This window comes from Pezoporus wallicus, unplaced genomic scaffold, assembly GCF_028554395.1.
Source record: "Pezoporus wallicus isolate ANWC-B61680 ecotype Strahan unplaced genomic scaffold, APGP_CSIRO_Pwel_v1 contig_2372, whole genome shotgun sequence".
NCBI classification, from domain to species: Eukaryota; Metazoa; Chordata; class Aves; order Psittaciformes; family Psittacidae; genus Pezoporus; species Pezoporus wallicus.
The window spans coordinates 427949-499627 of NW_026635198.1; the positions used below are offsets into that span (position 1 = coordinate 427949).

At 41.4% G+C, this 71679-nt stretch overlaps 2 protein-coding genes across 4 annotated transcripts; both read left to right on the top strand.

Moving 5' to 3' along the window:
• The first annotated feature begins 8563 nt into the window (after nucleotides 1-8563).
• On the top strand, nucleotides 8564-17155 carry AKAP17A (A-kinase anchoring protein 17A). Of its 3 annotated transcripts, XM_057411776.1 has the most exons (6): nucleotides 8564-8617; nucleotides 8995-9085; nucleotides 9487-10229; nucleotides 12347-12495; nucleotides 13548-13788; nucleotides 15240-17155. In XM_057411776.1, the coding sequence occupies exons 1-6, from the start codon at nucleotides 8612-8614 to the stop codon at nucleotides 16158-16160; spliced, it is 2151 nt and encodes a 716-aa protein (XP_057267759.1). In that variant the 5' UTR covers nucleotides 8564-8611; the 3' UTR covers nucleotides 16161-17155. The 3 variants fall into 3 exon arrangements, with proteins under 3 accessions (XP_057267759.1, XP_057267770.1, XP_057267778.1); XM_057411787.1 differs by having other exon boundaries at nucleotides 8995-10229; XM_057411795.1 differs by lacking the exon at nucleotides 8564-8617 and having other exon boundaries at nucleotides 8995-9126.
• Nucleotides 17156-30598: 13443 nt separating this feature from the next.
• ASMT (acetylserotonin O-methyltransferase) lies at nucleotides 30599-38635 on the top strand. The gene is made up of 8 exons (XM_057411806.1): nucleotides 30599-31455; nucleotides 32697-32871; nucleotides 34064-34193; nucleotides 35018-35086; nucleotides 35594-35712; nucleotides 35939-36079; nucleotides 37316-37438; nucleotides 38055-38635. The coding sequence occupies exons 1-8, from the start codon at nucleotides 31384-31386 to the stop codon at nucleotides 38264-38266; spliced, it is 1041 nt and encodes a 346-aa protein (XP_057267789.1). The 5' UTR covers nucleotides 30599-31383; the 3' UTR covers nucleotides 38267-38635.
• Nucleotides 38636-71679: the final 33044 nt, after the last annotated feature.

Below are 71679 nucleotides of genomic sequence, written 5' to 3' on the forward strand. Positions count from 1 at the left end.
GTAAATATGTGCCCTGATGATTTTGGTCATGGGCTTGTTTTCTTTCGGGTTTGGATGGGAAAGGAATGTAGGCTTCCCACCTCACCTAAAGGAGCCTATGAGTGATGAAGCTCCTGTAATCCTCCTGCCATAAGAATCATAGAATCATAGAATCATTAGGGTTGGAAAGGACCTTAAGATCATCTAGTTCCAACCCCCTTCCGTGGGCAGGGACACCTCACGCTAAATCATATCACCCAAGGCCTCGTCCAACCTGGTCTTGAACACTGCCAGGGATGGAGGATTCACAACCTCCCTGGGCAGCCTATTCCAGTGCCTCACCACGCTAACTTGAAAGAATTTCCTTCTTATATCCAATATAAACTTCCCCTGTTTAAGTTTTAACCCATAACCCCTTGTCCTGTCACTACAGTCCCTAATGAAGAGTCCCTCCCCAGCATCCCTATAGGCCCCCTTCAGATACTGGAAGGCTGCTGTAAGGATTCCACGCAGCCTTCTCTGCTCCAGGCTGAACAGCCCCAACTTCCTCAGCCTGTCTTCATATGGGAGGTGCTCCAGTCCCCTGATCATCGTCGCGGCCCTCCTGGACTTGTTCCAGCAGTTCCATGTCCTTTTTATGTTGAGGACACCAGAACTGCACACAGTACTCCAAGTGAGGTCTCACAAGAGCAGAGTAGAGGGGCAGGATCACCTCCTTTAACCTGCTGGTCACGCTTCTTTTGATGCAGCCCAGGATACAGTTGGCTTTCTGGGCTGCAAGTGTACACTGCTGGCTCATCTTCATTTTCTCATCAACCAACACCCCCAAGTCCTTCTCCACAGGGCTGCTCTGAATCTCTTCTCTGCCCAGCCTGTAGCTGTGCCTGGGATTGCTCCAACCCGGCTGTAGGACCTTGCACTTGGCATGGTTAAACTTCATGAGGTTGGCACCAGCCCACCTCACAAGCGTGTCAAGGTCCCTCTGGATGGCATTCCTTCCCTCCAGCGTATCAACCGAACCACACAGCTTGGTGTCATTGGCAAACCTGCTGAGGGCGCACTCAATCCCACTGTCCATGTCAGCGACAAAGATGTTGAACAAGACCGGTCCCAACACTGATCCCTGAGGGACACCACCTGTTAGTGGTCTCCAGCTGGACATTGAGCCATTGACCACAACTCTCTGTGTGCAGCCATCCAGCCAGTTCTTTATCCACCAAGTGGTCCATCCATCAAATTGATGTCGGTCTGATTTAGAGACAAGGATGTCATGTGGGACAGTGTCGAAGGCTTTACACAAGTCCAGGTAGATGACATCAACTGCTCTACCCCTGTCCATCTGTTCTGTAGTCCCATCATAGAATGCCACCAAATTGGTCAGGCAGGATTTCCCCTTAGTGAAGCCATGCTGGCTGTCACCAAGCACCTTGTTGTTTTTCATGTGCCTTAGCATGCCTTCCAGGAGAATCTGCTCCAAGATTTTGCCAGGCACAGAGGTGAGACTGACTGGTCTGTAATTCCCCGGGTCATCCATTTCCCCCTTCTTGAAAATGGGGGTTATATTTCCCATTTTCCAGTCATCGGGAACTTCACCTGACTGCCATGATTTCTCAAATATGATGGCCAGTGGCTTTGCAACTTCATTCGCCAGCTCCTTCAGGACCCGCGGATGGATCTCATCAAGACCCATGGACTTGTGCACATTCAGATTTTTAAGATGGTCTCGAACCAGTTCCTCTCCTACAGAGGGCCCAAGGTCTTCATTCTCACAGTCCCTTTGTCTGCCTTTCAAGACTTGGGTGGTTTTGTCAGAGCCTTTGCCACTGAAGACCAAGGCAAAGAAGTCGTTCAGAACCTCAGCCTTCTCCAAATCCTGTGTAGCCAGCTCTCCCAAGAGCTTCCTGAGGGGGCCTATGTTCTCCCTAGTCTGTTTTTTATTTGCTATGTACCTGTAGAATCCCTCACTGTTATCCTTAATATCCCTAGCTAAGTTTAATTCTAACTGGGCCTTAGCTTTCCTAACCTGGTCCCTAGCTTCCCGGACAACTCTTCCCATGACGCCTGTCCTTGCTTCCACTTATTATAGGCCTCTTTTTTCATTTGAATTTTCCTCAGCAGCTCCTTATCTATCCAAGGAGATCTCCTGGCCCTCCTGCTGCACTTGCTTCTAGTTGGGATGCAACACTCCTGAGCTTGTAGCAGGTGATCCTTGAATATCAACCAACAGTCTTGGGCCCCTCTGCCCTCTAGGGCTATATCCCATGGAACCTTCCTAAACAGGTTCCTGAAGAGGCCAAAGTCTGCTCTTTTGAAGTCCAGGGCAGTGCGCTTGCTGCACGCTCTTCTCACTGTCCTGAGGATCTCAAATTCGACCATCTCATGATTGCTGCATCCAAGGCTGCCCTGGAGCGTCACATTTCCAACTAGCCCTTCCCTGTTGGTGAGCATGAGGTCAAGCATGGCACCTCTCCTTCTTGGCTCCTCTATTACTTGCAGAAGGAAGTTGTCTTCTACACACTCGAGGAGCCTCCTGGATTGCTTGTGCTGGGCCGTGCCGTCCTTCCAACAGATATCAGGGTGGTTAAAGTCCCCCATGAGAACAAGGGCCTGTGAGCATGAGGCTTTTCCTATCTGTCTCTGGAGTGCTTCATCTGCAGGTTACAAGGACCCTAAATAAAAAATAAACTACTTGATCCTTGGGAGAGAGAGCTTCAGCACTTGCCTCCTGCAGAGAGCTGAGATGAAGACTCCATATCCATATCCAACTTCAGTTTTGAATAGTTTAAGCTCCTTTTAACTGGTTTTTAGAACCTCACACACTGTATGCAGGTGTGCCCATATGGAGCAACAGCTTCACACTTCAAGTTTAAGCATCACCAGACTTAATTCCTTTAGCTGGAAAGGATTTATGCAGAAACTTTGATGGAGGAAATTCAATTTCAGTCTCTTGGATAAGCATCTCAACAATCAAATTGCTTTCTTTTGCATACTGCAGAGAGTTACTTTCAGCTGTCATGCACTTGGACTTTGCAGGCCTCAAGAGTTCATTCTTAAAAGGACGCTGCTTTGCTCTTAAACTGATGTGCATATATCTCTAAACTCAGTGTTTTAGCAAGAACATATGAGAATCTCAGTGAAAGACAAGCAGAGCACAAAAAGGGAATGCCAAACTGAGGGTCAAGGCAACTGCAAACATTACCTTAAAACTTTATACTTTCCTGAAAGCTTGTGATCAGCAGAACTTGCTTAAAAAGAGTCATGGTCCCTGATAAACTGGTTGAGATTAGAGGAACAACATCCATCTTTGTAAAGAAAAAAAATTGGCGTAGCCCAGCTGTGTACGGAAAGATGATAGAGTTGCAGATAACACTTATGTAGAATTTAAATTCTTCAAGTCCTCTTACTAACCATAACCCACAATATACAATGAACCATGTACATGTAAAATATTTAAACATATAATCAGAAGGAAAGAAACATGAAAAAAGTCCAGCCTTTATCTTGGTAAGCAAAGACTTACTCAAAGAAGTAACAGTGCTCTGGAATGCTAGTAAGCATCACTGAAATCTAGCAGAGATACCAATTTATTACACTACCTGTGTTTACCAGTGAAAGGTAAAGTGGGCAACTGAAACTACAGACAAAAAGTTCTTTGGCTTTGCAGCGTGGCCCAGACAGATTTATTTTCTACAATGTCTTTTAAACAAAACAATCTGGCTGTTATCATGACTTCCCTTTTTATAGGTCAAAGGATCTTGTTATCGTGACATTTTCCCTTTTCTAAATAATACCCTATGACTCATAATTAGGTACCCTTGCACTAACCTAAATAAGTTTTTTTGCCTCTTTGGTGCAAAGCTTGATTCATGTAGTTATTTCATACCAAATTAGGAGACAACAATTAGACTGTAGCATATGTAGATGAAAATACACTGTTAGGTTAGAATTCATTACTTCTTTTATAATTAAAATGTTTTGATGCAGATCCTTTTATTATCTCCCCACTTGCAGAAAACTGTCACTTTATCTTTCATATGGGACTGTCATTACATTAGAGATTATTACCATTCAGAGTTATGAAATATAAGGCTATCTTCTCCTCCTGGCACCTCTTCCCGTCATGCCTATAATATTATTGCAAACAGAATAGGAAAATGTGGGTTAACTAGCAAACTAATGGGAAAAGTTTTATTCCATTCAGTTATTGCAGAACACTCAGGAAAAATAGCTTATCTGCAGTGATGTTGAGGGGCTTGAAGCCAGAATATTGGAAATGCCCAGGATTTATGTAAATATCTAGACACTGGCAGAATAAGTAACTTCTAGACAGAGATGACGTATTAGATTTTCCTGTGCTGCAGGTCAAGACAAAACTGCACTATACCTGAAGCTGATGTCACTAGAATAGAGTTGTTAGCCTTATTTCTCCTTACTTTTACATTTCTGCCACTTGCTGATAACACACCATTTCTTACTCAGCTTAGTTTTTACAGCACTCATACCTTTCTTCATAGTTCTGCCTCATGATAAAGATGGTTAGAAATTAATGATTGAAAGGCTTCAATATAATACTGACAGCTGCAAGAATTGTTGCTTAGACATGCAATGGATGATTTCTAATGTTCTATTATACAAATCTTGCAGAAGTGCCTGCATTTGTTACAGAGATCAGCATTTTTTTTAAATGTTAGATATGTGTTTTATGTTTCATTTTGATTATAGTTTGTATACATACATGTACGTGGGTGCATATATAGATAGATGCATCCAGATAAGTATAGAAGTATATACATTTTGTGGGACAGAAACAAACTTTGGTCAAACTTGTCAGTGATTTGGGCCACCTGATGATTATTTCAGCCGTCTTAATCTGCATCTTAGTATAAATCTGGTCAACACAAGTTACTCTAAGACATTTTTTAAGATGAAAGGTTAAAAGGTTTAATATGTAAAGGTTGACAGCACATTCTGAGACATGTTGACAGTATCTGTCAGTATGAAAACAGCAGTGTTATGAGGAAATCAAATGTGATCCCGCCTGTTCATTCTCCCTTTGTTTAGCTTTTCAGTTTCACAATCAGACCCTGGAAAATGAGGAAGAAAGATTGTCAGGAGCAAAAAGCAATAATAATGAAAACTTAGCACAGCATCTGTCATTGATTCCCCTGACCTCCCCAATGTGTGTGTGCTGGGAAGCAAAGCTGGGTTACAGGCAAAGCTGTTGAAACAGAGAATTGATGCTATAGTCACTTATACTTACGCCAGATCTACCAAAATACCTATGGTCTTTCTGGATTAGGTGAAATATAAGTGGGGAGGGCAGGCTGAACCTACAGAGGGGATCTTGTCTGCTTAAAAGCTCTTCAGAAATTCATAGTTCTACAAATGTAACAATGCAGTTTCACCTCTTTTAAAAATTCTTTGGTGTGTCAACAGTTACACCGGTACAGAATCTTGTGGAATTTTTCCTTTTGTCAAAAGAGAAATATACAATTGAGGATGATTACTGGTATTAACCCATTACTCTTCTCTGATTCAGAAACAGATGAAGAGATAGGAAAATAGCTCTTGCATTTCACTCCATAAATTGCTAAGAAAAAATCTGTATTGTCATATTCTTCCACTTTAAACAGAATACAGCAATTAGGCCTGTGGAGAACCAGCCACAGGAAGTGATGGTTAATTCCAGTTAATTGGAATTGCCCTGCATCAAAACATCAATATTACTTCTAATGCTATGCATTCTCTCCAAGGTAGACAATCTGTTACACACCCACGCTTCACTGACACACAGCACTCAGCTAGATTAAAAAAAAATTATTAGAACTAATGAAAGGAAATTGAATGATTTGTGGAGCCATTTCTTACTATGGGAAAGAAAACAATATATTCCAGACTCATTTCTCTGTTCCTACCCACTTCTGGGATTAATTTTGCTTTGTGAAGAGTGGCTATTTAGAGTCTGAAAACAACACTGAAATGGCTCTTCAACAGTCACACAATCTCTTCATCTGAGAGATCCTTCTGTGCTGCTTCCTCCATCTCCAAGTACCATTCATAAACTGCTCAACTGCACAGTGAATCATTTTGTTTTCTCTCAGAGTGAGAATAAAGAGATGTCCCCTGTTCAGTGACAACAGAAATCACACTGAAAGTAAAGACAGGGTGCCATGTACTCTAATTGCTTTTAAAAACACATGTGCTAGGAGTATTGCTGGATACCATATAGTAGAAAAGATTTAGATGAGATGAATCACTCTCCAACAGGTACATCTAAGTTTTAAACTAAAAAGAGTTTTCCTTCTTCTTTGGTGTCTTTTAGAGGGGAAGATAGAAGGAAAGAAAAGAAATGGAATTATACTGGGTTGTTGTTTTATGTTATGTAAGTATCCATGTAACATCTTGCCATTCATTACCACAAATGACCATTAAGGTCAAGAAAACGGGGCATTTCAGGAAGAGCAAGAGAAGAACACAGATAAGACCATGTGTAGTTAGGAGAATTATATCCTCTTCCAAGAAAGGAAGAGAGTAATCTGCATTCTGGCATGAATACAAAACCTAGTATCTGCTGTTTATAGCCTATTTTTAATTGTCTTTATGAATAATCTACTATATGCAAATAACAAGCGCTCCCTCTAGCGAACTTTTGTGGGATTCAGTGTTGTACCTACTGAAAGTACAGATTGGGAAGTTTATAGGCAGAACTGGACCTATAAAGATGCTGGGGTGGGACTCTTCATTAGGGACTGTAGTGATAGGACAAGGGGTAACGGGTTAAAACTTAAACAGGGGAAGTTTGGATATAAGGAAGAAATTCTTTACTGTGAGGGTGGTGAGGCACTGGAATGGATTGCCCAGGGAAGTTGTGAATGCTCCATCCCTGGCAGTGTTCAAGGCGAGGTTGGACAGAGCCTTGGGTGCCATGGTTTAGTGTGAGGTGTCCCTGCCCATGGCAGGGGGGGTTGGAACTAGATGATCTTAAGGTCCTTTCCAACCCTAATTATTCTAGGATTCCAAGTGATACCTTCTATTAGTCTATCTGTTGAAGTCAGAAAAAAGGTACAAGATTTCAGACATGATAGATGGCTTTTAAGGTTGGTAGTACAATGTATTTGTCAGTCGGGGAGAGACAATGTCTTACAGTAAAAACCAGATTTACATATGCTGTTGCACCTAGATACAGTCCCTCACTGATGTTTACTTCATCCTTCTTCTCCCCAGTAGGTGTGATACCCTTGCTCTAATGACTTACACTTCAGACTCTGAAACCTGAAGGGAGACATTTACTTTAGGTATCTCACTACAGTGAAAAAACAATAAAAATAACTCATCTGCCCAACACAGAATGTATTTGAGCAGAGACACTGTTTACCCCTGCTGCACTGCAGTACTGATGCTTGATTACATCTTTTAAAAGTAACATGTTATCACTACTTCTTCTTGCCCATATGTTTTACAGTATTATTGAATGTAATGCTTGAAACAGTTCTTTCATCAGAAAAACAGCCTATGAAAGCTGTCACAGGTGTGGCTGCTGTCACGGCATGGGTAACTTCAATTCTGGTATTTTGCAACTTTTAAGAGCATTTATTTACTCTGTTATTTTAAAATAATACACACAGTCTGGGGCTATCATAATGCACAGGATTATAAATCTCTGCCATACGCAGTGTCTCACTGTGCTGCTACTGAAACTTTCTGGAATGTAACTAGATCTGCTTTGTGTGCTCCCGAATTCAAGTCTGTAGGAGAAAGTGTGATAAACTGTGCAGGGACTCTCAGCCTATAAAGCACGAACTATTTCATGCTGTTGTACAGTAGCAGTAGTTTCTGCTTTTACACTATCCCTTAACTAAACCATAGAAGAAACAAGAGCAGAACCAGCAGTTACCATCATCTGCGGTGTGAAATAGTACCTCTGCACAAGAGCTGAGGTCTTGCTGCAGCTGCTGGGTTGGTTGACGGTGAACTCCTGTGCCATTTTCACTGGTGTTTTACAGTCATTATTTCCACACAGTGGCTAGCACCAGCCTGCCGTTAAAGGCTACTTACTGCAGTCTTGGTTTCTCAAGTGATGGGACCTGGTTGGAAAGGTCCTTAAAGCTCGTCCAGTTCCAACCCCACTACCATTGGGCAGGGACACCTTCAGCTAGACCAGGTTGCTCAAAGCATCATCCAGCCTGGAGTTGAATGTTTTCAGGGATGGGGCAGCCACAGCTTCTCTAGGCAACCTGTTCAGCGCCTCATCACCTTCATACTGAATAACTTCCTCCTTCTATCTAGTCTAAATTTAAACGTGCCCCACCGGGAAGCAGCCCCGTTCGCACCTGCCGGGGGCACGCACACAGACAGCGCCGAGCACCGCGTGTGCCTGACGGACAGCCCGGGCTGCCCGGAGCAGCAGGACTCCTTTCGGAGACCCCTCACCGCGCTCCCGCCCCGCCGCCAGGCGCCGCTGGAGCGCTGCTACCATAGAGATCGCTACCATAGAGATCGCTACCATAGAGAGAGAGCGTTGCCGCCCCTTGCCGGCTGGGGACTTTTCCGCTATGCGGAAGCGGAAGAGGCCTGGCGGCGCGCGGAGTGGCAGGGGCTGGGGTAGGCAGCGGCGGCGGAGCCAGCCCAGCGGATGCCGGTGAGGTCGGGCGCCGGTGGGATCCCTGCAGGGGGCAGTGGGCAGGGGGCAGTGGGCAGTGGGCAGTGGGCAGTGGGCAGTGCTCTGGTGGTCCGGGGACGCGTACAGGAGGAGAAGGAGGAGGGTGCTGATAATGCTGCCCGGCACGTCCCGCTCGGGGCGGGGGGCCTTTCTCGGCGGCGTGTCCCCGGGTTCTCGCCCCGCCGCCTGGGCTCCTCTCACCAGGGGCAGTTGTCGGCTTTCCCGCAGCCGGTGGTGGTCGGTGGCGCCGGTGCGGGTCACGGCGCTTCCCCGCCTCCTACTGCTGCGGCTGCTGCGAGGGAGGGTGGTGGGGCTCCAGGCCTTTAAATAAAAGGAGTGTTTTTCTCTCCTTGCAGACACCTTCCAAGCCTTCCTGCTGGAGGAGTTGGGCTCTGCCTCGGCACCGGCCTGCTGGGATTTCCTGGTTGTTATGTAGACTTCAAAGCGGTGTAACATTGCTCTGCCAGTCCCTTCCTTCCTGAGAAAGGGTAGCTGCTTTCTGAGCGATCACATACCAACTTCACGTATCCCTAAGATTGTCATCAGCTTCTTGTTTTTTGTTTTTTGTTTTTTTTTTTTTCCGGAGGCCTTACTGAGGTTTTATTACTTAAAGGCTTTAGTAGTCATAAAGTAATTTAAGATGTTTGTACTACTCAGTTTTAACTCTGTAATTGACTCTTGTATTAAGAGACATTGTTTTACCTTGGGATTGGTTAAATGGCCAAAGAATTCAATTATTTATGGATAAGGGCTATTTTGTTTGACTGGTGTTGGCCTGTGACTTAAACTCGCATCTTTTATTTCTTTTATCCTATGCTTTTTCTGTGTTATGGCTGCTGCAACAATAGTTCATGATACATCAGAAGCTGTAGAGCTCTGTGCTCCCTGTGGGTTATACCTTAAACCCATTACAAAAATGACCATCAGTGTGGCACTCCCTCAGCTGAAACAACCAGGAAAATCCATTTCAAACTGGGAAGTGATGGAAAGATTGAAAGGGATGGTGCAAACTCATCAGTTTTCCACTCTGCGGATTTCTAAAAGTACAATGGATTTCATCCGGTTTGAAGGAGAGGTTGAAAATAAAAGTTTGGTTAAATCCTTCCTGGCATGCCTCGATGGCAAAACAATAAAGTTGAGTGGCTTCTCTGACATTTTGAAAGTCCGTGCTGCAGAATACAAGATTGACTTTCCAACCAGGCATGACTGGGACTCATTTTTCCGCGATGCAAAAGATATGAATGAAACTTTGCCTGGGGAAAGGCCAGATACTATTCACTTAGAGGGCTTACCTTGTAAGTGGTTTGCAGCAAAGGACTCTGGCTCTGAAAAGCCAAGTGAAGAAATCCTTATAAAAGTGTTCAGGAACTTTGGAGAAATACGTAATGTGGACATACCCATGCTGGACCCGTACAGAGAAGAAATGACTGGCAGGAATTTTCACACTTTCAGTTTTGGAGGCCATTTAAATTTTGAAGCTTATGTTCAGTATCAAGAGTATGCAGGTTTCATTAAGGCCATGAATGCCCTGCGAGGGATGAAGCTCATGTATAAAGGTGATGATGGAAAAGCAGTGGCTTGCAATATAAAGGTGAGAAACTGCAAGCTTTTGTTTTTTTTTTGTGAGAAACCAAGTGCGATTGTTATGTCCCTAGTGCTTAAAACCTGCGTCTGTATACTGTAGTGATGACAACACGTAACACTAACAGCACAAGCATAGTTTTATGGAGCAGCTATAAGATAATATTTAAAGGGAAATGATGCAAGAAAGAGGTGGTGTTAAATTGTGAATAAAGCGTGTGGGGGAGGTGGTGTTGCTTTTCTTTTTTAATGAGACAGTTCTAGAAGGAACTGCTTGATGGAAGGACCAAGTATGCAAACATGACCTGCTGAATAGTTTTTAGAAAGCAATATGTGTTTATGTATTTTGTTATTTAAAATTCTAATTCTGAACAAGTTCAGACATACTTCACCAGAAGGCTGACTTTAAAGCACATTGTTTTCTCTTGTGTTCACTACAGATAGAAAGATTTGGGGAGAATTTCACAACCTCTGTGTTTGGTTCCTGCACTCATGATGAGGTCCACCAGACAAGTGTCAGAACTCTGAAGTTCAATAGCATATGGCTGGTACAGCCTGGGGAAGACACAGTTAATCATTAGTGTGCTTCACATACAGAAAGGCCCCATAAAAATTTAAGTGATAACATTTATCTGAAGCAGTTTGCTGTAAATGCAGCCTTCATCGTGTATAATATTCACATACTGAGTTTTCTAGATCTATTTTTTTTTGTAACCTCATTGTCTTAGAAAAGACAGCTATGACAGGAGAGAACAAGACAGTCTGTTCAGATGTAGTATCTATGAAAGCATGACCTGAAGAAAACTTGCTCCACTATGTTTGTAGGTGGTCTGTGCACGAATGTATCGGCTGAGTAAAATGTTTGCAGATCTGTTTCAATATGCTCAGTAGTCATTCACCAAATCAGAAAGTGGATTTCAGAAAAAAGCTTGAGTATTCCTGTGTGTAATGTGGGAACATGCAAATATTTAGTCGGTATAAGTAAAATACTGTAATCTTTTATGTTGTTGTCAAAGGTTGTTGGTTGGAAGCTGTTTGTACCTTGACCCTCAAGGTTTTCAAGGGGATGTGAAATTCAAAGTGTCACGTGCAGGGGATCAGGGTTCCCAAATTTAGTTTGGCTGTGTGGAAGGAAGCGTGCCTTGCTGGCAGCTGTCCTGGGGGTTGATAGGAAAGAGAGAGGGCTGCCTTTGCAACTCTGCAGTCAGGATAAGATCTCTTTCATATAAGGTCACACCTTGCCTGTCCTTCTAGCCTGTTGGTGAAATACCATTTTATGTAGAGCCTGGGTGAATTAAACTACAGAGTATGTGCTACTTGTTCTCTGCACCATGGTTCATGACCATGGACCTGTGGAAATGTCTCATAGATCCTCCTGCCTGCACACAGGTGGTACCTAGAATGGGAGATTAGGACACCAGCCCTAGTGTCCTGTTCCAGCATGCAGATAGACATGGCCAGGGTGTGCTCATATGTCCTATAAGCTGAGCATTTTCCTAGGTCTCAGTGCTCAGATGTGTGTAACGTTCTTTTCTTTCGTGTTCCCAGTCACTGACTTACTGCTTCAGGTCAGTGTACCTCAATTTGGGAATCTTGGTGTTAGGACTGATGTGGAAGCGCTTGCTTAAACCAGGTGCAGAATGTTGCAGGACTGTTTCTTCTGCTGAATTTCAAGATCACGGTTTTAGACAGAAAGAAAGGCCTTTATTTAGGCTCATTTTTACCTACTGCTCTACAGTCTTTAACAGCATACAGGAGTTGAAAGAGTTCTGTATGTTTCTGTTCTGACAGATTGAAAGCATTGGACAGCCAGGGCCTAAACCGCACTAGGGTTTACTTTTTAATGTCAGACACATATACAGGTGTAAACTGGCACCTGATTGTTCACGTGTGCCAGCATTTAGTTCCCAGTTACCTGGTTATAGTACTCTGTACTTGCTCTGGGCACAGAGAGAAGTTCCCTTTGTTTCAGAAAAGGTTTTATATTTCTGATTTTACTTACATTGCATTTTGGATAGTTTTGTGCTAGATTAAAATTGTTGGGGCTTGTGCAGGTTGTCAGGGATTTATTTTATTTTTTTTCCCCTGTCTACTTGTTAAAACTGTTTTCAATTGTATCCTGTAAAGGTTTCTTTTGACTCAACAAAACACCTCAGTGATGCATCAATTAAGAAGCGTCAGCTTGAAAGGCAAAAGCTTCAAGAGCTTGAAAAACAGAGAGAAGAACAAAAACGTAAAGAGAAAGAAGCTGAAGAAAAAAAAAAAGAGGAAGAAAGGTATTTATCACTTATGCCTGATTCCTAAAAATAAAACTGAGCAATAACAAAACTGTAGTTTCTCCTTGTATCAGCATTGGCAAATAGAAAATAACTATACACAGGTTGGCTTTCAACTTCTGTAGCTAAAGTGAAACACTTAAAACTGAGAATGTTGTGTTCCTTTTGAGGAATCAAATCAGGGATTATGACATTTGGAGAAAGTGTTTTACACCTTTTTTGGTGTTTTTTTCCCCGCTAACTGTAATTCCAAGAGCTGGGAGTTTAGATAGTGTGTAGTCATTCTGTGATGGAAAAATCTGCATTATAACTGAAGAACAGAAAATAATGCACTAGTTCTACTACTAGAAAACTTTGATACTGTAAAGCTTATTTGTTGTATCCTTCAGTCCTTTTCCTGGAAAGGCATGAGATACAAGCATACCTTAACAGTGACATTTTAAGAAAATATATAGGGGTGTAAATGTCATAAGACATTTACTATTCAGAATATAAACAAAAAAGGAGCAAAATGTTTCAGAGGTTGTGCGGTGTCCATTTGCCTTGATGTGTATAAATTCTCACTAGGTCATCTAGTAGGAGCCACGGATTGCAAAAATACTCAATTTCCTAAAAATTATGCCATTTGACACCTGATCTAGAAGCCCTCGGCCTTTCATGGAAGCTACCGTTTTTTCCCTGTGACTGAAAAAAACCCCACCAGCTCCTGCACACATTCATGGGCTTGGTAGTTTTCTCACTATGATGATTCACTGCCCGGTTGCCTGATATGTTATTCTCTCTGGTTGAACTGGTTTTAAAAAATAATATTTCTGTTGTAGCCATGTTTTATGTTTGGATCCCAATTTGTTTTAAAATATTGGCAGGCTGAGGATTGTTTGCTACCGCAACTCATGATGAAAATTTTCACTGTTTTCTACTTCTGTTTTCCAGTAATCAAAAGCTTTACGTAGAAACAAATTTACTTAAAGTACAAAATACACTTTTACATAGAGTAGAAGTCTAAAATTGTACCTGCCCTGGATAAGGTAAAAATGTTAATCTCTTTCTAGGAAGCAGAGAGAGCTTGAAGAATATGAGAGAGAGAGAAAAAGAGAAGAAAAGTTGCGAAAGAGGGAACAGAAACAGAAAGATCGTGAAGTTCGACGAAACAAAAAGCAACTTGAAAAGCTTCAAGCTGAAGAACAGAAAAAACTGCAAGAGAAGATAAAGTTAGAAGAGAGAAAGCTCCTGTTAGCTCAGAGAAATCTTCAGTCTATTAGACTAATTGCAGAACTGCTAAGCAGAGCAAAGGTAACTTCAATATTTGGGAAGCTAATGAAGAATCCAGCAGAACAAAGCCGTTTACTGACTTGGGAGGGGGCAGAGAGTTCTGTTCATTAAACAACAGATTTAGTACTTCAGATACTATTTCTTGGATCAAAAATTCAGAAAAGTGCAATGAAACTGTATTTCTCCCTTGGTAAAATATGCACAAATAGGTAAATGGAAGAATGAACTTAAACCTGAAGTCCTAAGTAGCATTTTTTATCTGTAAACTAATTGGCATGATTGCTCTTAAGTGTAGTAAAAGAGTGTATAAGCATGATGAAGTGAACTAAATACAGAGGGTAAAGGTGCAGGGCTCCTCATTCTAATTTGAATCTGTTTCCTGTTTGGCTTTCAGCAGTTCCATTAACTATTCTTTGCTGTTTCAGAGAATGAGCTTTCATTGATTGATGTTTGAGAATGTGCAGAATGATTTTTCTGTAGGAAAAGTGCTGTCAGCTAAGGTTTTGAATGTTAGATCCTCTAACAATATTTTTATTTTTCACTGAAGCAGGATGTCATTTGCCTAAGATTTGGATGAGGTTATGTTAGGGTGTAATGTAATGTATGTCAAGTATTTTCTGTAGAAAAGAAAAACTGTGTGCCAAAGAACAGTATTTTTCCTTGATGCCAGTGTACCTCAGGAGAGTTTTTGACCTCATACAGTGCTGTGTGGTCGGTTACATGCTAATAAAAGGGAGGAATACTTCTTGCAGGCTTTGTAACTTAGCAGCTGTGAAACATAAAGGTCATCTGATCAAATAGAGCAGCGTGTTTCTTTCACTCCTGCAGTTTTGAAGTCTACACTAAGCCTGTCTGGGTCAGAATAAAAGAAAAAAGTTTGAACCTTCTTTTTCAGGACCATGAGTTTCTAAAGTGGTTGAAAAAATGAGAATCAGTTTCTGCTTTATATGTTTAATGATTTGGACCCACTGTAAAGATATCCTTTTGGATATGGTTTTTATGGGCCCACTGTAAGGTCATCTAGGAACCACAGATTGCAATAATCTAAGAGAAATTAATGTTTTAAATTTGAAGCCTTCAAGTGCTAGCCCTGATAAATACATTTTAATACTTCAAATTTCACTTGTTGTTCTAGCTTATGTGTTACTTTCATCATATCAAGGAACCATAAAGACCAAGCTTTGGTTTTGCCTTGTCAAACAGATGGGAGAAACATAACACTCAAAAGAGTTTGTGGACGTCAATAGTTTGAGATTATTGATGTCTCGCCTAACAGCAGTTTTGTGTTAGTGCGTTCTTTTTGTTTGTATTTTCTTTCCCTTTAAGAAAGAAACAGTAATTTTTTGACAGGATGGTTCAGTTTGTTATATTTTCTTGCCAAATTGCTGCTTTTACATTATGGTATAACTTGAAAGTGTGAACAAGATTTACAAATATTTTTTTGTTTACTCTTTCCTTTGACTATCTTTCAGACAGTAAAGCTTTTGGAGCAAGAACAGAATGAAGAAAGGATTTGTCTTCAGCAGCTAGAGGAGAGACGAAGGCTCCAGGAGGCTGAACTGAAACGCGTGGAAGAAGAAAAGGAAAGAGCACTGGGGTTGCAGAGAAAAGAAAAGGAACTGAGGGAAAAACTACTGAACAATCTTCTGAGCAAGAAAATGGATGCAATTAATCAAAGCAAAGAAGAAACTGAAGCATCTCAGTCTGATGTGCTGAAAACCCCTAGTGGTGTTCCACACACTGTGTCTTCCAGCTGCATCACTTCTACCTCAGGACAGGCTGTTACAAGCAAACTGGCTTCCAGCTCTCAAGGTGACATTGCAGCCTCTGAAAATGTAAACGCTCAATGCAAGTACTTGAATGGCAATATTAATGACAAAGTTCATGTCAAAGAAGGTCAGAAATTTCATACCACAAACTCTGAGAGGTGTCCTCAGAAAAGAAGTTCAGGGGTACTTTCATGTCTTCCTGTCAGTAACCAGCAACAAAAGAGCCTCTCTAACTCTGACCAGAATACTTGCAGGAAGGACTTGCGCTGTGAGCAGCGCAAACATAGCACAGAGCCAAGAAGGAGAAAGAGCTGGTCGTGTAGCAGCGTAAACACTGATGAGAGTAAGGGTAAACGCGAGAGGAACAGGCACAGAAGAGATGAGAGTTACCAGAATGAAAAGCACAGGAAAGAAACGAGGTATTATAGACACTCTAGCAGAAGTTACAGTCCTCGACGAAGCCATAGTCCTCGTCGAAGAAGTGTAAGCCCTAGACGTTCACGTTGCAGAAGAACACGCAGTAGGGAACGTAAACGAGACAGACGAGAAAGAAGTCGTAGTCATAGAAGTGTGAGCAGGAGGTGGAGGCACCGGAGATCACTGAGTAAGCAAAGGAGTACTTGAGTGGGTAGTGGAGGCCTTGGCTTCTTGGAGAAGCTGTGGCTGGACAAAAAGGCCAGAAAGTTGTAAACGAGACCTCTTCGGTGTGACTGCTGTAGAAAACACGTTTGTTTCAACCAGTGGTTAATTTCATCTAGTCCCTGAAGTCAAGAAGATAGATGACTGATTTTTTTAACGTTCCTTCATGCTTTGTTGTCTCTTTCTAGGTTTCTACCACAATGTACAGGTATAACCACTTGTGCTTGTGCTCGAGTTCCTACAGTGCTAAAAGCCAACCTGTTTTCTTGGTTTTCAGTTTTCTACACCTTAATTTTAGTCAATTTAGTTTTTATTATCACCTGCTTTGGCTTGAGAAGTACTGGGTGCCAGTTAGAGGAACTCCAGATGTGACAAGCCTTTTCACACATATTTGATTTAAAATGCTTTCTGCTGCATTCAATTAAATCACTTGTAACAGAGTAGAGTTTTTGCTGATTGAGATGCATAGCAGGACTTTTGCATAGTTCTTAAAACTGACTATAGAGATACACAGGAGATCTTTTTTAAACTGCTGTAATTCCTTCATACGTCTGTAGGGTGCCAAGCTTTGGTGCCCAAATTACTCTGGCATGTAATGCTGTTGGTATAATACTACTTTCCATGGAAGAGAGGTGCACTGATGTAGGAAGTAAGAAGCAATGTTAAAATGGTTGAAAAATTTTTCTGGTATTTTGTTGACATATTTGGCTTTGTAACTACTTCAGGTGGTGTAGAGCCACTTGAAGCATTTTTTCAGGTACATACAGAGGTAGCCATTGTCTTTGATAAAGGGGCCTTCTTGCTAAATTATTTTTACTTGTGGTGTTGGAAAGTAAGGCTGCAGTGTCTCTTATTAAATCCATTTAAGAATACTTTTGCTTCTAAAATGCAGCTCAGGAATATTAAAAGCTATAACATTACAGTGAAAGAGTCTATTTTGCCTTTTTATGGTAAATTAAAAAGAAACTGTTTCCAGTGAACTGAAGTTGCTGGTTTTGTATGTCAGTGTATTAAAATCTGCTAAAGTGTCATGCGAGAACCCATTTGCTGAAAAAAATCACTCAACACATTTGAATAATGAAGCTTAAACACTCTTCTCAATGGTCCTGTGATGTGCAGCTCTGTCAACTGTTAATTCATCAGTATGTGTACTCTTTATCTTCAGCCTTCAGATGCCGTTTTAATCACAATTATCTGTCAAATCAAAGTGTATCCCTTTCCTGCAGTGCCTGAGGAACACTTTGGGGCTGCAGCTCAGCCAGATCCCTGGCTGTCTGATTTTGCATTACTTTCAGTGAATTCATGTGGGGGCTGTTTCTTTCTAGACCATGCTGCTGAAATCTTGTAGTTACTAGCTGTGGAAAGAATTCTGTCTTCCTGGTAAGTCATGGCTTTAATGATCTCCAATTAATTCTATTACTTACCGAGTTTTTGTGACTTCTCTTGTGAGTTTCACCACTGTCTTGGGGGCCAAGGGCTAGACTGACTTACCTTAATCATCTCAACACCAGAAATTTCTTGAATTCTAAGTAGTTGCTTTCTGTGGAGAGTTCATTTTTCTTCTGTGTCTGTTAAAGTGTTAAAGGCCTATCTGCCTGATGATAAGTTCATCTTCAGCAATGATTTAGCTAAAATCTAGTCTCATGTTGGCTGCAAATATTTCATAAGGTGGGTGGGATGCCTGTTTGTAAATGCATGCAATTCTTCTTAGCCTGCTATTAAAAACTGACATACTGCCCATGGTAGCACCATTTTAAAAAAAGGAAAAGTGTATTCTGTCTGCAGTTACACAAGAAGTTAAACTAATGGCTGTTGGCACCAGTGTCTTTCAGCTCCTGATTAAATTTTTACTAGAATTTCTGCAGTATATTTCTATTTAGATTTCCACTGGGATTGATGGATCGGGTGGGGGTCTTGATGGTGTATTACGTAGGCAACTGGGGAGATGCCGCTTTACGATGCTATGTTCGGGAAGTCATCAAGCTAAGAGTGCAGTGTCATTGCCAAGAGTAGAAGCAGTTAAAGCAGTGGCATTCACCAAAAAATGTTCAAGTTCTATGAGAAGAATCCAATAGATGCTGTTGTTTGATACTGAAAAAAAGACTCTGCTTGTTGGGGCACAGGGAGGGCATCAAGAGCAGGTTTCATATCCCACCCCAAAATGATTAAATTCCATAAGCTCCCCTGACGTTTAGGGCAGTCACTGAAGCCAGAGAAGAGAGTTGTGGGGAAGATCTTCAGCTCTCAAGTTTTGATAATCATTCAGCTTAACACACTATATCCAGCACTGGCTTCATGCAATGTCGTAAAAGTGCAGTAACGTGAAGAAACTCAGGTTTTTATAGTGTTTGTATTACTTTTTTTCACAGCAGCCTGTGGAAGAAAAGCCTGAAAGTGTTTTGAAGTCACTTGCAAATACTTTCCAAAATGCAGAGGGCATGTAAAACAAGTCCGCTTTCAGTCAGACAGCTGAACCCTGTAAAAACTTCTTAAATCTCCTAGTAGGTAAAGCTGCCTAATAACTGCTCAGCGCAGTGTTTATCTAGTCTTAGCAGTATTGTTGCTCCAGGTATATAGTTTGTATCAAAGCTCTCCAAGACTTTTTTGGTGCTGAATCCTCTGAAATCATCTATCCTTGCTTTGGGTCTGCTGTTACGGAGTTAACCTTCTTCATAGCTGCTGGTGTGGTGCTGTGTTTTGGACTTGTGACAATGTTGTTAACCCAGCAGTGCTTTTACCTATTGCAGGGCAGTGCTTGTACAGTGTCAAGGCTGCCTCTGTTTTGCATTTTGTGCGCAACTTCCCCCTGAATGGGTACTAAGGTTGGGAGGGAACAGAGCTGGGACAGCTGACCCCAGCTGACCAAAGGGATATCCTCTGCAATATAACATCAAGCTCAACAATAAAAATGAGGGCTTTTGTCTTTCCAAGGTTGCTCCAACACAATCTGGGTGTCAGTTTGCTTGTGGTCTTTATTGATGATATGCTTTGAACTGCAAGGAAACTTGGAAAGACTTGAAACTGTCATCTTTTAATAAGATCACAAATATAAATTATGTCCAATATCGTTTATTCAGGTTTTAATTATGGCTGAGGTATGTGCTTGTACAAAACCCTCGATGATGCAGTAACTTCAAGAATATAATTTTCAATAGGAAACAATTGCTCTTTGTTCTGTATTGATTATTACTCAGTACATTTCTATCAGTTATTTTCTAAAGGGTCTTAGTGTTTGAAATGAAAGAACGTAGGATACCAGCAGGCTTTATAATGTCTTCTAGAAGCTGAAATACCAAAGTTACTGATACTTTTCCCTGCTCTGAAAGAGTGTGATGCTGACTGCTTGAATCTGACCTGCTTGCTGACTTTCAGGAGCTGTCTAAAAGCAGATAAAACTAGTTGGTCTTTTTTCTTACATTTCAATGTATGTCTGAGTGACCTTGAATTCATATGAAAAGATAAGTATTTAATGTCCACCCTTCGCTGGGTTAGCTGCTTTGAAGCAATGTCCTTTTGAAATTAATTTCAAACTTTGGCTAACAAACTTTGGTCTAATTAATGGAGGAGTTCCAATAATCAGTTACTGCTCTTGTTTAATTATTGAATGTGCAGTGCTCAAATCACACTGCAGTTACAGGCTGTAATATTAAGGAAACTGAACAGTAAAGGATTTAGCAACTAATACTAAAGACATACCAAAGTAATAAATACTCCTGAAACACTGAATTTATGTTGGCAGGGTTGAATACTGAGTACAGTCTAACTTAGCTACTATGCTGCCTCTACTTTCATACCTGTAGCTACTAGAAATCCAATCCAATGAGAGTGCCTGCAGACTGGTCAGAGAGGATTATGTACCGGTAGTAACCTGACTCTCTCTGCCTAGGATTGTCATGAGTTGCATGATACTTGGGACCCATTGCGTCAAAGTTACATATCTTACTCCATTTGTCTGGCAATATTCAGTGTTTGTTTTGGTGGTTTTGTTCTGGTGGGTTGTAAGCAGGAATATAGATTTATTCACTATTTGTATCAGAACATCAAGGATCTGAGTGAGCAAGAATGAAAGTCTGTGGTTTTTTTTCTCCATTAGACTACTGCTTGATAAGTTGGAGCCTGGATGTCAGCTTTCATCTTGACTGAATGCATGGCAGCCCCAGGGGCATAGGGTGGAGATGCAGAAAGAAATCTCGAGCCAGTGGGATCCCACCTTGCTCATGAGGATGTGTAGGGTCCAGAAGTGTATTAATCATCTGTTGATACAAGGTAGCATGTGACCTCTTATCATCTGAGGATGAGGACCCTGCTTACCACAAACCACTTGCAGAAAGGTCTGAGCTGCAGTGGGTGGGAAGGTTGTGGGCCAGAGCTCCTGTAAAGTAATTTTGATGATGTATAATTCGTATTGCCAGAACTAATTGATATTAGTAAGGAGTGGTTACCAAAGATGTGGCCATACTCATGTTTTCATCTAATTGACTCTACCTTCGAAGAGTAATGTGTTCAATGACCTAGAATAAGTGCATATGCATGATTAGGTATGCATATAAAAACATTTGATGTTATCTGGAAGGATTGTCTTGAAAGCTGTTAGGGAAAATGGGATATTTTTGCAGTGAGCACAGGACTATGCCAGGGACTGTGAATCTGTAACTGCAAACCAGTGAGACTTGATCACTGACCACACCAGTGTTAGCTTTAGGGCAGTTCTGAAACATGTATCAGATTGTGTAACAGACTATTACCACTACTCATGTTTGATAGCAGTGGTAGAGATGTTGGTAGAGTCTATATAAGACAACAGTTAAGCCAGCTAGTTTGGTAGATGCCTTAAGTCATAAATGGATGAGCAAACTTGACCACTGATGTCTTCTATTGCTATGCAAGTTAAGGGTGGGGTTTTATTATAATTAAGAGGTAATATATGTATTGCCTGTGTTTTGATCTGGTATTCTGACTTTCAGGTTTGGTTATAATTTGGATACAACACCTATTTCATAGAATAGTTAGGGTTGGAAAGGACCTTAAGATCATCAAGTTCCAACCCCCCTGCCATGGGCAGGGACACCTCACACTAAACCATATTACCCAAGGCCTCATCCAACCTCGTCTTAAACACTGCCAGGGATGGAGCATTCACAACCCTATTCCAGTGCCTCATCACCCTAACAGGAAATAATTTCCTCCTTATATCCAGTCTAAACTTCCTGTTTAAGTTTTAACCCGTTACCCTTTGTCCTGTCACTACAGTCCCTAATGAAGAGTCCCTCCCCAGCATCCCTATAGGCCCCCTTCAGATACTGGAAGGCTGCTGTGAGGTCTCCACACAGCCTTCTCTTCTCCAGGATGAACAGCCCCAACTTTCTCAGCCTGTCTTCATATGGGAGGTGCTCCAGTCCCCTGATGGTCCTTGTGGTACTCCTCTGGACTTGTTCCAACAGTTCCGTGTCCTTTTTATGTTGAGGACACCAGAACTACACACAGTACTCCAAGTGAGGTCTCACAAGAGCAGAGTACAGGGGCAGGATCACCTCCTTCGACCTGCTGGTCATGCTCCTTTTGAGGCAGCCCAGGATACAGTTGGCTTTCTGGCTGCAAGCACACACTGCTAGCTCATGTTCATTTTCTCATCGACCAGCACCCCTAAGTCTTTCTCCGCAGGGCTGCTCTGAATCTCTTCTCTGCCCAGCCTGTAGCTGTGCCTGGGATTGCTCCGACCCAGCTGTAGGACCTTGCACGTGGCATGGTTAAACTTCATGAGGTTGGCATCAGCCTACCTCACAAGCATGTCAAGGTCCCTCTGGATGGCATTTCTTCCCTCCAGGGAATCAACCGAACCGCACAGCTTGGTGTCATTGGCAAACCTGCTGAGGGTGCACTCAATCTCACTGTCTATGTCAGCGACAAAGATGTTGAACAAAACCGGTCCCAACACTGATCCCTGAGGGACACCACCTGTTAGTGGTCTCCAGCTGGACATTGAGCCATTGACCACAACTCTTTGTGTGCGGCCATCCAGCCAGTTCTTTATCCACCGAGTGGTCCATCCATCAAATTGATGTTGCTCCGATTTAGAGACAAGGATGTCATGTGGGACAGTGTTGAAGGCTTTACACAAGTCCAGGTAGATGACATCAACTGTTCTACCCCTGTCCATCAGTTCTGTAGCCCCATCATAGAATGCCACTAAATTGGTCAGACAGGATTTCCCCTTAGTGAAGCCATGCTGGCTGTCACCAAGCACCTTGTTGTTTTTCATGTGCCTTAGCATGCCTTCCAGGAGAATCTGCTCCAAGATTTTGCCAGGCACAGAGGTGAGACTGACTGGTCTGTAATTCCCCGGGTCATCCATTTTCCCCTTCTTGAAAATGGGGGTTATATTTCCCTTTTTCCAGTTGTCAGGAACTTCACCTAACTGCCATGATTTTTCAAATATGATGGCCAGTGGCTTAGCAACTTCATTTGCCAGCTCCTTCAGGACCCGCGGATGGATCTCATCAGGTCCCATGGACTTGTGCACATTCAGATTTTTAAGATGGTCTCGAACCAGATCCTCTCCTACAGAGGGCCCAAGGTCTTCATTCTCACAGTCCCTTTGTCTGCCTTCCAAGACTTGTGTGGTGTGGTCAGAGCCTTTGCCACTGAAGAGCGAGACAGAGAAGCCGTTCAGAACCTCAGCCTTCTCCAAATCCTGTGTAGCCAGTTCTCCCAAGAGCTTCCTGAGGGGGCCTCTGTTCTCCCTAGTCTGTTTTTTATTTGCTATGTACCTGTAGAATCCCTTACTGTTATCCTTAATATCCCTAGCCAAGTTTAATTCTAACTGAGCCTTAGCTTTCCTAACCTGGTCCCTAGCTTCCCGGAGAACATCCCTGTACTCTTCCCATGCCACCTGTCCTTGCTTCCACTTATTATAAGCCTCTTTTTTCAATTGAATTTTCCTCAGCAGCTCCTTATCCATCCAAGGAGATCTCCTGACCCTCCTGCTGCACTTCCTTCTAGTTGGGATGCAACACTCCTGAGCTTGTAGCAGGTGATCCTTGAATATCAACCAAGAGTCTTGGGACCCCCTGCCCTCTAGGACTATATCCCATGGAACCTTACTAAGCAGGTTCCTGAAGAGACCAAAGTCTGCTCTTTTGAAGTCCAGGGCAGTGAGCTTGCTGCATGCTCTTCTCACTGTCCTGAGGCTCTCAAATTCAACCATCTCATGATTGCTGCATCCAAGGCTGCCCTGGAGCGTCACATTTCCAACTAGCCCTTCCCTGTTGGTAAGCATGAGGTCAAGCATGGCACCTTTCCTTGTCGGTTCCTCTATTACTTGCAGAAGGAAGTTGTCTTCTACACAATCGAGGAGCCTCCTGGATTGCTTGTGCTGGGCTGTACCGTCCTTCCAACAGATATCAGGGTGGTTAAAGTCCCCCATGAGAACAAGGGCCTGTGAGCGTGAGGCTTTTCCTATCTGTCTATAGAGTGCTTCATCCACAGGTTCTCCTTGATCAGGCGGTCTGTAACAGATCCCCACAGTAATGTCTCCCATAGCTATATTCCCTTTAACCCCGACCCACAAACTCTCTGTTGACTGCTCACCTGTCCCCAGACAGAGTTCCATACTCTCCAGCCTATCCCTAACATAAAGGGCAACTCCCCCTTCCCTCCTGCCAGGCCTGTCTTTTCTAAAGAGCCTGTAACCTTCCATTCCAACACTCCAGTCATAGGAGCCATCCCACCATGTTTCTGCGATGCCTATTGTATCATGCCCCCATAGATGTGCACACATCTCTAATGCCTCTTGTTTGTTCCCCATGCTACGGGCATTTGTATAGAGGCATCTGAGCTGAGCTCCAAATGAAACTGGCTCATTGGCTGGAGGAGCTGGGATATCTCTACATTGCTCTGAGCATTTATTATAGGTGCTGGCAACTGACTGGGTGTGTTGGGATGGAATGATGCCCCCTTCCCTCAAAGCATCTAGTTTAAAGCCTCCTTGACCAGTCTGGCAAGCCTCCTACCAAAACTGCTCTTTTCCTTCTTTATCAGACCAGCTCCACCAGCCCCCATTAGACCTGGCCTACAAACTTGGGTCCCGTGTTCAAGACACCCAAACCCCTGACTATGACACCACCCTTTTAACCATTTATTAACCTGGCTAATCCTCCTAGCTTTTTCTACGTCCTCCCCTTTATCCTGGAGAATTGATGAATAGACTATCTGAGCTCCAGAGCCCCTAACCACCTCCCCCAGGGCTCTGTAGTCCTTCTTTATGTTCCCCAGGCTACTGCTATCTATATCCCTAGCACCCACATGTATCACCAGAAGTGGGTAATAGTCAGTGGGACTTACTAGAGCAGGCAGCCTCTCTGCCACATCCCTGATCCGTGCCCCTGGTAGGCAACACACCTCCCTTGAGACGGGATCAGGCCGACAGACGAGTGCTTCTGTCCCTTTCAGTGTAGAGTCCCCTACTACTACGACCAGCCGCTTTTTCCTGGCAGCACCAGTAGAGATCTTCTTTCCCAGGGCATCAGGCGGCTGTTTCTGGCTCAAGTGCGTTTCCTCATTAGCCCCCTGCAGGGCAGTAAAGCCGTTCTGGGTGGGGACAACAGATTTAGGAGGAAACCCCTTGCTTTTGATTGTCCTTTTCGTCCTTTTTTTGTTTTTTTTTTTTGTTTGTTTGTTTGTTTGTTTTTGTCACTAATTCCCAGCTTTCCAGGTTAGCAGCCTCCTTCTTTCCTTCATGAGCTACAGGTGAAGCTTGAGGCCCCTGCACAGTTTGGGCCGGGAGCAAGCATTCAGGCTTCCTCTCAGCTTCCCTGGCATCTCGCAGTCTATTAACAGCATCCCACAGCTCAGCCCCTGCTGCAGGAGCACCTCCACCAGGGAGCACCGAGTGCAGCCTTGCCCATTGCGCACCCTCCCCTCACCAGACCAGTGCAGCCACTCTCTACACCCCGAGCTCTGCACTGCAGCCTCCCCTCTCATCGGCTCTGTCTGGGTGCCTACGCTGGCCACCGCCGGGGCAGCCAGAGCAGAGCTCCCGGACCGGGCCCTGCTCATAGGACGAGTGCTCACCATCCCGCTCACCATCCCGCTCCCCTGCCAGCGCGAACTGCCCCGCCTCGCCGTTTGCCCCTCCTGTTCGCCGCGCTCCCTGGGCCAGGTTTTTACCCACTCAGGGCTGGTGCCGCTGCTCCTGCCTGTGAGTCAGCTGCTCGCTCTCGTCAGCTGAGCTGCCGGCTCCCGGGCAGGTCCTGTCGAGGACTTGAGGCTCCCTCGGTGGCTCTCGTCGCTCTGAGTTGAGGCTCCTGGACGCTGATCTCCCCCCTGCTCCGGTGTTGAAGGCGTCCTCTCTCGAGCTACTCACCTCAGCAATTCAGCTACTCGCCTCAGCAGCTGATTAAGCATATGTTGCATTCTGTTGCTCTGGCATTTCCGCAGCCCAATGAACCTGGTATTGGCAGAATGTATCTTTTGCTGCCTCATAAAAAATTTGCAGAATTGTTGCTAGTGTTTGTACAAAGCAGCAGTCTAGTTGTGGGTGATCCTTCAGAACTGGGTCTGCAGCATGGATTCCTCTAGCGTCTTACATTCCTACATATGTAAGTATTATTACTGTTAAAGGCAAGTGTACCCTTGTTTTTTTTTGTTTGGCTTGATTTTTTTGTTGTTGTTGTTGTGTTTTTGCTTTTTTTTTTTGTTTGTTTGGTTTTTTTTTTTTTTGCTTATAACGGGCTCTTGAGGCTTCTTTGAAGTGGTACGCATCACCATCCTTTCTTCTTCAATCACAGCACAGAAAATAATCTGATCTCTTTCCCCCTCACATGCTGTATCCTCTGAACACATTGCTTCCTGCCTCACAAAAAATCTCACAGATTAGCTCAAACAAATGCTTTGTCATAGTAGTAGGTTATAAACCTTTTGAAGAGTCAAAACTGATCAGAATTGTTTTCTCATTGATATTTAATCTAGTTGTATGTGCACTGTGAACCACCAGAACCACTTTCTCATTTCCTGCGCTGCCTTTCCTTCCTTCCCTGGTGGAATGGAGGAGAGAACCAGAAAAGTAAAAGTGGGAAAACCCATGGGCTGAGATAAAGACAGTTTAACAGATAAAGTGAAAGCTGCACGCAAACAAAGCAAAATAAGGAATTGATTCAGTGCTTCCCATGGGCAGGCCGGTGTCCAGTCATCCTCAGGAAAGCAGGGCTCCATCACGTGTAACAGTTATTTGGGACAACAAATGCTGTCACTCTGAGCATCCTCCCCTTCCTTCTTTCCCCAGCTGTACATGCTGAGCATGATGCCATATATTATGGAATATCCCTTGGGTCAGTTGGGGTCATCTGTCACGGCTGTGCCCCCTCCCAGCTCCTTGTGCACCCTCTGCCTACACGCTGGTGGGGTGAGGAGCAGAGCAGGCTTTGACTCTGTGTAGGCACTGCTGAGCAGTAACAATAATATTCCTGTGATATCAGCACTGTTTCCAGCACAAATCCAAAACATAGCCCTATGCTAGCTTCTATGAAGGAAATTACCTCAGTGGAAACTACCATAGTTGCAAACGGCATAAGACTTTATAAAAATGTTTCAGGTGAGTTACCAGGTAAAGGCTTCAGGGATGCTTGCCCATGCCAAGCTGTGAAAACCCTTGTTTTTGAAACTCTTTGAAGAAATAGATGAGTGTATTATCAGATTAGCAATTGTAAAATGGTCTGTGCAAGTCAGTTGCATGTCCACTGACTGCTTTATGATGCTTGACAGAATACAAGTAATTTCTGACATGAGAGCCTGCCTCAGCTGCTGCCTATCTTGGTTTTTGCATTTCTCTCTAGAGTTTTGGGCTCTGCCATTCTTAGCTAGTGAGCTTGTCTGTCCTCAGGGAGTGTACGCTTCTTCTCTGCTGGGACTTTCCTCTGACAGAGATCTCAATGAATATTTGGTTGAATTATTTGTTGAGCAATTATTTGCAGGCCAGAAAGTTAAACCAAGAATTACTCTGGATTGCTTGTGATAGATTTTGGATGAAGGCATTCTCAGTCAGTTGTTACGATAAGAAAAACTGAGGAGAAGGGAAGGCTTGCTTCAAGAGTGACCTGGGTATACAGGATTTCCTGCCCACTCCAAATGTTTGTCAGTAATATATGTGATATAAACAAGGAAAAAATAAAATTGGTGTCAAAAATTGACAGAAGGATGTCATGTTAATAGGGTAAGGCATCTGTTGTAAAACATGAGAAGAATTACAAATTACAAAGAGGAAAAGGAACATTTTGTTTTAGAACTGGATGTTATATTTCAAAGAAAAGTGTGATACTGAATATCTTAGCTTTTTAGGGTTCTTAGAGAAGGGATGGGGCTCAGTGGTGGCACAAACTGTATTATCCTACTACACTTCCAGGAATATTTAAAGGCTTGGCAATGATAGCAAGGCACAGTTGTTTCCATATTAGCATTACTCCTTATCATAGTCACGTCCCTGAGATTTGTTCTTGTTACTTGTAAAGAAGGTTTCATATGTGAAAAAAAGTGTCATCTTCCATTTCTCACTGGCAGACACTTTAATTTTACTAAATCTGCTTTGTTCATAGAGAATTTCTTGGTTTCAGGTGTTATACAAAAATGACATAATTATTTCTTGTACAGTATTTTTCTGTAGTGAGTCATTTAGGCAAAGAAAAATTAATCACCAAAATAGAACCATTAAGGCAAAGTGCAGCTTTAACCTGCACATCGTCTAAGCACTGCGATGATAAGTTTTAGAGAAACCTTAGTGCAAGATTGCTCAAAAAAGCTTGATGAGGTTTTTAGAGAAAGCAAGCCATTGCAATTTTGTCTTCATGAATGCATTTGTAGATTAAAAAGAGCTTAGACTTTAAGCCTCACTAACAATTTACTTGGGAACAGCAACACAGTGTGTGTGGCTTTGCATCAGTCTGATGTGGATTATCTACAACCCTCTTCACCTACATTGCATTACCAGTAGTAATCCCATTAGATGATTACCTCTATGTGTCCTCAACAGACGGATTTAGTCATAATTGAAAGGTACTTCAGGTGGGTTTAATTAACCCTGTGGCCATTTTATTAACAAAGCCTCTGGTACCCGGTAGCTTTGCATTAAGTGAAGTGAATTTATGGCCCCTTAGGACATTCTAATCTACAGTTGTGAACATAACTGCCTGTTATTTAGTCAAAGCTACAAGAATCAAGGGTTGACCATTTTTGTACTTGTGAATCTTTAATGCAGCTGTGCTAAATGTCACTGTAATATCTGATAGCTGATCTATGGCCAAGTCATTTGAGGAAAGTGGTCTGTAAGCTGGTGAGCAGCAGCTCGCTTTGCCAAGAGTTGTTTTGTTTAGCTCAATGGAAGAGAAATGTATTACTTCATTTGGGTGAGCATTTACCTCCAGTGTGCATAATGGACTGGATCTGAGTAGTCATTACCATCCCAGGAATGGGAAATCTTTATGCTTAGGCAAAATTGCACCAGTTTTTTCCTCAGTACTAGGTAGGCAGGATATCAGGGGAAGATGTCCATTATGAATATAACTGTGTTCTTGAAACCTGTTGTTCAGGCCTTTCCTTCAGAGAACCATGTCTTGTTATATGCAAGCTGCACAGCCTCAGTCACTCTGGCAAGAGAGGAGTATTGTGATCTCCAGCCTCTACAGTACAATTTAAACAATATTAGTGTCTAACCTATACTGAACAGTGAAGTCTGGTGCACTAGCAGGACTGTAGCACTATATTTACAGGTGCTGTTGGCCAGGCTGAGGAGGTCTAAGTGTTCCTACAGTCTGGCGTTTGCCCTAACATTTGTGTGTTTGGACCTGGTAACACAGGAGAGCCTGTGGTGTTAGAGCCTGGGGAACCCTTACAGTTTCCAGAGGTGGAAAAGGCTGATAAATTTTGGGAACCTCTTAGCTGACTTTAACAACTAACTCTTAAAGTAAGTTGTTATTTCACTACTGGCTAAAATAAATGCAGGACTGCATTTCTGGCTAAAATGTAAGGATCTGAATGGAAAATACAGTTTCACAGAAGGATTATGCAGTGAAATCTTTCAGTTGATAAAGCTTCACTGCATACACAAAATGGTCAGAAAGAACAAGTGGAAAACATTAGACTGGCCTGTTTCTTCTAAAATGGGGCAGCTTTGAAAGAGAAGCACAGAAGTAACCTGCAGCAGCAGTGTATAAATACAACCCTCCTTCCTAGGAAAGGAAGGGAACACTAAAATGTTGTGTTGGGACAAAACTGTAAAGTGCAGTCTTTAAACATACACCAAGCTAATGTACACAAAATGCTGAGCTGCATGTTGATCACTGTATTGCCCATTAACTTAATCACTGAAGCATGGAGAAAGCTTCCACTGAAAAAAATGCTAGTTTGTAACATTCTGCAACCCATGTTATTACCTAAGTCATGTCTCATTTAATGTTGTTGCTGAAGGGTTGCTAAATGTGTGATATAAAAACCATGAGTCTTTACTTGATGGAGAGCATCTTTTCTCACCCAAGAGTTGCAGTTTCAGCCCAAAAAGGCAAAATGGCAGGCATTTACAAGCCAAAGGAGTGGACAGTGAGGCAGAGAGGTTTCAGGAAAGTAATCCAGAGTTTAAATTTTAAGATGAAAACCCATGAGGTATATTCTGCTTGAAGTTGAAATCCATGTCGCATCTGGCACTTGTCAGTCATGTTATAGTTTGTTCCCAAGGACATTCTGCATGACCCTGCTTAGTTTTTCAGAGAAGGGGAAGAAGAATGTGGCAACCAGCTGAAAAATGCAGAACATTTTGTCATCCCTCAGCACGCTGCTCTGGCAAAACATGGCAAAGCACAAATAGGACACCCCTACTGTGGTGCTGCTATCAGCAAGCATTACTTTGTAAGCCGTTATGTGAGAGACTGGCAAAATATGGAAAAACAAGAGCAGATTTCCTTGTAGACTTCACCTCAGTGATCATCATAGAATAGTTAGGGTTGGAAAAGACCTGAAGATCATCTAGTTCCGCCCCCCCTGCCACGGGCAGGTATGCCTCACACTAGACCAGGTTGCTCAAGGCTGAGTCCAGCTGGCCTTTAACACTGCCAGGGATGGAACATTCACTGCAGCAAAGCACAACAAACTCTTGAAGTTTCTTTTCAGACTGGCTGCTTCTCTACTTGGGGATAGGTGTACCGTACCGCCAGCTCTAAGTACACCTGGACCTGTGCCCATCACAGCAAGTTTCAGTTCCCTTCTGGTTACACCCTTGTGTTTCCTTTATCCATTCTGTGGGCACAGCTTGCAGGGAAGCCCACCCAGGTTTTCCACGCATGGGTGGAAATTATTCCAGGGGCAGACTCTGGTGGGATGCTTTCTTCTCCTTCAGCTCCTTGTGTTGATTCTGATCTCAATCATTTCCTCTTGCCTGCTACGTAGTAGTTATGCCAGTCGTTTTCCTTGAGCAGGTAAGGTCAGAGGCCCTGAGTACATGACCTGGTGCCAGAGGCAGAAAAAGTCTCTCTTTCAGTATGGTGAAGGTAAGTGCTGTGCATATGCTTGGGTGAGGGGTGAGTGGAAATAGGGCTCTGGGAGATGCCAGGTTTGACCAGGAATATGCCATGACTTCTTTGAAAAGAGCTAATATTCCTTCACTCCTATACCCTTGGGAATGTTCACTTTTCACGTAAATAATTTTGTTGCCAAATTTTTGTATTTCTTCTGGGGTGATGCCATTCAGCTGACTGACATGTGTAAGGATTTCTATTCTTGGGAAGTCTTCCAGCATCAAAAAAGCCACCCTGATAGAGTAGAGCTGCTTCTGAACAAGCCCTGGTTAAGTCTCTGCTTTGGTTGATGAGCTCCTGGTGCACTGCACTGAATTCAGGTTCCTGATGCTGTTCTGCAGTGATTTCTGATTTGCTTGTCACAAGACTTCATATGCTTCTAATGTTACCAGCATGTTAACTGACTGCTGAACTGACAACATAAGCTTTAATCCACACTGATTCTTTAGCCTTGTATTTGATGATGGAAGAGCTAAAGAAACAGATGGACCTGGTAGAAAGACTCACTGAAGCCCAATAACTTAGCTATCTGTTTTGTAACCAATGTGTTTCTTGGAAGTGAGAAGATTAAGTGGATCAACTTGTGTGCTGTCTGCCTAGTAGAAAGAAGCTTATTTAAGAGGGAGAGAGAATCTGTGCTTCAGTCCAGAAAGAAAATGGGTTCTACAGAAGACCTTGACTATCCTCAACACATCTTGCAGTACAGCAGTGGATTTTTAGTCTCAAAGGTAAGAAATAGTCTTGGATAGATGTCTAGCAGTATGCAGACAGAAATATTCAAGGTTCTCACTTTAGGGGCTGAATGTAAGTCTTTGGAATGAAAACTGGCTCATATGAAGGCATCCTCTCTACTCCTCTTAGCAGGAAGGAAATTTGGAAAGAAAAAAGATTTGAAAGTGATCTGACCCCTCAGGATAGACTTAACATTTATTGAGACCTCTCTGACCTCTGGGGGCTTGGATGAGGCTGACCTTCTCTGAATGAGGCTTTAAAAAAACACAGGGTTTTATAGCTGAGGGCTTGCTGTCTGATTGCCTCAGATATAGAAGGTTCCTTTGGTGGTGGGATTTTTTTCCCACTTTTCATTTCCAGAGTTTGAGAAACAGAGAGCTGACATGAACTGCCTTTTTCCTTCTTTATTAGCCATGCAAAGAACAAGATTTTTCAACTACCTTCTCAAAGAATTTCCGTCCTTCTCCCATGGTTTTCTGTATGGAGGCATCATATTATGCAGGCAACTGATCTTGAGAGCTTCTATGTGTTGCCTTTTTTCACATGAAAGATAGACTCTAGTATAATGTCTGTTTTTCCAAACAGCATTTGATTAAGGCACAAAGGTAGTACTAATAGTTCCACCTCCCTTATTGTTTACTGACATTTGCCTTTCTGTGGGTGAGCATATGGACATATAATTATAATATCCACTGCAGTGGAGATTTTTTCCTCATAACTATTTAGTTACATTTCCTATTGTCCCTTGCTACACCTCTTGCCAACATGGTAAGGTAAAGAATACTCTTCAGGTTGTGCAAATACTGCTGCATCCTATAGCTCCTGAAAGACAGAGCTGACAGTAAAGAGAGGAAAAATGAATCATGAAAAAACCTCTTGTGCTCTTGGGGCAAAAAGCAAGAAAGTCTTGAGAGTATGTGCCCTGAAACTAAGGAAGAGCCAGGAACATTCACACCCAAACCAGGTCTCTCAATGTGAACCTTTGTGAGCCAAAATCATTGGCTGGCTTTTCCAGAAAAGGAAAAGAAATGGGAAAAAAAGGTGCAATGCAAGCACTTGATGGCATTATCAGTGTTCAGAGAAACTTCAGTTTAACCATTTGTCTTGTTTATATGAAATATGCTTTTTACATGAAAAAATATTATTATGTGTATATTTTCTCCAACAAAGCTTTAGAAATGCAGTAGGCTTTTGTGCTTTCACCTGACACATCACTCCTACCTTTCCTTTCCCCCAGGTTATGTTCACTGCTTGTGAGCTGGGGGTGTTTGATCTTTTGCTGGAGTCAGGGGAGCCTCTGTCCATGGATGCCATTGCTGCACGCTTGGGTACCAGCACCACAGGGATGGAAAGACTGCTGGATGCCTGTGTGGGGTTGAAGCTCTTGGCAGTAGAGCTGACACAAGAAGGAGGTAATAAAAGCAGAAGAAGGGGAAGAAACTATAAGAGTTAAATCTCTGATGGTTTGGCAAGTGAGGCAAGGTGGGGGGAGGTGATATCTAATCTTAGTACAGTTGGCGGAAGGAGAAGAGGATCACTTGCGAATGTCATGTCCTTTTCAACTGAAAGAGAAGAAGCAAATGCCAGCATTATTAAATAAAGGTGTAAAGTAGAGCCTAGGTGAAGCGCTTTATATCCCTAAATGTCTTTGTGGAAGAGCCTCAGGGACCTTGGAGAAGATATTCAGGGTCTCTGCAGAGGTGGTCTCAAGAAAACTCTGAGGTGTGGGCATGATTTTGAACCTTAAAACAAAATGCCAGGGTAGATGGACAATGGCATGATTTAAAAACATGTTTTATTTGTCTTTGTGGTTTTACCACCATGTGAAGTATTTAGTTAGGTTGCTGATCTGAACTGAGAGGTGATATTAAGTTTGTCCTTGCAGCAGAAATGTTGAGTCCATGGGGTCAGGAGGGATTTCAGACCATCAGACCGCTGGTCAGGACTGGCCAGAGTCTTGCAAGTTGTATCCCCTGCTTTGACTTTTGTTGTCTGTCCCTGTTTTAGGGCTTACAGTAGTTGCTCAATGAGTTTAAGGAGAACAGGATCTATCTTTTACATTCCTTTTGTGTGACAGTCCCATGGGTGAGTGATGCCACTGCAGATGTATTAGAGGAAGCAGGGGGAGATTTCTGCGAGTTCTTTAGGCATTCAGTCTCTCTGTAGAAGGTCCTAACCTAGTGAACTGAGAAGGGAGTAAGTGTAGTTAGCATGCTGTTTTGGGGACTTGCCTCCTGCTTGCTGATCTTGTTGACTGGCAAAGATGCTTGTCTGCAAGGGCTTCTTGTTTAAGTAGGCTTCTGCCTTTGGTGTGCTCTATCAGTAAATAATGATACTCATAAAGAATTCCTCTTGCTGTTCTTGAAAGAAATGTTTGGTGCTAGAGTAAGTATAGGTAAGTATTGCTTACTCAAATTGAATGAGGAAACATACATTTCAGCAGCCCTCAGCCACTGCTCATTGTAGTGGAAAGATTGATTGTAGAAGCAATGTAGTTGTGTCTTTGGTCATGTGGACATCTCTTGGTGACAAATACCATGCTGTGCAGTAGGTTTGGCAAGGTGGTATATACATGTTAATAAACATATTTATTTCACCTATTAGCCCTCTACAGAAACACAGACATTTCCAACATCTACCTTACAAAATCAAGTCCCAAGTCTCAGTATCATATTATGATGTATTACTCCAATACAGTCTACTTGTGCTGGCACTACCTGGCTGATGCTGTGAGGTAAGGAGGAATGTTGTGTGCTGTCTGTTGCAGACTGCTTTGTGGCATCTGTGTGGCTGCTCTGAGTAGTGTGTTTCTGGGGAGGGGCACAATGAAGATGCTGGTTGGTTCCCAGAAATAAAAAACAGCAGACCATTTCAGCTTGTAATCCAGCCTATATGTATGCCGTTTTTTTTCTTGTTTTCCATTTGTGTGTGTTTTTGTTTACCTTTTCTTTCTGTTGGTAGAGGTGACCCAGGAATCAGATTTTATGTGTTTGACCTTGAGGAAAGCATTTGAACATTACGGTGTCTCTTAATACATCACATTAAATGATGGGTAATGATGGCTAAGGTTGTTTCTGCAAAGATGTAAAGGAGTAGTTTAATATGGGGCTGGAGTCTTCTTGTTCAAGTCTGTGCAACAGATGATTAAACATGGTGTGTATCATGGTGATGGTTGCACCAGTCTTGTGCCTTTATCTGAGACATGTTCCCATAAATCATAGAATGGTTTGGTTTGGAAGGGACCTTAAGGATCATCAGTTCCAACCCCCTGCCATGGGCAGGGACACCTTTCACTAGACCAGGTTGCTCAAAGCCTCATCCAGCCTGGCCTTGAATAAAAACAGTCACTTATGTGAAAGGCTGAGAAATACATCAGCTTATTTTTGGGTGGCAAATGAGGATGCCTTTACAGCCATTACAAACAGGCTAGCATATATTCTGTACAAAGTTAAGCACCTTTCACAGTGATGAACTAGATGAAACTGAAGCCCCAAGGTGTATTTGGGATAAAAGAAGTAGAAATCCACACTCATATGCCTTTTTTGATTGCTATTTTAGAGAAGGAAGAAACCAGTATGAAAGAGCTTTTCACATTTCATCTAAAGACCCTTTTGGAGCAATGTACAGGTAATCAGGATATTTATAGAAATTATTATTATTATTGTAGATAAAATTAATGTTTTTAATTATGGCTCAGGACAATTAAATATGATTATGTGAAAATCCCACTCATCAGAACTCATCACACAGCATTTTCCTTTCCCAACAGTATCCATTACTGGGACATTGTCTAATATTTTGGGTAGAAGTGTATCATTTCTTATTCTGAAAAACATATCACAGGTCTCCTGCATAGAAAGAATAATATTTGAAGGGGGGGAAATAAAATCCCTTGGAAGCCTGAGAATTAGCATCATAATATACTGTTGGACTTCACTAGTCTTAATTCCATATTTAAATGCATGAATACATAGCTGTACCCTTCTGCTAGGTAAGTTTATATGGCAAAAGAGTGTATTTTGTGTCAATAAAACCAGACATTAGTGTTTAACTAAGACTACTAATAACATTTCTACAATAGGAATCTCCAAGGATATGGTAAATTACCTGTGCCGCATCTGTTTGCGTTACTAGATCAGAAGAAGAAATGCTGAAATTCATGGCTGGCCAGAACTCGGTATGGAGTGTATGTGGCAGGGATGTACTTGTTGCATTTGATCTTTCCCCTTTCAAGAAGATCTGTGACCTGGGAGGTGAGTGTCATTAGATCTTCTTTAAAAGCCTCTAAACTGTCTTCTGATAGTGGCCTCTCCTGTTCCTCCTCTTCCCTTTGGGCAACATGTGGTGAGCAAATGTATTTTGCCAGCTTCCATGAGGCTGAATGCACTGAATGTGCTATTGTCTGCATCACTTCATGAGAAGTTGCTGAGCAAGTTGGTTTTGTGTCAGCACCGACCTTTTTTTGCTTTCTTCCCAAAGGAGGTGGAGGAGCTTTGGCCCAGGAGTATGTTTCTTTGTACCCAAATTCCACGGTCACAATTTATGACCTGCCAAAAGTCATACAAGTGGCCAAAGAGCAATTTGTTCCACCTGAGGAGCATCGTATCGCTTTCCAGGAAGGTAGGTGTGGACAGTGGTGTAGTGTTGTCACAGCTGTTGCTCCTGAGCCCCTTGTCTCTGCTCAGAGGTACCACACTGGGGGGCCAGGTCTCCAGTTGCCCCTTATGTTAGCAGTCCCATATTGCAGCCTCCCTAGCCCAGATCTGCAGTTCATTCCTACCACAGGGCAGTCCCAGTTGTGCATCTGCAGCTACTTTCTATCAGAGACAACTCTGTTATTCAGCAACCTGGAGACTTTTTACTCCTGAACAGCACTATTTCATTTCTTCAGAATGAGAGTATTTTAACACAAAAATAAGAATAAAAAAAAGTCCTGCAGTTCTGAAAAACTATCATACCATGTTACAAATCTTCCTATCACTCCCTTTTCTCCTGCACAGACCTCCTGGCAGATGTGTGGGAGGCCAGGCCTGCTCTGAGCAAGGGGTTTTCCTTCTCTGGGAATGATTTATTACTTTAAAGTCCTAAGAGATGTCAGGCTTTGAATGTAAGTGAGCTAGTATGCATTTTTCTTGCCCAGTTCATAGTCTTTGTCTTAGCAATGGTCTTTGCACCATCTATGATGAACATGAGTGTAGGGAGATCTAACTTTAAATGTTTACAAAAGTCTTCACAGTGTTGCAATGACAATATTGCTTGAAGCTCAGAGAGTGGAAAGAAGCCTTGAGGAAGGGAGGGAGTATATAAAAGCAAAGATGGAGGATCACAGGAAATGTTATGTGTGACGGTGGTACAAAGAAATGGGAGAAGAAATGTCAAAGTAAGGTGCAGAGAGAAAAATCTGAATGTAATACATGAGGTACTGAAGAAAAGGTGTGATGATGCAGGTAGTGCTAGGAGGTGATTTTTTCTTAATGATTTATGATGTTTTTCTGTTGTTACTGAAGGTCTTTGAAAATCTGCTTAGAAAAGGGGATTTTTTTTCCTTTTTTCCATGATAGAAACTGAGAGAAACTGTCTCCTCTTCTGAAAGCTTTATGAATCTGAATTGCTGTCACTGGATAAAACTTAGTCTCAAATGCTTTCCTATGCATCAAAGGTTGAAGAAGAGCTGCTGCTTTTAAACATTTTAGACCTTCTTGAGACTGAATGAAAAAAATACGCAATGCCACAGATGTGAGTGATGGACATGGGAAGTCCAGAGTTTCCAGAAATGGGCAGAACTGAAAATACTTGTTTAACTTAGCCCGCTGTGGTTTAGGGGTTTTGTGTAATACATGTATTCTTGCTTTACAGGAGACTTCTTTAACGATCCAATTCCAGAAGCTGAACTGTATATTTTATCCAAGATATTGCATGATTGGGATGATGACAAATGCAGGCAGCTGGTGGCAAAGGTCTACAAAGCTTGCAAGCCTGGTAGGTGTGAGCTCTTGAAAAGCAGAGAGACTCCGGGCTATCAGTAACAAGAAGCATGCCAGTCTCTATGCTCAATTTGGGTTTCAGTGCAGGGATTTCCTTAGTTTAGTCTTCTGCTTTCCTAAGCTGCCATGTGCAGCTGAGCCAAATAGAGTTTGGGCTTCTAGTTTTAGTCTCCTTCTCTACAGGGACTTCTCTTTCAAGGTATTTAGGTGTAAGGATTGGGGATTTGGGGTATTGTTTAAATAGGTGTAGATGACAGTAAAAATCCCATTAAGCATCACATTGCACCTTCAGAGATTTAAAAACAGTGCCTACACAGCCAGGTTATCAGCAAAATCAGTAAGCTTCTGCGGATTTCAGCTGTGGGAATAGGAAATTTACATCTCAGCCATAACACCCCCTTCAGACTTGGTGCATGCGTACTTAAGTATCTGAGCAGAGGCATGCTCCAGTGCTTTTGTTTTCATTGTCTTCTGTGATGCTGAAATAAGACTGAATATAGAGGCTGCTTCTCCCTGAAACTAAAGGTTAGGATCTGACCTAGTAACTCAGCTGAAAAATACCTCATCTTCTCAGAGCTCGGTGTGTGTTCTATTTCTCTTTATTCAACTAGGCGGTAGAGTGCTGCTGGTTGAATCACTGCTGAACGAGGATAAAAGTGGGCCTTTAGAAACTCAACTGTATTCGATGAATATGTTGGTCCAGACAGAAGGAAAAGAGCGAACAGCAGCAGAGTACAGCAAGCTCCTCAAAGCAGCTGGCTTTGGAGAGATTCAAGTCAAGAGGACGGGAAAACTTTATGATGCTGTTTTAGGAAGGAAATAATAACACCTCTTTCATATATTTACAAGATAGAGTAAGTCAAGAAATGTGATATTCTCACAGGGGAGTCATCAACTCAGCTTTTATTTGAAGTAGCCAACTTTCTTGTATTTGCTCCTGGTGCATTGTCAGGAGAATCAGTAATGACAGATATTGAACATGAATGGATTACGAGTCTTGCAGCCTGACTAGGGCTTGCCTTTGGGTCTGAAAGGGGGAGAAAGAAGTCAACACCTGTACCACAAGAAATAACCCAGAAAGAAAACGTGCAGTGTGTTGGCTTTAGATCTTTTCATTCTTTCCAATTTCAACAGTGTATCTAACAAAAGCAATGCTGAATTTATAATCAAATAAAATTGATCCCTGTACTGAGCTCTGTTACCTGAATTTTTATTCCTGGGGAATTGATATAGTATTGATATGGAGAAAACTCCAGGAACAAACTTGCCAAGAAAGTTTTCAAGCTGACAAGCAGGTATTCTTTATCGCAGAGCCAGGAGACACGGGGGATAGCTCCTCCTAATGTGTGTCTCCCCATTGCCACACAAGCCATCCTTTTATAGCCGCTGGGCACACATACGTATTCATGAGGCTACGTATGGATTACGTAATTTTCCAGAAAGCTCCCCGCATGCGCACAGAATTGTGGTGGTGGTCTCTGAGGGTCGTTTACTTCTTCCAACAATCTTCATCACTTCTGGCAGCCTTTGAAGCATGTGCAGTAGATACTCATACCAGTTTAATTGTTCGTTAGCACCAGAGACATAATAATCCTCCTGTCCTCCTGCTTATCAGTTAGTTTAACTGAAGCCCATCCTGGACACCTGCGGCTCCCAGTTGCTCTTTATCCCTGTGTCCTGTTCTTCCAGACTGTTTTTCTTAAACTATGTCACAACTATAACAACTATAACGATTTATCTTGTGAGAACTCTCAGTATGTTCTCTAGCTGTACTCTATTTTTTTTTCTCTATGTATCGTGCACCTCAGTAATTTTCCATTGCTACTGTTACAAAGCCATCAAACTTAACATTACTGAAATCTAATTCTAAAGGTTTCTATATTCCATTTTGTGATTTTGTGCCCCCTTGTTTCAGTATAAACAAAGCAAGTGACATCTCCGTATGGTTAGTCTTTTCAGGAGAACTCCTGTCTGAGCCTTGGGCAGTTTGGTGTGAAAAGTGGTTTATTTCCTTTAGATTTTGGTATCAGTTATGAAGAATAATTTTGTAGCTTGACTGGCTGAAGCCCAGTGATGCTCTTTACAGCGCAGGCCCTGAGGTGACACCTAAGAGGGAGAATGATACAGCCAAATCATTGTTATACACAAGGGAGGGCCTTATTGCATGCCTCCTGCAATTTCTTTAAATCGTTTGATCAAGCACAACTGGCCATAATCCACCCAGTTTTCTGGGAAGCGGAATTACAGGTTACTGGAGTGAGAAACATTTGCAGAAAGGCACCAGAAAGACTCTTTGCAGCTGTGGCTTGAATACAAATTGCATTTGTCTATTAAGCTGGATGCTAGAAGGGCCTGAGACAGCCTTCTCAGTACCCATCTGCTAGAGTCTCCTGCTCCTTTGATTGTAGGAGGAGCGTAGGGAGAAAGCAGCCTCAGTAGGGGAAAGCTGTCTTTTTTGTTATATTTTGTGATATCAAAATCAAATCACAAGGCTGCAGTGGCCTTTCTCATCCTTAAAAGCAACGGAGCACAGTTCATGAGCCACTGTTGCAGGTAGCAGATTTATGTTTAAGTAGGATCTCACCCTGTAGGTATTGACAGGATATTGCGGGTATTGACAGGATATTGCAGGAGTTGGGGCAAGTGTTTTTGGAGAGTTCCCTCCCAAGCTGCAGTCATTGTGAAGGTTATGTGGCATGAAGGTGACTTTGCCAGGAGCTGCAGCCTGTGAGTAATGTGTTCTGAATGCTTGCTCACTTTCCAGACAAAGCGAGGTGTTACATCCTGCAGCAGCCAGGCACCAACACAAATAGTGAAACAAGGCTGACCTGGTCTTTATTTGGAAGGCCCAAAGCAAATGGCTTAGTAGAATAACTAGTTTAAAAAGACAGAATAAGAAAAGGAATATAGGTAGCAAGTAAATTTTGCATCCATTCAGATGCTAGGCACCCATGTTTGTACAGCACTGGATGGAGTCCAGCTGGATTTTTCTCCTCAAATGTGAGGTTTGTGGATGTCTTCCATCTGCATGCCATTGCAGCAAAGCAATTTTGATGATGTACAAGTCATAATGCCCCAATTAATATTGGTAAAAAGTGGTTACCAAAGCCACAGATGCAACTCTCCATCTGTCCATCCGTCTGCCAATGGACCATTATTTTTGGAGTGCAAACTGTTCAACAGCTGTAGACCAGAGGTGAATGCCTGAGTTATTTTGCTAATGAAACATTAGTTATCAGGAAATCACATCCTGAGTGCTGCTGAACCATACCCCTCCAATTTTGTCAAGGGCCTCTGAAGTACAAGAACAGGGTAATACCTGAGGACCCAGGGGTATAAACAGAAATCACATGTCACCAGTCACAGATAAATGCAACTGAAAAAGGTGGGCAGAAACAATTTTACAGCAGAATTTGAAAACATGTAGACTTGTATAGCAGACTCACAGAGCTGCCCATGTTTAATCACATTGCAGAGATGTCTGTAAGGAGAATATATAGCAGCAATGAACCCAAACTACTCAGTATTTGCACTTGTTCAGAACTTGTACAGAATGGATTCCTCCAGTGCTTATATTCTTAGACATATATTGTTTATTATTGTTAAAAGGAAGTGTACCTCTATTTCTTGTACTTGATCTGTTATTGTGCTCCTTAGGCTTTTTTGAATTTATATGCACCATTTTGTCCATAGTAACAGTTAAGAAAATCCATTTGACCTGGTATAGCCTCACATGCCTATGAAAGTCCAGAGGAAACATGGGTTCTACAGAAGACTTTGACTACTCTCAAGTCATCCTGCAATACAGCAGTGGATTTTTAGTCTCAAAGGTAAAAAGATATAACTCAGTCTTGGATAGATGCAAAGACTAAGATGTTCAAGGGACTTGTTTAATGTCTTTGAGAAGAAAACAGTTAATAATAGAGAATCCTGGTACTATGCTGACTTTAAACTTGAAATACATATGATGGAAGTCTAAAAGGAAAAAAAACCTCAGTGCAGCCATGGCCCTCAGGATGGACCTAACTGTTGAGACCCCTCTGACCTTTGTTATCTTGTATATTTAGGCCTTGTATCTGCGTGAAGTTTCTAAAACACAGGCATTTATAGCTGAGGAATTGCTGTTTGACAGCCTCAAATGTGAAAGGTTCCTTTGGTGATGGGATTTCTTCCTACTTTTCAGTTTTGGAGTTTGAGAAACAGAGGACTGATTTGAACTGCCTTTTCCCCTCCCTGTTAAACCATCCAAAGTACAAGATTTTTCAAAGAAAGATCTTCTTCCCTCCCCAGATTTACCGTGCAGCAGACTGAGTTTGATAACATTTGTCTATTATATCCCTTCAGATGGAAGGGGCTGTGAATACAGAGTGTGTTATAATGACCCTCTTCCAGACAGCACATCTTTAAGGCAGACAGGCAGGAGTTTCAATTTCCTTAATGTTTGCTGATGCTGTTTTCCTATGTGTATGTGCATTTGCATAAAATCCCTCTATTCAATTTCAGTTTTATTTTTCCTCATTTACAATCTACAGCGCTTTCAAAATTAATATTCCTGTCATGGTTTTGAGGAGTAATCTCAACCGTGTTTTTGCTGAAGGTAAAGGAGTTTTGCCTCTCAAGGTTGTGACCAAATCAGTTGCCAACTATAATAAATTAGGAAGAACTATTGATACTCTCGAGAGTGAAGATGCCTTACAAGAGAGAACTTGATAGTCTAGAGCAATGAGCAATCACTAACTATATGAAATCGAACAAGTACAAATGCCAGATTCTACACCTGGGGTGGTGTAATCATGGATGTTCTTCTAGAGTGGGGTACAAGATGCTTATGAAAAGCCCTGCAGAAAGGGATCTGTTGGTTTTGTTTGATGGGAACCTCAATATGAGTCAACAATTTGCCCTTGTAGCCAAAATGCCAAGTGTATCAATGGTGTGTATTAAGCACGGTATACCTAACCTGAAAAGTGATTGTCACACCATACTAAGCATTCATGCAGCTTCACCTCTGGTAATGTGGAAAGTTTTGTGCTCCACAATATGAGAAGAATATAAAAAATAAAGTGTCCAAGTTAAACTAACAGTGAAATGCTGAAAAAAATACCACTGAAATTCATGGCTGGCCAAAACTCAATGGGGTAAGTGTGGTAGAAATGTTCTTGCTGCATTTGACCTGCCCCCTTTCAGGCAGATCTGTGACCTGGGAGTTGAGCATCCGTAGATCTTTAACAAGGCTCTGAACTGTCTTCCTTTACAAGCTCTGAAAAGAAAAATCACTCCTAATTTATATGAGTGATGGAAAGCAAGACATACCTCAGAATCTTGTCAGCAATAAAAGGAGTGTTTTACTGTCTCGGTGGGGTTAAAAAGGGAAAATTGAGAGTGGTGAGACCATTTGAGAGTGGTGAGACCATTAGGAAACTCCGTGTTTTTCTCTACAGTCTCATTTGTGTGAGTGGTGGCATATCCCCTTGTGACCATACAAGGTTTGGTAATTTTCACGCCCTGCTTAATACAATCTTCTGGTGCCAGACTTTTTCCCTCCTCCCTTTCAATCAGTGCCATTAGGTTGAGAAATAATCTGCAGCCTGTCACACAGCTGTCCCAGTGCTGATGAGACTGCCAGGACCCACGGGAGCCACCAGGCTGTCTTGCGGGCTCCCTCGTTGCAGCTGATTTAGTGGCTCTGTTTTTCATTTCTATCTTTCTAACTGTGGAAAGAGGAAGACAGTGGCCATCTGCTATTTCTTTAAATCAGTTGGTGAAGTACAGCTTGCAAAAGCCCAGATGCCTGGTGCAGGAAGCATTTGGAGGAGGTGGTGGGAAATGGGTGTCTGTACAATTGGCTTGAATGCTAGTTGAGGCTGCAGCAACTGGTCTAGTTTCTTAGCAGAGTATATGAAGTATACAACTCGTATAAGTAGGGATTTTTTTCCTTGTCAAGGCATGGTCTCCAAGTCCTGGAAGAAGAAATTACCTTAATTTTGTTGTGCCACACTTCTGAGCGTATGACACTGAGATGTTAACATTCATCAGGCTTTCCTTTAGAGAGGTGGGTATTTCGATGTATTGTTTCAGTTCAAGCTGGAGCTTAATTTGAAGAAAGTTATCCTTTGCCAGTGCTTAGCTCTAATTTTTTAGTAAAGCTGTGAACCGTTATCACTGCACAGGAAAAGCTGGAAAGATTAAGGCTCCAGGAGAAATTGACCCATCTCTCCTGAACTGCTGAAAAGTGCAAAGATAGTTGAATCGCACTATCCAGATATAGGCTATATAGACTATTCCCCAAACCATCTCTCAAAGTGTTGGCCACCATTAAGCTCAGGGTCTTTGGACAGAATAGAAAATGCAGATGCTCTTATTTCAGCCATCACTCAACTCTGGTTGAAGAGTGCATTATCTGATACTGTATTTAGAATGTTATGCCCATATGCAGCTAGAAATAAGGTACAGAGACCAGAAGATACGCCTTACAACATTGCTACAGTGCACATTTTGGGATGATCAAGAGAGATCCAAGTCCTCCAGGAAGTAGTATCATAACAGCAGTCTGTTAATTTTGTGTGACTACAGAGACAAGTATTAGAATGTCTGTCTCTAACTGCACATATTCATCTATATCTATCTATAACAGACACTGCCTCATAAGTTTTACATTGATACATTTCCCTGTTTGTGAAGAAAAGACCATCCTTAACTTTTTTTATCCAAGATCTAGCTTAGAAACATCACGCTTGGTATTTCTGGACACAATGTAATGAGTATATTTAGAACAGGGTATGAAGTAAAGTATGCTTGGTTATGATGGGTTGACCCTCTCCAGCAAGACATAAAGACCTCACAGCAGTCTTTCAGTATCTGAAGGGGACCTATAAGGATGCTGGGGAGGGACTCTTTGTTATGGACTGTAGCGACAGGACAAGGGGGATAGGTTCAAACTAAAACGGGGAAGCTCAGGTTAGATATAAGGAGGAAGTTCTTTACTGTTAGGGTGGTGAGCCATTGGAATGGGCTGCCCAAGGAAGTTGTGAATGCTCCACCCTGGCGGTGTTCAAGGCCAGGTTGGATGGAGCCTTGAGTGACATAGTTTACTGTGAGGTGTCCCTGCCCATGGCAGGGGGCTGGAATCAGATGATCTGAAGGTCCTTTCCAACCTAACTATTCTATGATTCTGTATCTTATTATACATCTAACGTTTCTCATGCTTAAAGCCTGAGTAGCTAACAAAACCATAATATAATTACTCTTGAAATTCTGGAGTTATGCTTCTGCATGTTTAAAATCTAAGAGTGCTAAATAGGACACAAACATATTGTCACCAAATCTGTTGGTGTTTGAAGTAGTAACACAGTGTTAGTCATGTGAGGCAAAAAGTTAAGACTAGCTTATATTTCAGATATATATACTGTATATTATATATATACTATAGTATATTATATATATACTATAAACATGAGGAAAAAAATTAAATACGAGTTATTGCAGAAAAAGTCTTCTGTTGCTGCTTTCTATCCTTGTACGTTTATTTCCGGTTTATACCTTATTAATTGGAGCTGGTTTCTGCTCTGGTGTAGCCGCCATCTCACTTGCCACTAGATGTCACTGTTGCTGCGCTTGTCTGCTGATACGGCATCGGCCACTGTCAAGGAAAAGACCGCTCTACCCGGTCAGCTGAAGTGCCATGGAAATTACAGCTTAGATGTTGGAGGTCCAGGTGAAAATTGTTAAGGAGCGTCTGTGCACAGCTCTCAATAAATGCAAACACGGTTTTGTCACACAGCTCAGTCTGGAGCCATGTACGCAAGGAGCAAACGTTGCATCTTCATGGCCGTGAGGCCACAACAGGAGCCCGTTATTCTTTACCATCTTTAACGCGAAGCAGAGCGCAGGGCCCTTCTTCATAAAAGGTTGTGCCAGCCCAGCAGAGCTCGGCTGTAAAAGCCCTTTTATGGTGCCACAGGAAAACTGACATTGTAGTACATGGGCCTTATGTTTCATTTCTTCTTGTTACTCGGAGAATAACAGCATCCTTGCAAGTGCAGACCCAGATTACACCATGGGGTTACTGCCTCTCTGCCAGTGCTGCCAGGAGGGGAGCAGGCACGGGGACCCTGGGTGCTGGGCCCGTTTCCCTAGTGCCCTACACTGGCCATGGAGAGACCCTAATCACTGCTCTCCCTGGTGCCGATGTGGGTGACCACCTGTCCTGTGTGGGTCACTGTCTGGCCCTGACTGCAGTAACCAGTCAGACCCTGATGGTGTCCCATGACATTTGGCTGCAGCCCTTGCTGCCCTCATGGCCCTTGCCTCCGTCTCCCCCATGCAGGACCTGCCTTTGCCTCCTCACTGCAGGGGCTGGCACCCCCCAGTGCCATTCCCAAGTCTTCTGGTAGCCTCTCTGAGGGGCTGCCTTGCCAGGGCCTGCCGCTCTGTCCCCTCCATGGATTCTGATCTCCTTCACCAGCCACCCTGTGACCGCAGCCACCACTCTGGCAGTTTCCTAGGGTCAGCTCAGCCAGCAAGACCTCCAGCCAGGGCCCTGTCATCTACCATAAGTGCATAGCAGTTGTTCCTAGATGGGTTACTGATGCCCAGGGCACTTCAGCAAAGGCATCAAAACAGTGTGCAATGGAGGCTATGGCCCCTGTCCACCATCTGCAGCTGTAACCAGCAGATGTAATGCAATCTGCTTGGATTCACCACAAAGTCCAGGGTGAAGCCAGGAGCAGAATTGACTCCCACCAAGACCATGCCAGTGCACAAGTCACTAGAGGGACTCCACTAGTACATGTCATTGTCATGGTATAGCCATGATAGCTAACCAGTTTTTCCATGGATATTGTTATGCCAGAGTTACCCTACTGGAGCATCGACCCATTTAGTTTAGAAAGTGGCCCATGTGATACAGCTGTAATCTTTTATGGGTATTTCTTCAACTGTGCGTACCCACATCTACCTGTGATGAGAAGACAGTGCACACCACTTGTTCATGTCTTTGGATTCATGTTCTGCACACATCCATGCTTTGTGTGTTAGCCTTTATCTCCTATGGTTGTTGAGGTCACACTCCTGCATTGAACAGCAGCATGTTAACAGAAACGAACAAGATTTTTTTTTACATTTGGACAATTTCTGGTTTCTTTTAAAGGCAAAAAGCATCATTGGAGGTGGAGACTGTGAAGGAACTATGTTTTTTCCCTGACTGAAACTGATCCCAACTGTGGTGGTTTGACCTTGGCCAGCAGCTAAGCACCACCCAGCTGCTCACTCACTTGCCCTACAGTGGGATAGGGGAGAGAATATGAAGAGTAAAAGTGAGAAAACGCATAAGTTACATAAAGACAGTTTAATAAGATGTGGTAAGAGGAATTAAAAAACAAACAAGTGATGCACATGCAGTCGCTCACTGCCTTCCACATGTAGACCAATTCCCAACCAGTCTCTAAGCAATGACTAGCTCTCCCAAAGCACCCACCCCTCAGTTTTTATTGCTAAGCATCACATTATGTGTCATGTAATATCCCTTTGTTTCTGTGTCAGCTATCCAGCATACCGCCTGGGGGAGCAAAGTGGGAAATGGAAAAGGCCTCAAGGCTGTGCAAACACTGCTCAGAAACAGCTAAAATGCTGGTGTGTTATCAACACTGTTTTAGCCACAAAACAAACATACAGCACCATACAGGCTGCTATCGAGGAAATTAATTCACCCCAGACAGACCCAGTGCAGCCACTTAGAAGAAAATTCCACTGATATTCAAGGTCATGGTTTGGTATTGCAAATTGAAGTAAACTTCTGAAAGATCAGTGGTTTGCATGTGAGAAGGAGCTTCTTTACTTTCTTCCATTGCTGACCCATCACCATGGATAGTAGATGAATGCACTTAATGGGAAGTTACAGTTTCATTCTGAATATATGATGTCCGTGTTAAAGCTCAGGCTCCAGGAGTGATGTGCATGTCTAAGAATACTTTTCTTAATTTTAAAATACCTTTTAATCCCCATATTCAAGGGAAAAATTCTGAGAAGACAGTCTAGTGCATGTTAATGAATGACAAACTGATGCTAAATAAACAAGAAAAAAAATGTTTATTCATGTAAAGCAAGACTTTTGGTGAGTCTAATTAATGATGTTCTCAGGGTCAGATATTTCCATTTATGTAAGTGCACATTAAGCTAGTGCTATTGTCTTAAAGCCTTGGCTGAAGCACTTAATTCTTTGAGCACCTGGATGCATAATGGGGACATTCTAGAGCTGCTCGTACACACCTGGAGCCTCATCCTTGTAGGGTGAGCTCATACAGGAAAAAAACTGCTGAAGGAGGCACACAAGGTCTGCTGAAGATGACAGTGTAAGTACCAGGGAGAAGCCAATATCAGATTGTCCTGGGTTCAGCAGTAGCAGTCATTTTTTCTCCTTCTTGGTAGCTGGTGCAGTGCTGTGTTTTGACTTCCAGCCTGGGAACAGTGCTGGTGAAGCCGACGTTTTCGGTTGTTGTTAAGTGATGTTTACCCTGAACAAGGACTTTGTGAGGCTCATGCTCTGCCAGGGAGGAGGGGAAGCTGTGAGGAAACAGAGACAGGACACCTAACCCAGGCTAGCCAAAGAGGTATTCCATACCACAGCACGTCATGCCTTGGGGGGGGGCGGTAACTTGGAGTTACCCAGAAGGACAGGGGCTTCTGGGTCGGACTCGTTTCTTGGCTGCTGATATTGTATTCTCTTCCCTTGTTATTTTCTCTTATCATTGTTGTCGTTGGTGGTAGCGGTGGTGATTTGTGTTGTACATTGGTTGCTGGACTGTTCTTGTCTCAACCCATGGGAGTTGCACTCTTTCGATCCTCCTCCCCATCCCTCTGGGAGCGGGGAAGGGGAGAGCCCCGGGGGGGGCCTCGGTTGCTCTCAGCCCAGCACCACTCACTGGGAGTGAGTGAACAAGCTGTCTGGCTAGGGTTTAAACCATGACACAGATATATGACAAGTGACTATCATGGGGCAACTGAAATACACAGCCGAGCCTGATATGCTGCTGCTTGCTTTCCCAGCTCCTTCACAGAAGTAATGCATTCTATCTGCACAGAGATGGAAGAATGAAAATGAGACAGGGAGTGGAAGTGTGGATTTGAAAGAGGCCAGTCTATGTGGTTCATTTAGGGTTTGGATTAGGGTTTGGGTTGAGAGAAAGAAAACCTGGACCTTCAGGTGGGGCTGAAAATGGGCTGTCACTGGGAATGAGAACTTGACTGCAAGAGGTTTCTGGTCTACATAATGACTTTTTGACTTAGTTGAATCTCATCCCATGCTTAAATTCTTGTCTTTCAGCTGATGTGCAGAGTGCAAGGTTTCGGTAGATTCTGGATTTGTTGACCATGTCTTACAATTCCCCTTTCCTTCTACAAGGTCAAATAAGTGGAAACACCTTACTACTCTTTCCTAACGTGCCTTCAAGTCTTGATCTGACTGATTGTTTTATGGTGTAAGCAGACATTTCGAATGTGATACCTTTCTCCTGAATGTCCTGTTTATGAACTTTCTGACAGAGGTTTCAGATCATCTTTATTTATCTTTTTTGTCATTCTGCATTAAAGTTATAAAATTCCCCTTTCATTTTGGGCCAGAAGCTGTTATTTACAGTGTTGTCAACCCTAAGTGCTCAGAGATTAGGAAGGCCTGCAAATCATGAGATTTATTTGGTAGGTGTATTGGCATTTTTGACTTGCTTTTACATTAATGAGTCTCTAGGACATGTTTTTCATGTTTATGAGCATCTCTGCACAGATAGGCAGACTAGAAGTCTCTGTTTCTGTCTTAATGGAAGATGAGATTTTACTTGCTTGTGATTCTCTTGGCTGTCAGGAAAACACTTCTACCAGGTAAAAAAGAAAGCGAAATTGAAGGGATAATGAAAACAGAGAAACAGTGGTATAGTCAGCATTGTTTGAGGCAGACTCATCTCATCTGAACCTCTGAAAGTGGTCCCCTAGGTTCTGGGCACTTCAGCGTATCATTCAGGGTATCATTTTTTTCCAAAAGATTTTGCATGTCCTATTTTCCTGCAGGGAATAGAAAGTAAAGTGAGGGTGAGTGGCTGAGACAGATACATCAGATGATCTTCTCTATAGTGCCTTTAATTCCAGAACAGATATCTTTCTGAAATGAATATTCAGCTCAATGAGTTGTTGAGCTCAGTAATAGGCATCAAAGCATGCACAAAGAATCTTTGCAAAGGCTCTTATCTTTGTGGAGCTAATCTCACTGGGGTCTTGTTATAATCAGAGTACACTGAATGAATCATGTACAAGAGAAGTCTTCACTTACAGCCATCTACAGGAGCATCCCTCTCCCTTGATTGTAGGAGGAACACGGGGAGAAAGTAGCTAAAGCTAGCAGGGGAAAGTTGGCCATTTGTCACATTCTGTGATAGGCACAAAATCAAATCACAAGGCTGTGATGGTCCTTCTTTAAAAGCAGCCACTTGCAAAGCAACAAAAGCAACAGGGCACAGGTCATGAGCCACTTATGCGAGAGTAGGATCTTGCCCTGTCGATATCAACAGGGTATTTCAGGAGTTGAGGCAAGTGTTTTTGGAGAGTTCCCTCCCAAGCTGCAGTCACTGTGCAAGTTACGTGGCACGAAGGTGACTTTGCCAGGAGCTGCAGCCTGTGAGTAATGTGTTCTGAATGCTTGCTCGCTTTCCAGACAAAGTGAGGTGTTTCATCCTGCAGCAGCCAGGCACCAACACAAGTAATGAAATGAGGCTGACCAAACTGCCAGCAGGGATGTGTGGGGCTGACTCAGGTCTTTGTAAATTTCCCCACCGCCACCTTAAAGATAAAACAGTTAAAGAAATTTATTTTGCTTATTTGACTGCACCAGCAATATTAGTTTCATGCTAAAAAGTAGCCTGAAGGAAGTGGTGGTATCTGTGAATTAATTACCCTTTTAAGTGAATGAATAAAGTGGCTAAATATGAACCCTCTACAGTTTTTACCAAGGAAATGTAAATTTATCCTTGAATGAGGAGCACTGTAAAATCAGGCTATGTTATGTGCTGGGGAAAAAAAAACCTTGTCCATGTGTGCCTGCAAGTTCTCCCAAAAGCTTCCCCAGTGGACACACAACATCAAGCCCATCTCAGTATTTTCCATGCTTGTAATTTCTGTCCTCTTATGCCCTTTCCAACTGTCTGTTGAGATCCTTGCTGTATAAATCCCACTGTAAATTGTCAGATATTCAGGGTATGGAGCTGTCACTGCATATACTTTTAAAGCGCCCTGTATGCCCATGGATTGCTGTGACTCAAGATAAAGTGTTTGGCCTCAGGATGTGGCTTGTTTGTGTGGGTAAGGCACATGCAGTATGCCCCAAATCCAGTGATTCCTTACATAGGGACAGCAGCCTGGCTTAGTATTGCAGCAGTAGCTCCTCAAATATGTTGGGTGGGTGTCAATCAAAAAGGCACAGTCTTAACTCCTGAAGACATTTACACTGGAAATAGGAAGTCTTGCAAAGAAATGAAACAAAGTGACTTTGTTTTCTAAGATGAACCTGCAGGTGGGCAAGGAATTAAAGGCAAAAAAAGAGATAAAACCAGGGCATGCCCATGAACTGCTATTTGGTCATGTTGCTGCTTTGTTCCCTGACTCAGCAGATAGGCTAGTCACAGTCAATATGCTGCAGCTGCATATATAAACAGATGTTTAAGCTTGATGAGTCAGAGAATTCCTGACTCAGTCAGTGGTAAATCTGCCCTTGTCTTCGGTACGTGCAAAAATGGGACATTTTATTTTGTCAGACCTAATTCCCTGAATGCAGTATTTCCCTGAATTAATTAATTACAGTAGGAAAAGGCCAATGACATGGACCTAGCACTACCATGTCTTTGCAGGAAAACCTTTATGGGGTGAGCTCAGAGTCCTTTCTGTTCTTTTGGATGTTGAAGTCGTTTTGCTGTTTAGGCATCTGCATCTTTATGGGAAAATAAGAATCAGCTTGGATGGGTGAGCTTAAATGAAAACTGTACCACCTCCCCTTAAAAAACATGCTTATAATTATTTTTTTCTTAATTTTTTCCCCCATGAGTTCCAGTATTGAGGATCTGAAGGAGCCTGAAGCCAAGCTGTGCTTGCCAGGTTAGTGACAGGGTAATCCCCGACTGCTCTAAATTGAAGACAAAAGCAGAGAGGTGTCATCAGTCTCACCAGAGCCTCTTCCTAATTTTCTTGATAAATGACAGACACTGTGAAGAAGACCTTCCCCACATGAGAAACACACATGTTCTCAGTGGAACCAATTTGCTTCTTTTGCTTAGGAGGACAGTGCTGTGTGAAGAACAGCCACTTTTGGCAAGGTTTCTGCTAACCCTGGTGATAAATCTCAAGGCAAAACATGCCTTTGCAGAGGTCTTCCTGTGTAACAACTTCTTTGCTGTATGCAGGCAAATTAAAACCCTGTTTTTTGCTCTATGGTTTCCATGCTCCAACAGGGATTTCTGATGACACCTTTTTATACTGGGGGTCTTTCAGCAGGATTTTTGTCTGTCATTGGATGTTTTCAAGCATATATTCCAGCCACAGATATACTGGCACCTTCCCAGCAACCTCTAACCACCCTTAAAGCAAATAGCAATCAACATAGCTACTTTTAGCAGTACTTTGATTGAGAAATGTGATCTGGGAGGCTCTTACGGTTGGATAATACAATCTACAAGATTCTCATTAAAGGCATTTTTACTACAAGCATTGAACTTTGACCTTTAGTTTTCTACCTGGTGAATTTTCACTGTGTTGAACTTCAAGACATGACAACTGAAGAGCAGAACAAAAATAGTTGGTTGTGTGTAGAAAAGCCCTCTGCAGGACAGACTTGAGTGAATGCCTTGTATCACTGAGGGTGTCCCATTTCCATAGGCAACGATAAAGGCTAGACATTCAGAGGAAAAAATCCATGTGATTTTAGCAAAGGTTTTTCTGCCCCTCTGAGTCTATCCAGATGAAGCTGATGAAATGTGCTGGTGTATTTGAGTGATGACTTGTGCCCATTCATTCTGTGTCATTTTGGTTTTCTTGGCATCTGACTGGGTTCTTCCTAGAGCAGGGGCATGGGAGAAGCAAATTGGCTTGTGTAGGTTTTTTCTCCTCCTCCTAATGTTGAAACCTTTTGTGTGTTTTGAGTGATGGCTATACGGCGATACTCCAATTTGGACCCTGCGCTGTGGATGGAAGTTTGCTCTGATGAGTGCAGATGGCTCTCAGGGACAGAGTTCCTCCCTTCTGTCTCATCACTGATCTCACAATAGAGATCCTTTACATCTTCTCTGCCTTTATATTTTTTTAGATCTTGGCATCTTTGCTCCTCCAGAGGAAGGTCAGCTTCTCTAATGTGTCTATAAGGAACATCATGGTTGGTTTTTGTGAATGTATAAGCAACATGTCATGCAACAGAACTGGTCAGGGCAGCAGGGGAGTGGAAGCAGTTACACATTTATGTTCAATGGTATATTGTAACTCTGAAAGCACACTGGAGCTCATTAATTGCTTTTTATTTACACCAGTGGGGAATATGAGTAGAAAATACAGCTATACACTATAAAATTCCAATTTCATAAAGAAAATAAAATCTGTAAATTCTTATGTTTCATTTATTAATTTTTATAAGAACTTCTCCTAAATTCCCAGTAATGAAACTTAACTGAAAATTGAGATTTTGCCAATTTTTCTGAGGCAAAAATTAATCCACCAAACTTAAACCAGCCATGGTGCAAACGTACACCAAAAAAAAACCCCCATAGTACGAAAGCTTCCACTTTTCACCAGAAGTACTGGTTGCAAGTCCATTGCTTTATTTCTTTCTATTTCTCAGTTCTTGCTTTGACGTTCAATTTGTAGTGTCAAAATTATTTCCTATGCACTGTAGACTCTAAAACTTCAGAATACTATTTCATTTTCTTGCCTCTATTTATATTTTCTTATCCTGGTTCAATTACTAACAAAGCTCCCAGATGTATTTCTATTGAAGGTATAATCCTGTATCTATGGAGCAAGTACATAAGTTGGTTTCTCATTCTCCTTAAAACAAAATGGAAATTTTAAACTTTCATTAAAATATTCCAACTTCTCATGAAAAAAAATACTGTCCTACGAAAATTCAGAAGGCAAAAACTGGCTAAAAAAAGGTTCACACATGCACCCCTTCTTTGTTTGTTTATTGGCATCTATAGCCTCAGAGAGTAACATGGAAATGATCAGAGGGTTGGAGCACCTCTTCTATGAGGAAAGGCTGAGAAAGTTGGGGTTTTTCAGCCTGGAGAGGAGAAGACTCCAGGGAGACGTTATTGTGACCTTTAAGTACTGGGCCTACAAGAAAGATGGGGAGACTTTTTAGCAGTGCCTGTTGCAATAAGACTCATTCTATTGCAACCTAGGCTCATCAACCTAGGGTGATGGTTTTAAACTAAAGGAAGGAAGATCAGGCTGGACATGAGGAAGAAAGTTTTACAATGAGGGTGGTAAAATACTGGAACAGGTTTTCCAGAGAGGTGGTGGATGTGCCATCCCTGGAGACATTCAAGGTCAGGCATGACTTCAGAGCAACCTGATATAGTTGAAGATGCCCCTGCTTATTGCAGGCGGGTTGGACTAGAAGGGACCTTTGAAGGTCCTTATTCTATGACATTCTATAAAACTGGAGATGTCTCTTATCCATATCACTTACAGTTTTCCTTGCAAACACAAAATGTAACCTGGCAGCACCTCCTGTGTTTCATAATCTGAAAGCTATTTTTTTTTTTCCACAATGAAATAGAAACCTTAGAAGTCAGTAAGTAGAAGAACATGTGGCCTAATTTATTATTCTAGTCCAAGTGCACTACTTGGAGAAGATAATAAGCCAGTCAAAAGAACAACACATGTTGTGCATTAAAAGATATATTACAAGAAAAATTTGAATTATGAAGGTGAAAAATTACTTGATGTGAAGCCATTTAAAGAGGAATTTATCTTAATGAAAAAGCAACTGTTAGAACTAGCCTAAGTATTTATGTTTGACCTTGATTATTAAGTTCCTGTTAAAAAAATCCTAGCAGTTTTTATTAGAAAAATAGCAGTTAATGAAGTTGCCATTGGGTGTAGCTATTGTGTTACTCTTTTCCTAGATGATCAAATAACAAACACAGAACTGGTTATTTTTGCAATGCAGCCAGTATAGAAAAATTATTCCCCATAATAATTTCAGTGTCTTAGAAGGATGACAGAAATCACACTAATTATTAGCATTCCTTACAGTGTAAAAAGAAAGTTTACCAAAACCCCATTTTTGTATCTGATGCATATTTAAATAATTGAACTGTTTTTAAAAAATACATGCAGTACTTTTGGTGCTTGAGTTTGAAGTTGGCATACTTGAGGAGATGTGTCTTTCCCTGGTTTGAATAAATTTGGTTTTGGAATAACAATGATCTGGAGGAGTGGAAAAATATCCACTTAAAGCTAATGAAACCTCAAGAGTATGCAGAGATGTCTCATAAGCAGATTCCGTGTGCCTAGCAGAACTTGTTGTTCTACTCCCACGTGATTAGTTGTTCTCATGGGAATAAAGGCAGCAAACTAAATGGTTCTCCTTCCCTCTCCCTCCTTTCCCAGCATATGGGACACTGAGATGCAAGCATTTGGCTGCTTTTAAAAATGGTAGCAGACAGTGTAAGAGAAGTAAGAGGATCACAGGACCATGCCAAAATGATACAGTGACCACTGAGTCTTTTCAGGTCTATTGAAGAGCTCACCACTTCGAGACTGGTGCCTACTTACAAATTTAAAAGGCTGGATTTTTGCCCCTTAGCAGACTTTGTCTCTATTATATATCTAACATTAAAAACATCACTTTCAAGATAAGGATGTGATGCAATAATAAAATAACTTGAACGGTGTCAGAAATATGAGCTCTTTGGAGCCTCTGAGATTTAAATATTCAGGGGGCAGGGTGAAGGACATTCCTCCTGTGTCAAGGGCTAGTCTGTTGCCTATTCTTCCACTGCAGTGCATCCTTCCCAGGGAAAGGACAGTAGAGTCACATTCCCTCTGATTTTCTTGTAGATTATAGAAATGGAGCTCGCAGGATGGAAAACATGGTGACATAAGTAGCATAAGTGATGTCAGGGAGACTCGTTGTGATTCTTCATTGTTCTGTGTCTTCACTTGAAGCCATAGCTGCTTCCAGGCATGGATATGGTCTCTGAAGTCATATTGAGCAGCTTCTGGTTTTAGCAGTAACAAACAGCTTCATTCTTCAAACGGATTTTTTTAAATGATCTAAAGCTGACTTCTGAGCATCTTGGAGCTTCAGCTTCAAGTACTTTAATATTCAGTTTCAAGTAGTATAGTACTTGATGTATAGTACTTATAGTACTTGAAATACTTTAATTACTATAAAGTACTTGCAAAGAAAGATAATTAACTGTATTACTTTAATTTGGTGTCTGTTAAAGAGAGGGACTTCTAACCCTAACTTGCACTAATACAGTACAAACAGATGTTTTCATGTATGTTTGTGGATCTGCAGACCCTTCAGCACTGTTAACCATGAAGTGTCAAGGAATGACCTGTGCCAGGATGCAGGAAAAAGTCTAACTCCAGGCTGGGATGATAAGGAAGAAGCACAAGTGACAAATTAATATAAGACACCTTTAACTGAGAGTCAGTGAGTCACTAATCTTGGTCTTAACTAGAAACATTTCCACAGCCATTTTAAATGGGCAATTATCTCCTCAGCTATCAATCTGTTTATTTGTGATCCAAGTTACGCAAGACCCGTTACTTCAATGGAGATAGCCGGTCACACACAGTGAATTACTTGATCCTTCTTCAAAGTTAGACAATCAACTAGAATATCCCTAAGACTCAGAAACCTACTGGTAGAGTAAAAGAATATTAAGAATTTTATATTTGACACAGAGAATTATAGGAAATGTGGATATAGACTCAAGAGTCCTAAAGAGTTCCGAAGACTGAAATGAGCATATCCTTTTGAAAATAGTAACTCTGTCCATGGATTAATAAGGTATATTATAAGATTCCATGCTGGACATATGGTTATTCCATACTGGAATTTTGATAACAAATACACAGAAAATATCTGGTGTTCATAAAAAGCAAGTGTAGCTAGGAAGATATTAGTGAATTGTACCTCAGTCAGTTAAGTCATTGGAAGGACAAAGAGCCTTTTCTCTGCCCTCATTCTGGCTCTATTATAAGATTCCATGCTGGACATATGGTTATTCCATACTGGAATTTTGATAACAAATACACAGAAAATATCTGGTGTTCATAAAAAGCAAGTGTAGCTAGGAAGATATTAGTGAATTGTACCTCAGTCAGTTAAGTCATTGGAAGGACAAAGAGCCTTTTCTCTGCCCTCATTCTGGCTCTCTCAAGGGGTCTGCTACCTATTTTAGCCTTTGATCCTTCTATGGTCTGGTGTTAACCAGGTAAGACCTCATCATGCTTCTTGTTTCCCAGCCTTAGGAGAGCTGGGGAGGGTCCTGCAGTTCCTCTTCTTTCAACAGCAGCTTCAAGTTGGCATGGATGAATGGAGCAGGTCTTGTTTATTCTCTTGCAACATTTCAGGATTAGAACCTGTGATTTTGCATTATACCCCCAGACAAAGCCTGCTTCCAGGGCTCTGGCTGTGATGGCTTTTTCAGTTGCACTGCATTAGAAGGACGTACATAATGTGGCACTAAAACTTACATTGGAGGGTAAAGATGAAAGAAAAGGAAAGCAAAATAAAAATGGTGTTTGTAAGAACAGAGAACAACCTAAGAACCACATTAAAGATAATGAAAATGAAAGTTAAAAAGAATCACTTGCAGTACTTAAAACTTTACTATGAGAAAGAAGGTAGGGGAATTACCAGACAGGTTTACGTAAATACAATGTAGCCATTCAACAACGGTTTCCAAGCAACCAGAACACATAGTCCGTGAGTAAGAGGTATTATGAATGCCTGAAGACATAAAAAGGAAGAAAAAGATGAAACAGAGCTGGAGTCAGGCTGGGAAGATGATGGAGTGGAAGGCTCCCCTCATACAGTGCCCCCACTGCAGCTAGTGAGGCAGAGGGTGAGCTGCCTTGTGCTGAGAGGAAAATACAAAGGAAAATGAAGAAAGCATACAGGGAATGTTGGAACCTAGATGAAAAACATATGCTTTATATCACTCTTTCAGACCTCCCATTAAAACAAATGAGCAAGAGAGCATATCTTGCAGGATGCAATTATCTCTATTTTGCAGAAGACTGACATTTACAGTTCCCTTGTACTTTATTCTAGCTGTTTAAGAAATGCTCCTATTAGCTTTTGTCCAGATCAGTATTTGTTCACTTCTTAGTATGGCAAATCTTTCATTAATGGCTGTATTGAATCACAAAGGAGAAAGATGAGTGTCTAAAAAATTACTATTTCACTAGCTATGTGGCAAAAGATGTATGTATAATGAAAAATGAAAAAGCTGAAAAGCTGCTCAAAATGGTTGTAATATTGCCAGCCAGGGTAAACTGGCTTTGAGTGTATGTTTCTATGCACTCTGAGTTATTGATAAACAAGCCGCAAAACTCCTTGTATCATCCTTGAGGAGAAAATTTGGATATGCTTTTTAAAATCTCTATGTAATCTAAAAAGTAACTCCTCTAATTCACATACTGGAAAGGGTAAACCAGACAGGCTGTGGAGTGTCCATCCTTGCAAATACGTAAAACCTGCCTAGGCATGATCTTGGGCAACCTGCTCTGGGTGGCTCTGCTTGAGGGGTTGGAACAGAAGATCTGCAGAAGCTCCTTCCTACCTCAACTCTTCTGTGATTCTGTGAAATCTGTGCTCCAGCACCTCAATATGTCTCTTGTAGTGAGGGGCCCAGAACTGAACACAGGGTTCAAACTGCAGCCTCAACTGTGTGTGTACAGAGGGATGATCACTTCCTTATTCCTGTTGGCCACACTATTTCTGATACAAGACAGGATGATGCCTGTTGGCCTTCTTGACTGCCTGAGCACAATCTGGCTCATGTTCAGCTGCCTGACAACCAACACCCCCAGGTCCTTTTCTACCAAGCAGCTTTCCAGACACTCTTCCCCAAGCCTGTAGTGTTGCATGGGGTTGTTGCAGCCCAAGTGCAGGACCCAGCATTTTCCTTTGTTGAACATCATACCACTGGCCACAGCCCATCAATCCAGCCTGTCCAGATCCCTTTGTAAAGCCTTCCAACCCTCAAGCAGATCAACACTCCCAGACAACATTGGTGTTGTTTGCAAACTTACTGAAGGTGCACTCAATCCCCGTATCCAGATCACTGATAAAGATATTAAACAGAACTGATGTGAGTAATGACCCCCAGGGAACACCACTTGTGACCAGCTACCAATCGGATTTAACTCCATTCACAACCACTCTTTGGGTCCAAATATCCAGCCAGTTTTTTACCCTTTGAAAAATAAAGTGAGATAGAGTCTGCAGCAATTTGCCTTTATTTATTCACAAGTTTTCCTGTCAGTGACCATGAACCATTTCAACAGCTAATGGAAAACATAAATCACAACCTTCTTTGATGGATCTGTGATGTGTACCTAGACAATGATTTAATTACCAAAAAGCATTCTGAGCCTCTGGTTTATCTCTAACTTTTTTTGAAAGTCTGAGGATTTTTCATAGATACTCTAGAGTAAATGTGTGATGATCCCCTGTGATTTACATAGGCTGTTAAACTGTTAATGTAGTATTTGATTTCAGCCTCAATTTCCCACTAATTCCTTATCTATGAGTAAGAAACTTCATAAAGCCACTTCAGCTTATACAGCTCCATTTCTGCCTGTCTAAAAGGCTTTTCTGCATTCTGGAAGTGATGTACCTTAGGCATTTCACTAAAATGCTGCAGGGGCATGGAAGTGGCTGAGCTGTATACCCGGTATCCTGCTTCTGGTACTTCAGAAGCAGGCTCTAAATTGAGGAGAATAGCTAGAAATAATCTGAATGCTTTGAAATTAGCTAGAAAAAGATTTGGCTTTGCAAAAATTATATTAATATAGACCTGATTCTCTAATCTGACATTCGTGTAACCTCATAGACTTGTGTGGAGTTAAACCAATACACAGCTAAGACAGGGGATATGAGAGCTGGGCTCCTGTGAGTTTTGCGCAGTGCCTGATCTGCAGTATTGAATTCAAAACACAACAGAGAAAGCACTCAGGTTAAACTGCCTAATCATAGAGCTTCATCCCCTCTTTCAACTAAGGATATTATTGTCATCAGGCAATTCAGAAAAGGAACATTTCAACTAAGGACAAATTGCAGAAGTCTTGTTTCTGTTGGAAGAAAATGTAGTCAGTTTTGAGCTCATGAGTATTAAGTGAGGTTATAAAGATGGTGGATTTATTTTTTTTTAATTTGCCAGAAAGAATTTTAAGTAGGAAACTCAGCTGGCTGGGAAGAATAACAAGGAACTGGGCGGGGAAGGCAGTATAATACACAGGAGAAAAAGCAGTCAGATTGGGGAAAAAAAGCCCATAACCAAAATCAAACAAACCTAGTACATTTTTTTTTAATATTTCCTGAAAAGCAAGGGAACAATGGAAAACTAAGAAATGGTCCAGTGGATACAGACCTAAGGGAGGCCACAAATCTTCACAATGATGCTGAAAGCACAGACAACAGAGGGGCTCTGCAAAGACACCACAGTTTGCTCTGACAAATCTGATTGCAGGAGAAAGACTGCATATGGATATTCACAGAATACTGAATCAACACAATGGTGATATGCATTATAAAGTTATCCCAACAGGATCTCAGAGGACTGTAGGCTTTTTCTTAATGTCAGGCCACTTTAGGGACACCGGGTAGGGGGAGCTCTCTTTCCTTTTAATTATGTTTTTAAAAAGTAGATTGTTTCCCAAGTCATTTGGGAAGAGGGTTTGTGGGCAGAAATAGTTCAGCATTAGAAGGAAGATCCCAGTGAGAAACTATTTTTGTATGGGCAGATGGATTTGAAACTGCAGTTGGCTCAGTGCTGTTCATAATCTATAATAAGAAACTGTTGTTCTGTGTGATATCCTGGCCATATGCTAAAGCCAAAGGATAGTCTATTACAAAAGAGTGAAGAATAGTTTATCTTTCTGAATTTGTTCGTATACTTGGTGTCTCATGCTTCTTCATCAGACCAGGAGAGCTCAGAAGATGGAAGCAGTTACTCCTTGACTCCTGTCTTTATCATAAGAATGAAGCATCCTCAGTCTTTCCTGAAAAATATAGTTTTCAAAACAGACAAGAATGAACTGAACTTTTAGGCTCAGAGGTTTTAAAAAACTCCATCTCTCAGACCTGTACTCTATTTTATGCCATGCTAGCGGAAGGGTGCACAAAGCACAAAAATAGGCAGGTGACTAGGGAGAAAACTAAAAACATAAGAGTGTTTTCTCTTTATGCCATTACATCAGACTTTTCTCCATGTACTGTCCTAGACAGCTGTCACTCTCTTGTCCAGTCCCCCTTTTTCTAGGAAACACTGTTTTGATTTAAAGATTTTCTTTCCTTTGGAATGTAGAACCAATCCAGATACACGAATAAGGACAATGACTAAGAGTCTTGGTGCCTTGAGAAAAACAGCAGGACTAAAGCAAAAGCTGGATTTGTAAAACTGTCAAGTAATGAGACCAGGATCATGCACAATTATGTCAACCTGCAGGATAAGGACCTGCTACAACTTAGCAAGTAGAAAAAGTGAAAAAGAAACACCTTAGACTCATTCCTTCTTCGAAGGAAGCCTGTAAAACTGAAATGAAAACTGAATTGGTGTGTGAGTATGCAGATTCACTGAAAGAAAAATTAAAGGTAACTGCAGGGGCACTCAGCAGTTATCCCAGAAACTCCTTACAGTCTTATGAAGGAGACTGGCTGAGGAAGAGAAATTTCTTGTACATCATCAGTCCCTCACTATAACATCTGGTAAATATGCCAAGATAGAGATCACAGACTTGACACCAATTGACAGCCTATGTGCAACAGTAGCTGATGTCCTCCTGGCCAAGAACACTTACAGAGCAGCCTGGCCAATGTGAAACCTTGCAAGAAAGTGGGCAGAGTACCTCTATTTCAGTTGTATTATGACTTCTTTCACGTTTTTGTAGTTGCAGTTTCACATTGCTTACTCAGACTGAGTTATTTCTAGAAGCTGCAGATGCAGTAGTTGGTAGTCAGTACTGTTATGCTGTTAATATGTTTTTATATGTTGTTTGGTCATGTCATGGTTGTGATAAGGAAGGGAGACTGAATCCTTAAGAAGACTAAGGAGCACCTGGGTGAGCTGAAGCTGCTGCTCCCTGGTCAAATATATTCTCAGGTTTCCAAATGCAAATACTGTAACATTCTCCTTCTTAGCAAACACATAAAATTCAAGAAAAGGTATGAATATTTCCAAGACATGTATATTGTTAGGAGAGCACACAGTTGGTTGAAATATTTCCATCAAGCTATAAAATCTGTACTTTTTGTCCTGTGTCTTTCTGGTTTAACATTTTTCAGGTGTTACTTTTACTGAAAGGCATGTTAAGAATCAGGAATGTGCCTAAAATTTCAAGTGAACTAGAGTTGTGGTGTCACATCAAGGTCCTGGCATTCAAGTGAAATGGATGAATATATGCATTTCAGAAGGTGAACAACTCTAGAGATAGATTGGTACATACCTATTCAGTTCAGAAAACCATCGTGTTAGCATTTCCACACCAGCTGCAAGCTAAGTAGCACACCTACACTCTGCATGACAATGCTCTGCACCAGTCATAAGGGCAGAGGAGTTAGCACACTGCTGACCGTGGGCTAATTCACCCTATTTCTCAGGACAGCTTATTGGTTTAGGCAGCACATCTTGCTGACAGCATTATCCTTATCCTTCTTACAGGCAAGCAGCTGACCTGGGGAACTCCACACCCTTCTCCACTTCTCAGGGCACAAAAGTGCTCTACAGTTGCAAGCTTGATTTGACTTTACCATGTTTTAATTCTAAAACTCTTACCAATGTCACATGCTTTTAATTTTTTTTTAAAAGGGAAATATACATCTTTGTTACATACTAGGAACAGCCTGATTTTCTTCACAAAACCTATTCTTGACTTTCCAGGCATAACCATTTGCAGTGAAAATGAAGTAACTTTGTAATAACAGCTGGTCTGTCTTACAGGCCATTTTGACTGCAGCACGTGTTTTTCTCATGTAACAAATACAATTTGCATTTAAAAAGGCTGAGGGATACACCTTATAAATTAAGCTGTTTATATGCAAAGGAGAATTAATTAATATAGTGGGTTATAAAGTATGCCTCTTTATTGCCTAAGGTCCAGAGAAAGCTCTTAGATCTAGTTAAAAAAAAAAAAAGAAAAGAGGAAAATGGTTGTGAATATTCAGCTTTTTTATTCCACGGGTCTGGAAAATAGTTGCTTATACAGCCAAGATTTTCCAGTTGTGATTTTACAGAAGCTGTTTTGTTTTTTCACACCCATTTTTGGCCTTTTCCTTTTTTGCCTGTTTCTCTGGTACCTTATTGAAAAAATATAATGCAGAAGAGTGAGATAACAAGTTCATTTTTTTGTGTGTTAATTTTCTTGGAAAAATGTTATATGAAAAGTAAAGGCTTTTTTTAAACCCCTCAAATTAATGTTTATTGGAAGAACTTCAACCACCTTTAGAAACAGTAAAGTGCTGGCTAGTAAGAACAGGATGCTGGTCTTTACTGACTTTGCTTTGCATTCCGTTGCATGAAATTACTCATTTGAATGGGTTGTGAGAAATGAAAGCTAAATATCTCTGCTCCTGTTGGACTGCTGTGCTAGGGAAGATCATGAATATTATTTTGGTTTGAAATGAGACATGAGATATTGTCAGATCTAATGTCTTGAAAGGCCAGACATGAAGCTTATAATGACAAAAGAAATAAAGTGAAATGCTTTAAGGGAGGACAGAAAGGTGTGTGGTTTTAAATGCTGAAAAGTTAAAACCTTCTTAAAGTTGAGTAAGAATGAACTGCTTTCAACTCTGAAACAACAGAAAGGATTCTTTGACATGACAATGTATATGATTGGTTTGTTATAATAAATTGAGAGGTGTAATGTAATTTAGAAGTTATCCTAAATCTAGGAAAGAAAAATTGGCTGATGACTTAGTCATGGTGGAGAGAATAAAGAATACATTGTAAGACTGTGCAGAAAAAGAAGTAGCACTTGAGAAACAAAAATCTGAAAGGATGAATGAGAATAAACTTGATGGATAAAAACCAGGTGGTCTTATTTTTGTGTAACTGTGTAGGGTATGAAGACCTCTTCATATGAGCTATTTCTGACCAGGGCTATCAGATTCTGCTATCTTTTGCAAGCTCAGGTGGAAGACAGTAATATCTGGAGACAGTAACTTGAATACTTATGGAAATGGATAAAAGATAGATTGACATGAAAACCAGATATTATCATTCTGTCAGAAGAAAAGTCTTAAGATTAGAGGATATGAGACTTATATGTAGAAAGGCTTCAGCCCTGGCAGACAAAAAAAAAGGTATTATTTGTATTTCATAGGTGAAAATGTTAATTGTGGTAATCCTACTGGAACAGGAATTCAGCTATACGAAAGACCACTCTTAATGCCAAAAATAAACAAAGTAAGGTTTTTAACTGGGAGGGATTTTTCCAAACACTGCCCTATTCAGGTCATCATTTGTGATAATCATTATATGAGTGATTTGAGTAATCAAAATATGCTTAAGAATTTGTTTTACCAGATAGACATCCAATACCTGAAACCAGTAAATATTTCTGCCAAGAAATATGTTTGTCTTTTTCACAGATAAAAAAAAAGTCACATAACACAATTATATTGTGACAATAACTTACATTCTGTGGTTATGTCATTCTGCAAAGAGAAACCCACGCATTGATTGCCAGAAAAGCCGTAAGTTTTATGGCACTAAGTCAAAGAGGTTCATGAAACCAGCAGAAAACAGGGTGCTCTTAGGAGGTGAGGGTAGTGGAGCACCATAAAAACACTTTTAAATTCACTAGTCTGACTACAGGGTAGAAGAGTTATAAATTTATTAGTCTGACCCAGAGAGAGATAAAGTGCTCTAGAAAAAGACGGAATTAAATCTGCTGATCAAAAATATAAAAAGTGGGTTCAAAGAAAACAGTTCAGTCAATACAGGGTTCCCCCAAGACTTCAAATGACTGTCCTGCACCTGAAGCACTGTGGCTTGCTTACTTATGTAGTTACAAATACTAGCATTGACAAGACAATACACTACTTTAAACCCACCCTCATTACTATAAATCCTTAAGGTCAGATGTAGATGCCCTTAATCATATGAGGTAAGATCTTTCTTTCTCAGTTATACCATTAAAATGTGTTTGTGTGCTGGGAGCTACTTCCAGAACTTGGGTGTACCTCCACAGCATTTGAATATGTCCATCATATTTGGAAGGGAGAGAAGCATGAAATGTGCTCAGTTTTACAGGTTTTTTTTCACTTTTTTTTTTTCTGGAAACTCATTTCTATTTTCTTCATAACATAATACTTCTATTCCCCATTAAAACATTTTCCTCCCTAGCTCTCCTCTCTTTACAAAGAAAAAAAATCTCTAAAATAAACTTACCTTCTGCTTCTGCTCTGATATTCTCTAAGATGCCTAAAAGGAACTGAACTAATTTCCGAAGGGAAGCTAGTAAAATCTCAGGCATAATCCACAAGATGGTAGTGAATAAGAAATGGGAATAAATAATTGAAAATTAGGTTGGTAATGAATTCTTTGAGAGCTGGAAATTTCTTCTTAATGATGTGAAAGGAAGAGAAAGAACTTTTGGGGAGAAAGGTAGTGAGAAGGATGTAAATTTTAATTTTTTATTAACTTCAAGTAATAGTACTAAGGATAGCAGAATGTGCTGAAGTTTTCCTGGCCATGCTATATACTGCACCAGGGAAAAATAAATGCAAGCAGATATCCTTACTTCTTGTCATTAGAGGTTAATATCAAGTCTTCCCTTGTTTCACATTTGCTCAATGTATCTAATTGTTGGTTATCTAGTCATTCAGCAGATGTGCTTGTTGATCTTCTACAGTGAAATCATTAGTGTCACCCTTTTTACTTCTCCACAACTTCTCAGCAAATACCTCTGAAAACCTCCATTGTTTAGGCTGCTGTTTAGCATGTCCTGGGGGCAAATACAGACAGATTCACGGGCTTGGAAAGCTGTGGTTGCAGACAGTACATGCACTCCAAGGCACCCAGGCACAACCACTCTACCTCTTCTTCTAATAAGACAAGCTTATTCTTAGTGCAGCTGGGTCCTGCATTTTTAGGATGATATTTTTTTCAGCCTCCTGTAGGACACCTCCTCCAAACTGATAGGGGCCAGGACCCAGAAGAGGTTTTTCCTGAGGGTCATCATGCCCCTCACCAAAAGGAAAGGTAAGTGTGAGGCAAGCAGCTCTAAAAACAGCCGATGAAAGTGTGGAGAGCAGGTGAGGATTGGTTCATTGAAGGGTGATGTGACAGGGAGTGACAAGAGATGGGTGTCTCATATGCCCTTGGTCTTTCTCAGGCACTCGGTAATTGAGTTTGCATCAGGAACGGTGGGTGGTTCAGACTTTATTTAACTTAAACATTGCCCTTCCTTATTACTAATCACGCAATGACACTTCATCTGTCATGTTTTAACGAGCTGGAATGTTGGAAACTGTGACACATTTCTCAAGAGCACCATTGAAAAATTATTTGTAAGAGCTTATTTTGAGATTTATCATAGCAGTGTTTTCACATATATGCTGAGTGCCATATATTTTGTAGGCTGACATATGTATCATCATCATCTCTTTATCTGTCTCCATATAGTGTTTATTATCTCAGACACACTAATAGTTTACAAAATGATTAAATGTGCCTTTAAATAAACACAAAGGATATGGAAATTATTATAATTGCTTTATCACCTTGGCTGCTATTCATCAGCTCTCTCATAGTTATTATAAAAAGATTTACCCTTCAGATGAGACACCTTCTGTGAGATGTCAAACCCAATGCCTGCAAGTACCTCAGTAAAATCAGTCATTTATCCTGGTCAAATTTTTCCATCTTTCCTTATGTAAAATCCGTACTGTAAGCTCTAAGAAGGCAATGTCAGTGCAAATGTATTAGAATCCTTCCACAGTTGTCAGTTGTCAGATCCTTTGCTCAGGCCACGCTTCTCTGCTGAATCCTTTTCCAACTGGGTACAGCTGAGAACAAAAATCTTGAAGGAGCCAGTCAGTGATCCCTTAGCCATAAACCCAACCCAGACAGAGAGCAGGACAGCCTGTACCAGCAGGGCAATCCAGTGTGAAACACTGCTGCTGCAGGCTAAAGGAGCACACAACAGTGTTCCAGAGCAACCTTCCTCCTTTTCCTCTGAGGGAATTGTGATAAGGAAAAGGGAGAACACATTCTCTCTGTCTGTGTCTGTCTCTGCCTCTCCCCCTTCCCACCCCTGCAGGACCACTTGCTTATTTCAGAGGAAGCCCCACCAAGGCACTTGAAATAAGTCTCTTCTTTCTTTGCAGTAATCTAAAGAAGATGAAGTCAGCAGTAGATCTGCCTTCTAGTAGCTACGAAGTTTATTTTCCCCCTTTCCTTCCTCTCTATTTTCATTGTTAAGTGACAATCAACACAATCAAGCTGAAAATTCCTCCCTTTTGTTTTGCTTTCTATTTTTCTCCCCAGTGGAAGTGACTGCTCGTTGGTGCAAGGCTAGCAATTACAATAATATATCCCTGAAGGGTTTTCAGGTCATATTCTTTAGAGCTGATGCTTTTCTTTAGTGCTTTAAAGTTGGGGGTTTTGGTTGTTGATTTTCTTTTTAATTAAAGGTTTCAACCCTTCAATTTTCATCTTGCATTTGAGCCATTGTAGCATGCTTCAGAGGCTTGCAAACAGAGGGCCTATTTTTGCTCCCTTTGAAGTCATGACAAACCTCCTGTTGATTGCAGAGGGGAAAACTGGACCAAAAGTACAAAGTACTTTTATTTCTTTCTGATTTCTTCAGTTACCCTGTTACTGTACCAGGTATCAGAAGTGCTGCAGACTTTTGAGAGCAAAACAGATACATCATTAAAACACCTTCCCTAGCCATAATTCATCAAAGCTGCCAGGGCTAGGGTCCCTCTCACCTGACAAAATTGAGCTGTGTATACTCAGCTTCCTGAAGTGTGAACAGAGGAGCATCCTACTGTGTGATTCATTCGACCTATTTTAATTGACTTAGGATAATTGTCTTTAAGTGTCTTTAGGATAAGATTGGTTTCAACCTAGAGTTTCCTACTCTCCTTTGTTGGTTTTAAAATTGCTGAAAATGCTCTGCATTCAAACAAGGAGGACCAGGACAAGGAGGACCAGGCATTACTTGCTGACAGTGTGGCCAGGTTGATCCCACCCCAATAGCCATGCTCAGGAAGTGAAAATTACAGGCCTGGAAACTGCTTAAGAGATTTGAGTCAGCAGAGGCATCTGTGTTCAACAGGCCAGACTGCAGTATGGTTCAAAGCAAATCTCTAATATGAATGTCTGCTGAAAGACAATTGCATGCAATGAGAGACATTTGAATTAGTTGGTTCATAGCCAATCTTATAGCTGCTGAATTCTAGAGTGGTCACTCTACTGGCTATGGACTGTGAATAGCAACCTCTGGTGTGTAAAACAACAGGGAAACAACATCTGACAAATGGCAATGTCACACTCAATGTGAAGTGATGAAAGGCAGGAATTTTCCCTCAAACACCCTGTGGCTGTATGTACCTTGTCTGAGCTCCCAATGGCACATGCCTTTGTCCCAGTCTCCCCCATTGCTTGCATCTGACTTTTACTTCATAAAAAGACTTTTTTTTTCCTTAAAACCTAACAATTCTGTGGATTAACAAAAAAAAAAGTCTGTATTATAAATTCTGCTATGACTTCATAAGAGATTAAAGATATGTACACCACAGAAGAATTTTCACCAGCATATGACTTACTGGGCACATATATCTCTGTGAAGAGTCCCAACAGCATTTTGCATTCAACTCTATTTAGGAAGGATGTGTGGTCCAGTTATTAAAGGGAGAGATTACTTGGCAAGTGCCTGGTTTGTACTCAACTTTGCATGCAACACTAAGCAAATCCTACAGCTTCTATGTGGCTTAGTTTTCCCATCTGTAAAACGATAGTGATAGCACTCATTTATTTCACAGGGGTGAGTCTTAATTATTGTTTTCAGAATACCTTCTGAGCTGGCTGTAAATTCTTTCAGCTGTTAAAGCAAGTGCAGGTTTTGCTTTGTGTTATGGCAAAAAGATTGCGATCTCATCCTCGAAGTAGTAACAGAAGAAAGCTTCTGTCCTGTATTTGGAAACCTGTCTCTACCCTGCTCATAGATACCTCAACAACTCCGTGACACTACAAATCACACTGATTTAATTTATGAATTTATAACAGAAAAAATAATTAACTTATGAATAATAAAAATATGTATTTTCTGATTTCTGTTTTCCTTTCTTTTTTTTTACTCCCAGCTGGGCTGACTAAAGATGGCTTATCCATCCAGAACTGGTTTTTAAGTCCATAAGTGAACTGACTTTTAGTGACCATAGCTTTGTCAGCAGTGAGGTATTAAAACTTCCTTCCCCACTGCTGAAGAGCCTCAGTCGCTAACAACTGCTTCCTTCAGCTTTGCCTGTCATTCAGGATGCATTATCCCATGAAAAGGAATGGGAAACTTGCAATTAGGGAATTTAATTGTCATATAACCTCTTCCCTTGAATCCCTTACAAAAATTTAAGGAGGCAAAGCTGTCAGTCTCTTTATGCATCTAAAATGGCTATGTACAGAGACTTTGCAGTTGTCATGGAGAGAAAATCATACACATATTAAACATCAGGAAAAGACAAGCTTTGAGAAAATATCCAGTGACAGATACTTTAAGAAGATTTAAAAAAAATATAGGGTATTAGCTTATAAAAATTGAGAAATATCCAGATTGAAAGATTTTATATCCAAAACAGGAAGAATTTGGAAATTAACATTTTGCCAAGAAGAAACAACCTTCCAGCAGTAAAGAAGGGCTATTAAAATGTATGACAATTTATTTTGATGCTGAAAGAACAGTGAGAAGAAAAAAAAAAATCCAAAAAGAGAAGATCACTGGGAATTTTAATACTTTTATCTCTCTTTACTTCATTAAAGCTTAAATATCAAGCCCATTGCTCACCAGCAGGCTCCTGCGTTACTGCTGTTAGTGAATCTTGCATGTTGCAGAAGGCAGAACCTGCTTCTTCCCAAAGTGCCATAGCAGCACTTTTCTCATCAGCAAGCAGCATCCCCCAGCACCTAGGGAATCAGATCCTCATGGGGCAATGAAACACACTTCCTGCATACAGGTTAGAAGTGAGAAAGCAAAAGTTCTTATTTTTCATTTAATAAAGAGTATTTTTACTTCCTGAGCAATTTCTGAAATCCTACCAGCCTGTGCAACGAAGGATCACTGCTGGCCAAGAAACAAAGAAATAAATGCACAAAACCATCCCTAAAGCTTACAAAACAATTTATGTCTTGGAACCAATATTATGAGGAAATAATGTAAACCATGCCTTATCTTTTCGTGATGACTTACAGGATTTTTTAATAGAATTCCTGTTCTTTACATTGTTCTGTGGGAATAAAGGTGTCACGAAAAAGACATTTCACATCTTAACCTGAATGAAACTTTAATTTTTCTACTTTTAACCCTGGAAAAAAAAAAGCAAATAGGCAGCATTAAAGCAAATTCTATACACAGCTGTTTAATCAATGTGAATATATTGTCAAAACGGTTACTATGATTGAGAAAAAAGTACTTTACCTGTTCTAACCCAACCACATCGGAATTATTCCTCAAGAAAGGCCTGGTCTAGAGCATACATTGATGAATGATACAAAATTTCATATTCATTCTGCAAATACTGATCCAGATGCAGTCAGTTCACTTGGAAAAAGGAAATATATTGATGGGGACAGGCTATGATAATTTTAGGTTGTGGAAAGCTGGGCTCAACATTTCTTTATAAAGTGCATTCATTTTTTTAAAAATCCCTTACATTTAAATATTTTTTTTTTTATATCTTAACAAATATAAAAATATTTCTCTTTTCCATTTGGAAATTTAGACAAGAATGACCATTACATTCTGTTGCCATCAAAGCATTGAACAGATCCAAATTGAAATTCAGAAATTCAGCTTCTTGTTTTACATTCAGGTATCATTTTTCTACTTGTTACACACCAGGATCAATTGTTTCAAATATCCTTAAAAATAATAATTAGCTTTGGCAACTTTTCCAACTAAAAGACAAATCCTGATAAATCAGAAACAGTGAGGATTTTGTTAGATAAATATGAAACTGGACATCTTATGGAATCATTCAGAAGGCAGAAGGCAAGAAAAATATCAAAGTTTTAGGCATCCATTTCCCCTTGGAAACAGAAATAGAGCCAAGATTAACACAGTCCCAGTAACTGCATAGCTAGCAAGTGCCATAAATACATGGCAGGCAGTGTTATTTTCTCTTTAGGAGGAAATAAGTATAGTTGAAATGAATGCCAGTTTTAGCTTACTGCTTCTGAATATTCACCTTTATCCTACACTTCTGCCTTTAACATTACCTAAAAAATACTGTCTAATGAGAGCTTTAGTGAGCAGTGGAAGCTTACAAAACCAGAATCCTTGAAACAAAGCAAATATCAAAGTCTAGGAACTGCTTTTAGATTTCAGCAGTCCTACATATTTCCGACAAGCAGTTTTGATTATAGGCAGGCAAAACATTGGTTTAATCTCCTGGGTTATGGAGTGCCAGAGCATCTGCAGTAGATCTGGCTTCTTTATTCCTTCCCTGTATGGTGCCCTTAGCTTGTCACCAAAACCCTGCAGTGAAAGGACAGCACCAAGAAGTAGTGCACATCTCCATTTTCTTAAAAATCTGTATCTTTCTGTGTGTTAGGGAGAGCTCAAGCCTCTGCAGGGGAAATGAAACTGTCCCCTGGTTTAGGAATATCCTTTGTTCAATGAACTGACTGCTAATCACTCAATTGGAAAGTAGGTCTTCCTTTTGCAGCAGTGAAGGAAAAAGTCTGCCAGAGAATAGCAAGAAATAGTGATATATCCAGGAGAACTAGGGCACTGTCCTTGCAA

Coding starts and splice junctions, on each gene's coding strand:
- ASMT (XM_057411806.1), top strand. CDS start 31,384: ATGGGTTCTACAGAAGACCTTGACTATCCTCAACACATCTTGCAGTAC. Junction 34,194..35,017: donor TACCTGGCTGATGCTGTGAG/GTAAGGAGGAAT, acceptor TTGCTATTTTAG/AGAAGGAAGAAACCAGTATG. Junction 35,087..35,593: donor CCTTTTGGAGCAATGTACAG/GTAATCAGGATA, acceptor TTGCGTTACTAG/ATCAGAAGAAGAAATGCTGA.
- AKAP17A (XM_057411776.1), top strand. Junction 9,086..9,486: donor GTTATGTAGACTTCAAAGCG/GTGTAACATTGC, acceptor CTGCAACAATAG/TTCATGATACATCAGAAGCT. Junction 12,496..13,547: donor AAAAAAAAAGAGGAAGAAAG/GTATTTATCACT, acceptor ATCTCTTTCTAG/GAAGCAGAGAGAGCTTGAAG.